The sequence below is a fragment of the Mus pahari genome, chromosome 2, assembly GCF_900095145.1.
Source record: "Mus pahari chromosome 2, PAHARI_EIJ_v1.1, whole genome shotgun sequence".
Classification (NCBI taxonomy): domain Eukaryota; kingdom Metazoa; phylum Chordata; class Mammalia; order Rodentia; family Muridae; genus Mus; species Mus pahari.
The window spans coordinates 69,529,212-69,594,215 of NC_034591.1; the positions used below are offsets into that span (position 1 = coordinate 69,529,212).

At 44.7% G+C, this 65,004-nt stretch overlaps 1 pseudogene; it reads left to right on the forward strand.

Moving 5' to 3' along the window:
* The first annotated feature begins 21,907 nt into the window (after positions 1-21,907).
* Positions 21,908-60,675, forward strand: LOC110316810 (annotated as a pseudogene).
* The last annotated feature ends 4,329 nt before the right edge of the window (positions 60,676-65,004 follow it).

A 65,004-nucleotide genomic window follows, 5' to 3' on the forward strand; every position in this document is an offset into this window, starting at 1 on the left:
ACATAGTTTTGTTCCCCTGTGCCTTTCTGGTTCCACATGGGCTCATGCTAGATCCTGGCTTTGTCCTTAGCCTGCTCTTTAGACAGAAGATAGTAGTGAGTTTCCCGCTTGATCTGTTAACTATGCAGGAGGGAAGAATCCTTTGCTGCTGAGTAGAAAGCAGAAATCTCTAAGGTCTGAGTGGCTCTCTGTCATTGGTGGAGACTCAGACTGTTCTTGGCCTAATGTGCCTTTACTGCTATATAAAAAATATAAGAACCCAGGCTTGGGTTACTTTTCATTCGTAGGTAAAGGTTGGCTTGGCCACCAGTTGTGGCTTGGCCCTAGCTGTTGGGTCTAGACTTGGAAAAGTGGTCTTTCTAGAGCTGCTGGCACAGGACACAGACGGCCACCTCTGCTGTGGAATAGTGGGGAGGGAGAGGAGTCGACCTTCTCGGGCTCAGGTGTAGCTTCCATTGAAGGTCCATGGGCCTGCCGCGGCTCAAAAGCAAGGAGCAGAGAAGGACTGGACCACCTCTCCTGTTGACTCTACTGCAGGCAGGTGCTGTCCACTAGGCTCCCACTTAGCTACTTTATCAGGGCTCAGATGGCAGGAACGAGCTTTTCTTGTAGTTTTTGCTTTGTAGTTTCTGCTATTGTGGGGATCAGATCTGTAGCTGGTCTAGACAGGTAAGAGACAAGCAGAGATCCCATGGGAGGTACACTTTCTTTCCTCTCATCTTTCTGAGCTGTTTGCAAGCATTGGGGAATAGAGGGGCAAAGTGTGATGTAATATATATCTCCTGACTCAAAAGCTCTTGTTCTTCATGCTTGGTGCAGGTGGCAAGATAAACTGACTCGAGCTCAGTTCTTCGTATCCAGTGTTGACAGTCTCCTTTAGCTTGCAATGTGCATTGATTTGAAAAACTGAATATAGGAAATGTAACGAATCCAGGGTTAGCACATCTCTTTGAGAAAACCACAAAGAGGTTTTACACTAGAAATCAAAGATGCTCTGAACCAGATGTGTGGTCCTTCATCCTGCCTCAATCAAATATGTATGACTTCATGATACATATTTTGTGTATTGCTTCTTACTTGGATTTTTCCTTTAGTCTTTTCCATACATTATTCCATATTTCTATAATCATTTTGGAAAATGGTAGCATAGAAAGGAGCTATGTATACATAATATAGTTCCCCTTTGCAGGTATTTAATAAAAAAGGTTTCCATCAATTTTTTTTTTTTTTATGAAGCAGAAACCCGTTTACCAGCAGCATTAAGATCAAGTGGATTCAGAGGACAATAGCCGAGCTTAAGACAAGGAGGAAAGAAGAATAGGTATTCTAGATTGAAGACCAATATCTCTGGATTAACATAAAAAAAGGGGGAGCCATACTGTGTCTACCCTTGCAGTTCAGATCCCAGAGTGAGTGCCCAAGAGGAACCCAGTGAGCTCAACCAAGCACCCTAGAAAGCAGGGAAGGAAGCCTGGTGTGCAAAGAAGCCTGCCTTCTTCCCGAGCTCTCCTGTCATCTCCTTCCACACTAATACAGTCCCCTTTGCAGACTGCACAGTCTAGTAACTAGCAGACGGCAGCAAAGGTGGACCTTGCAGGCAATAACAAAACAAAATAGTGAGTTTTGAAAGTGCAGACTTCAGTCACCAACCTGTCGGCTGAAAGGATGGCCCATAACTCCTTCAGTCATCCACAGATCTGTGCTGTGATTCCTCACAACCAACCATCCAACCAACCACGTCTGACTGTTTTTCACATCAAATCTGGAGGTAGCCCCTACCTCTTGCTGTTGAAGAGTAAAGCAGAAGGCCTCTTTCTGAAGACTTCCTGTCTGGGTTTCTCCAGCTGCTGAAGAAAGGCTTGGGGGAAAAAAAAAAGCCATGCCTCTGTGATAATCAAGTATACTCCGGCTCTGCCCGCTGCAGCCAGCAGAATTCAGCTGTGTAAGCACAGTTGGAGGTCGCTGCCAATCAGTCATCTCTGTACAGACAGACATCTTCCAGCCTAGCTGCTCCTGGCAGATGTCCACATCTATCCAAATGAAACTGCAGACAAAGTGAATGACACCTCCCGCTGCCCTCTAAAACCCTCTGATGCCAGAGCTCTCAGCATCCCCACTTAAGCCACTCAGGTACCTAAGTGTCGGTCAGCAGTTCAATTAGGGGATGGAAAAAGAAGCGGGGAATCCTTCTCCCCAATAGCCCTGATGTGAGGAGGGAGTGCCACAGTTCTCATTAACAGATTTTGCCAAGGTCTGGACAAGAAACCAGGCAGGCTCAGAGCACCCATTAAGGGCAAGCTGGCTTTATGGCATAGCCAGCCCAGTTTCTGAGCTCCTATCCTTTATTTTATCCCTGACAAACAAGGCCTGGGGCAAGCCAGTGAAATTATTTTCAAATGGTGATCAGAAATGCACTGTTTCCCCCAGGTCTCCCACTTCGCAAAGATTTGTCTGTGAAGTGATGCCCAGAAAAGATTTGAGCAGCCGTGCCAATTAGCAATGACCTTCAGCCCTGGGAGCACAGAGGAGTCGCGCTCTGGGTAAGAGGAAAACGGTTTATTACGATGGAAAAACGCATCTCATAGATCAAATGGAGTCACTTTGGGCGAGTTAATATTCCATAAATAGAGATCACACATCCTCAGATGAAAGAGGCGAGAGGCCCCATCTCAGCATCGCAAGTCTCTTCCTAATTTACTCACCAGAATCAAGCCGCCTTAACCTTCTGTGGAGCGGGAAGGACAGGAGGACAGACAAAGGACTTGGTCACACACAGTAGTTAGCTACTCTGTGACTCGCTTTCTAAACTTTGTGGGTTAATCAGCAATGATTGATGGTGTTGCCCAAGTTTGGCCTTGTGTTAGCTGTGCTGCAGAGGGTCTTCATGAATCTCAGTGGAATTTTTTCAAGCTTCTGTGATCAACTAGTGTGCTGGCTGGCAGGATCCCTGGCCTAGAGCGCTGCCATGGGAAGCACTCTCCTATTTGGCGCCTCATCTTCCTTCAAGCCAGCCCCGGGGTAGCACATCAAGCCAGCCCCGGGGTAGCACATCAAGAGAGAGAGAAGCCAAAGCCTAGGTTTGAATCCACAGGGAGCACTCGTCCAACATCCTGCTGACCAAGTGAACCATGTGGTCAGGTCAGGAGATGGAGAAGCAGAGTCCACTCCTGATGTCACAGAGTGCCAGAGACAAGGACATAGATACAAGATGGATGGAGAGTTAGGGATGCGGGTGAAGTCTGTCAACCATGGCATGAGAAGGCAGTGGGAGAACTAACCTGGGAGGAAGATGAACAGGCTCACAGTGAAGAAGAATGAGCTTGCTCCCTGACCCTGTCTCTCCCCTCATCCTTTCCTCAAGCACTGGAATATTTATTTTATGTTTGTGTAGGAACATTTGGCCATGTCTGAGGAACCAAGGGTCTTTTCACCATAGGCATTTTGTGCATCTTGGCAGAGTTACAACATGTCTTACTTTTCCTTAGGAAAAATTAAAAAGATTTCTACTGGCTATTTACTCAGAAAAAGGATGCCTCAAAGTCTTAGTTCTAAGGATAGGTGTGTTTCTAATCTACATTTTCCTTTTTTGTCTTCTAATACTATGGTGAAAATAATAAACTAAATATTGAAATCTCCTCAACTTTCTTTATATCCTTGTGGTTCTGGCTGTACATTTATAAAGACCACACCCTGAAACTCTCACAGTGATCAGATGAAATGCTTGACTCCTGGGTTTAACTTGACCCAAGTGTTGGGAGGGGGATGGTGCAGTCAGTCATTATGTCATTATGATGGCAGAGAGAGAGAAAGGGGCCACATAATGCCACACAAGAGACCAGGCAGGGACCAGGACTTGGTCATTGCTGGTAATGTGCTAAGAGGTTCTCTGACCCCCTACTGAATTTCTGAACAATAATTGTCACACACTATCATTTCCTGCTTAGCAGTAAATGAGAAAAACAGAAAGAATCCATGCAAGGGAACTTTCTCCTCTATTCTGGGCACTCAACACTAGTAACCACTGATCTCCTGGGCCCTCTGTTAGCTTTCCAGGGTCTCAGAGGGTCTAATATATTGTGGTAAATAAGGTGTAGCACAGAAACTTATGACATGGTGGTCAGGAAGCAGAGAGAGAATACCAGAACTCTACTGGATTTCTCCTTCCCCTTTAGCCAGAGCAGGCCCTGGCCCATGGAGATGACTTGGAGTGGATTTCCCCCTCACAGGGGAGATTAATCCATCCAGGACAGAAGGTTCTAGGATATATAAGAAAGCAGGATGAGGATGGGCAATTCATGAAGAGCAATCCAGGAAGCCCCATTTCTCCATGGTAACAAACCAGTTCACTCATCAGTAGACTGGAAGTTTAAATTCAGGTCTGATTACAAATGACACTAGATAGCGACATCACTATTGCTAATATAGTAGTCTGAATGTATGACAAAAGTGCAATATAAGCTTTTGATACATACAGCAACCCAAAGAGATCAATAATAATTCTGAGTATATTATTTAAAATAATAATAATACATAATATATATAGAACATATATAATATTTATAATATACATAATATATAATAAATATAATACCATATACACTACACATATATTTATATAATACTATATATAGTTCATATACATTATGTATTATATATCATGTATTATTAGTTATGTATTATATTATGTATTACATATTATATTATATTATATATAATACCTCATATATTTATTATATAATCTAATATATATACATATATGTGTATATATAATATACATATGTATATATATATTAGTATCTGAAATAAATATTGTTTCATACTATCTAAATCTTGTGACTAAGTTTTAAAAACCACATTGAATTTCTAAAATTTATAAGTTCATTAAAAAATTAAAAGGTGGAAGTAAGTTCATTGATAAATATAAATTATTTTTTAAAAAGAATTAATATAAAATAGTTGCCTCTGTATGACTGATTTACCTTGAGCCTAGCTGCATTTAAATTATCTCTTGCCCTTATTCAGACCTCTTCTAAGGAAATAAATCAACCTTTCAATCTAGAAGGAGATGGAATGAAGAATACCCCATGAGAAGACAGGAGAAGTAGCCCAAGTTCATAAAATATGGATGGAAACCCCTTTTCTCCTGGTTGGCAGGACGGTGTGCATACCCCACTGCAATACACCCTGAGTCTTTCAAAGCCATTCCTTCTACTGCTGTTCTCCCAGTTCACAAAGCTGTGTTGTCTACAGTCACCTCCCCCGAGAGCCCATGGCGAGGGATGGTGTGCTGTGTTGCCTGAAAGGGCAACAGCTTGATCACATCCCAGAACAAGAACCAACAACAGATATGGATGTAGCTTAGTGATAGAGCACACGCCTAACTGATACAAGGTCCTAAGGTCCAGATTCACTGAACAATAATTGCCCATGGCCCCCTTGAATACACAGACCTAGAGATGTGCTTATGATTTTCTTTGTGTGGCTCACTCATGTTGAAAAGTCATGCCATGTAGGGCTCCTCATGCAATGGGTTCAAATCTGGGGAGCAGTTGGGGGACTTTTCCCCTTCTCTTGGGAAGCCTGTTTGGTTGTTCAGAAGAGCCTCTGTGGAACCTTTGTTAAGCAAAGCTGGGTGGGAAAGTCATTGCTGAACCCCCTATGCTATTTGTTGGTACCTTGACTGGGGTTATTCCCACAGAGTGGTGTGGGTGGAACCCTGGCTAGAGGGGATTCATGGGAGCGTGGGGAGAGAGGAAAGGGAGACGCCAGGCCATCAATGTCAGGGGAGTTGCCAGAATCAGAGATGGCCAATCTGGCCATGAGAAAAGAATGATGTGAGCTGAAGAAAGGTTCTGCCTAACCTTGTGTGGGGAATTACAGTAGATTTGTGTGTGAATGGGACAAGGCTGGGCAGGGGATAACTGGTACTTAAGAAAAGATAGGCAGGCAGTGAAGGCTGTTGTGAGTGAGAAAGAAGTGCCAATACCCCACATGCCATTGAAGGGTTTATCTCAGACAGCTCATTTATGGCAACCCGGGACGTGTGGCACCCAGGAATAGGTGCTTCTGGTAGGAGAATACAGCCACCATAGCCTTTGAAAGTTACCTCTGGACTGCCCGATTTTCATAATGAAATAAAGCATTAAGCTGAGCTGAGGAAATAGACAGAAAAGAACTATCTAGTTGAGCGGCAAGATAAACAGTCAAGACGCACAACTCCAAAAAGCTTATTTCTAGACTGTGACATGATATATTTAAACTTGACCCAACAGACTCTAGCTGTCAGTTCAAGCTGTGAATTGTGATTGGAATTGTCAGATGGTGACAACCTAATGCTTTCTACACACTGGGGAAGCTTAGCGTCTGTGAATGTATGTTCATAGCCTCTCAAATATTATTCCTCAGAAACAAAAATATTTTTAATGAAATAAAATAAAGCAATTCTCCCTTGATGAGGACAGACCTGACACTAGGTCCCTTCAAAAATTCTTTGTAACCACTTCAGGGACTTGAAGAAAAACTGTAAGTCAAGAAGGAATCAGTGAGATGGACCAACATCCCTGGTGAGATGTATAGAACATCATACTCCCATGTGTCCTCAGAGAACACTTATAAAGGTTGGCAGCTGGTTACCATACCTCATGGGCAGAGATGGAAACACACAGCAAGGACACCCTGTCAAATAGGTTCTGCAGGGGACTCCCAACTGGGATCTCAGTAGGAATAGCTCTCAAGGGGTCAAGACGGATGGAAGGAAGGCTCTCTGCTTCACAGCTCTTGCCCACTGCCCTGCTCTCATTTCTGTGATGCTCCATTGCATGTCTTATGGTTCTCCATACACCCTCATCTTTGTAGGCACTGCTTTTTTCAAAACCTACTTTAATAAAGATTCTTAAAGGTTTCAATCTCCCTTATAGCCCACCAAACAAAGGTTGGGGAAGAAGATGGTTAATAGGACAAAGGGTGTGTGGACCTGTTTGGAAGTAGTTCTTAGGAAAATTCTAATCTTCATTGTCAGGATACCATCAGTGGAGTCCAATAGTGTCACCAAACACACATTAGCCACAGAGGCTCAATCCATAATAACCTTGAGGCTTCCCAAAATTGTCACAAGTCTGAGAGGCAGCTGGAATACCATGAGACGTTCTTCTGTGAACTCACAAGCAAAGATCAATGAAGACCAGTTTAATGCCACAAGGTATACCAATGCAAGAGCATCATCAGCAAAGACCAGGGGAGTGTTGCAAGGCGAACCAATGCAAGAGTGTCCTCTCACTGTTTGTGAAGTATTATTTATATTCTTTCTAAACATCGCACACCCTCTCAAGCATCTACTACAACAAAACATCACAGGCCCTTTCACAAGACAGCTTCCAGAAAAACACCATGTGTCTGTTTAAGCAAAACATCCTCTTACGTGTCTGCTTCAACAAAACATCCTCTCATAAGACAGCTTCCAGAAAAAAAACGGCACATGACATAACTGAGTCTCCAAAGAAACCAGAAATTTCCAGTTCATATCTCCCCAGTGAGAATAGGCTTAAGAGAAAGTCTATGAGGAGGCAACTTCTTTGGGTCAGACCAGACAGGGCACTGCCCTAATTCATAACCTCAATTCATAAGTGATTCAAGCACAAGTACAAAAAGATGGGTTTGTGTCGTCATGGTGATCTCAAGGCCCTCTGTAGCCCTCTCCTATGCAAAGCTGATTGATCTCTGGTGATCTCTTGCTGGATGATTCTGAGAAGCCTCTGCACTCTCTTGACCTGGGGGGAGGGGTCCTAGTTCTTAAAGTAGGATGCTGGTGGAGGCGTCAGGGATCCTTAGACGATTGCATTTCCTTTGCTTTGCTTGCTTTGGTTTTTGATCTAAGCTTGTGGAAAGGGGTTGGTACTGGTAAGAGTCTTCTAAACCACTATGGAGCTATCACAGCATAAGGCTTTGCCTTAGAGCGTTTTATTGTGGAAAAAGGCTGTACCTCTTAGAGACTACTGCTCTTCTCATCCACCATTCAACTGTTTTATAAACTGGTAAGAGAGCAGCCCAGGAGTGGTAGCAGCAGATGGCTCTTACCAACAGAGCAACAAGAACATCCACTGATGCCAAGTTCATCAGTGAACAAGAAATGGTCCCCTCTAGAAATGCTGAACACCAGACTGTCCTAATGATCTCTCAGAGTGAAAGGGCCAACCGGTTGAGATGTAGCTGAGGAACTCAGCTGGTTGTCTCTCCTGCCAGCTCTTTCTACACCCAGAAAGTTGGCAGCTGAATGTCCAGCCAAGCCTGGGTACTCAGCACAGCCCAGTGCAAGCAAACCCACATGCTGTGTACAAGTCTTCCAAAAAAATAAAGACAAGCAAAGATTGACTAAGGAGGAGAAAGGTAAAGTACCTTATCATTTATAACTAAACAGAACCATGAAGAAAAATATTTTTGCAAGATCAATGGCTGGATTTAGTAGTATAGGGTCTGTTTAAAAAATTTTTTTTTGGCCAGTTCGCTCATGGGTAGTTTTTATTTTGCTGAAAAGGCACAGAAAGGGGTTAGGAAAATTAACATTAATTCGATTTTATTTCTCTTGGCTACTGGCCACCGAGTTCAAATAAAGTACAGCCTCTGGCCAAGTTCTGTCACAAGCAAAATTCAAAATACACAGCTTAATTCACTCACTTTTTTTTTTCTGGCATAAAAAGGGTAGAGCTGGGGTGGGGGTGTGTGAAGCAGAATAAGAATACAAGTTATGTATCAACTAGGTGAACTGTTGGTATCCGAGTAGCTAACACAGTACACTAAACACAGTGAACTAAAGCGCCAATCTCTTAGCTCGAGACAGAAGAGTGGAGGCTGATCACTGCATCCCACATTCCTCCAGTCCCTGCACACACACACACACACACACACACACACGGCACGGCAGACCTGTGGAGGTCAGCGGGCAGTTTGCAAGAGTAGGTTCTCTCCTTCCATCTCATAGGTCCCCCAGAGTCACCTCAGGTTGTCAGACTTGCTAGCAAAGCATCTTAACCCACAGAACCACTGCACTGGCCTCAAGTTCTGCTTTCAGAACAGGCAGGGATCCAATTGCTTCCCAGCCCCTCTCATGCAACCCTACCAGGACCACTGTAACCTCTGTGTGGAACATAAAAACAGTCCTCGAGACGAGCCCTCATGCTCCTTTCCCAGAAACTTCTCTGCTCAGCCAGTGACCCAGCAGTTATGTAGTGTCCTTGCTTTGGCTTTATTTTCCAGCCATAAATACATGAAGCATTCCCTCAGCCAGGCATGGATACCTGCACAACCCGCTGCTTGAACCTGTTTTATTTGGATAAGCAGCATTCGATTCCTTTCCTTTCAGGCCAGTGCCGAATGCCTCAGATTCTTAGAGGGGTCCTTCTAGATCATTCTATGCAACATTCAAACCTTCATAATGTACTATGACCACTTTAATTTTAATTTTTCTCCATAGTGTGAACTAAAATTTTACATACTTTTTTTTTTTTTTTTTTTTTTTTTTTTTTNNTGAAGTGGGCATCATCCCAATAGAAATTTTTGCACTCAGCATGTTTTGTTGATATTGCCCAAATCCCTCCAGTTCGAATGTGAGTTCTTTGGGGGAGTGGTTTTGTCAGCTTGTCTATGGACTGACAGTAGCAGAAATAGAGTTGACGTCAAATAGATGTCAAGAGAACAAATGAACAGGTGAGTGGGTAACTAAGTAACTACACACACACACATACACACACACACACACACACACACACACACACAAGGGAAAGATGAGCGAGCATGGAAGGGAAGAAGAAAGCTGGCTAAGTGTTTACGAAGTTCCATCGGGTGGTGAAAGTATAAGACCCAGTGTGAAGCTTCACAGCTTCTGTCCTGAATGCCTACTCCAACTGTAGAGGAGCTCACTGAATCGTCTTTGAGTCTGGTTAATTTCATTGTATATATATATTTTAATTTTCAACTTTGTAATAACAACTTTAAAATAAAAAAGAAAATAATCACCAAATACATATGCCTCAAGTGAATAGCATGGTTGATATTTTGTAATTTTCTTGGTTTTCCTAAACATATGATATAAAATATGATGCTTCTGGGCTGGAGAGATGGCTCAGTGGTTAAGAGCACTGACTAGTCTTCAGAAGGTCCTGAGTTCAAATCCCAGCAACCACATGGCGGCTCATCCGTAATGAGATCTGATGCCCTCTACTGGAGTGTCTGATGACAGCTACAGTGTACTCACATCTAATAAATAAAAACAAAATCTTTAAAAAAAGGAAAAGATCTGCTGTTTCCACCATTCAAAGAAATTATGACATTTAAGTGACTTTTGTAAAATTTGAGATCTGGACAAAATTGGAGAACACATACTCTTTGGGATCAGGTCTTGGGATAAAAGTCCAAATTGTTTTAATGATGCTGTCATCTGAGTCACCAGACCCACCCACAGGCTCTTGGCCACCTCCTCTGTGCCCTCTACTCTGTCCTTCAAGATCAGGCTCCCAGCCTCCCGAGATCGCTCTGCCCTCCCCCCCCCCCCCCCAGTACACAGTCACTACCATCACATTCCCGGTGGCCAGCTTTCCTCCTTACTTACGGACCACAGCTCATCTAAGACTCTTAGACCTTCTCTGCCTGTGCTTTCCTACCCGCCCCACACTTCAAGACCCTCATGCCTGCTTCTAAATCTAATCTGTTTCTAACTTCTCCCCTTCAGGCAGCTTCCCCAACTGGAAATCTTCTGGAACCCAGACCTAACCATCTGCTTCACTGGTCTAGGACCCTTCCAGATCGTGCCAGTCCCCTAGTCTCCTCTTGCATGGGCCCTTTGCCCATTTCCCCCAGCCTGTCTCACTCCAGGACTCGTGTCTCCAGCTCCTCAGCCATCTTTTGCCTCCACACCTTTCGAGTGAGTTAGCACCTATTTTCAAAACTCAGCGCTTTAACAACTTCCTCTAGAAGGTTCTTCCCAATTCTCAATAAGTTGGATGTTGCTCCTTAGGGTTCTCAGAGGAAGAAGAACCATGGTTCAACTAATGATTTACTCATAGCCATCTTAGATTGTCCTGTTAGCTCCCTGGGGGTGGGACCTATGTTTTAACACTGTATTTCAATACGACATTGAATTTAACATTTGACATCCAATAGAAATGTTCTAAAGTCAAATAAAAGGAAAGAGAAGAAAAGAGAGGAAAGCCAGCTTGATAATTAGATGGAACAGGACTATAAATATGTTTCAGGGGAAGTGCATAAGGTCTGGGGCTGTGCACACTTGATCTCTGGATGTTTGCAAGCCTTGGAGCTGAGCTATTGAAGGAGAACAGGAGGGGGTGATTAATAAGACCACATGCATTTGAATCCCAGCTTAACCCCTTTGAAGCTGACTGCCCCACGCACATCCCTGGGCCAATCTGATCCTCAGTTTCCTCATCAGTAAGTGTGTGATCTACCAGGCTGCAGGAGGCCATGTGAGATTAAGTAGGATAATTCACGTAAAAGGTTCAGCACAGTGCCTGCAAGCAACAAATGTTTAGTAAATGTCACGAATGGTAACGTTGATGATAACTGCCAGGAAGCAAGACACCAAAGTGTTTCTAACCACACAGCAAAGGGAGATCCAATAATACAATCCTCTGCTATCTCAAGCATGAATCGCATCTGTGCAATTTCACAGACCAGCCCCTACCCTGGCGCCCTCCTTAGGGGAAGTCAACCAGATGCTCTTTACAGCACACCAGCCACACCATGGTGAGAGGTAGGGGGTGTACACCTTGCTTCTGATTTATCTGGGGTTTTAAAACTGTGCTTGGCTCATTCCACAAGATGGTAATGAGCGTTATGTGGAAGCAAGTGTTCCGTGACTCCATTGGGCCATAAGATGCAGTAAACCAACTCCAAGGGTGTTGTACATTGGCTGTAAGATTTCTCTGGGCCCTGGGAAGCAGATGGCAGGATTCACCCTGCATCTTTCATTAGACCTTTCTATGGCTTTTAGAACATTTTCTAGGACTTCTGCAAGCATTCTGACTCAAGGGCATCTCCAAGGTCAGCACAGGTCACTGGGGAAGTGGGAGGAGAGTGTGGAAGAAAGAACACAATCTCCTGGTACATATTTGGATAGTGATAGGACACATGAGTATTGTGCGTTCTGCAATTTTTCTGAGTGCATAAAAAGCATTCTATAATAAAAAAATAAAGACTTTTTTTCTTAAAATAATCGTCATATTTGAAACTTGAGAACATGAAAGTTATCACTTAAGAAAGAAGAAAGAAAACCCCTTTTAGGAAGAAAAATTCCCTATGCCTTGTGAGCTCCTAGGCAGACCCAGGTGAAATAAAGCAGAATTCAACAGCCCCATGCATTGAGGACCTTCATTCCCCAGAAACTCACCTTCAGCAGGGCTACAGGAAATACCAGTCCGATAGAGAATCAAGTAGGCAGAGAGGCTCATTTGTCATCCTCAAAGGGGTGCTTGCTTTGCTGGTCAAGAGCCCATCAAAATCCAGGGATGCTGTCCTCAGTGCTAGGCCAGAAGCACTGGTGGATCGAATCAGGGTATAAGCCTGAGGTGAGAGCAAGATGTTGACAGAGAAGTGATGGAGGCACTAGACCTGGGTACCATCCAGTAGGCAATGCCCAGTTTGATCCTTCCCCTTCAGAAATGTATTTGTCAGGGTTCCCTAAGGAACAGAACTTCTAGAATCATCTCTCTCTCTCTCTCTCTCTCTCTCTCTCTCTCTCTCATACATATATATATATATATATATATATATATATATATATATATATATATATATATATATATATATATATCCGTCATACCAGCAGCCCAACAACAAATTAGACAGAGACGCCCACCAAGTTAAGGGGCTGTTGCAGTGACACAGTTACCCTTCAGAGACCAGGTGACACCATGGTGACTGCAATCTTCTCTACTTCTCCTGGTTAGGAAACCTCTCTACATGCAGATGGAGCAGGGGAGAGAGGAGGTTCTCTCTCAAGACAAACCAAGGGCCAGGTCTTAGGCTCCCAAATCAAGAGATTTCTTGTTGTGTGCTCTGCCAACATGCTTGCCCCAGCAAGCTTTCTGTCAGCCATCAGCCAGTGCCCCTTCTGACAGGTACCCTTGCTCTCTGTGCTCAGGATTCACCCTCAATGGAAGTCTTTAGATAAGACTCGAAATTCAGGCTCTACAACTCCACAACTCCACAGCCTCCTCAACTGTGAGTGCTCAGGACTGGCTCTGTGCATCCCTTCCATCTTCCTCCCTGCTTCTCACAGAGTTTGCCTCAGTCTCTATGATGCACAGTGCATCCTTGTGCATAATTTAATCCTCAGTGTTAAGAAGGCTGACGCTAAGGGAGAAGATGCATGGGCAGCAGCAGCAGCCTGAATTTCTTTTCAAATTAAATACATTTTTTTAAAAATACAATATTGTGGATGGCCCTTGGGCTTTGCCCATTCTCTGTACATCCCTTACACTGAGACTCACCCCGGCCCCTGGTATTTCACCATTGCTCTGTAATTTATTTATTCCAGCCACTGTCACTGGCCAGCTGTGGTGGGAGTGTGTTACTCCACCATATGTTGCATGCCAAGATCTTTTGGGTTCCTCATACAGGATAAAGTAGAATACTATATATGTGTGTGTGTGTGTGTGTGTGTGTGTGTGTGTGTGTGTGTGTGTGTGTGTGTTTAACAAAACAAATCATTCAAACAAGTCATTTCCATAATAGCAGTTTCCAGTGGTACTTGAAGTTATAAGGAAGTCTTTAAGTCCGTGTGTCTGTTCAGTTATTTTTTTCCAAAGTATAGGACCTGACAACTGCTGTCAATGGGATGGCTGATGGACCTGGAAATGTAGTTTATAAATAAACATGTTTCCTGTCTTGCTCTACACAGCCAGCACTGTGTCCCTCTGTGAATGACACAGTCATCTGTCTAAGTGTTTTGGTTTCACAAATCAATATTGCCTTCTCTGGCTAAAATTGAACAGAAATCGAGGAAAACTCAGTGACATCTCTAGCTTGGTCAGGATTTTAAGGATTGTGGCAGGAACCCAACAAGATTACCCTCACACAGGCTCATATATTTCAATGCTTAGTCACTAGGGAGTGGTACCATTTGAAAGAATTAGAAGGATTAGGCTCTCTCTCTCTCTCTCTCTCTCTCTCTCTCTCTCTCTCTCTCTCAGATAATGATGTAGCCCTCAGTTACTTCTTCAGCACCATGCCTGTCCCCCATCATGCTCTCTGCCACAAGGATAATGGACTTACTCTCTGAAACTGTAGGCCCTCAATTAAATGCTTTCTTTCATAGAAGTTGCTGTGGTCATGGTGTCTCTTCCTAGCGAGAGGACAATGACTAAGACACTGGGTCTGTCCAGCATGTAGACAAGGAGGAAATCCATTGTTATCCATAAGTGGGAAATCCAGGGTTACGGATAAAAAACAGGCTCTGCTAGAATTAGGGGCCTTGGGCGATACCATGATCTCTCTCTCTCTCTTTCTCCTTCACCACATTTTTAAAAATATACAGGCCATTTTTACACAATAAAGAGACAACATTGTCAATTATCTTCCATAAATAAACTCCAGCAAAGGGGATAGTGACAGTTGTCTCTTTAAGGGTTTTAGTCCAGTTCACGGCTAACCACCCTGTCTTTGGGATACAGAGCTTGGACCACCCTGGGAGATTGTGTTCTCTGTATGCATCCTGAATTAGGAAGGGCTGACGTGGGGTGCTGCTTAGGAACCCAAGGCATGGGAGAAGCGCAGGGGCTCACGGGAAAGTGGTGGATGGACCTGAAAAAGGTGTGGCATTGTCAGACCCAGAGACAACTGTACAAAACATCACTGTGCAATGTATATGGAAGGGAAAGGGAAGCAATCCTATAGCAAAAAAAAAAAAAAAAAAAAAAAAAAAAAAAAACTCCAGAAATCAAAAACTCCAGACAGAAAGCTGAGCTGGGTCATGCTGCTCCATCCAGGGCTATCAAGAAGACACAGTGGCTCTGGGGCGTTTGCTCCCTCAAAGTACCTTCCCAGAGAAAAATCCAGGAATGTGCCCCCAATCACGATCAAAAGTATCCATTTTCATTAAACTAAATCCAAATAACTTTGAGTTCAAACAAGTTTTCCAGGAACTGAGGTATTTCAGTTCCTCCCCCCACCCAAGAAGTCCAAATTTAATTAAGATGGGACAAAGCACATCTGGACACTCAGCCTGCATGTCAGCGGTTAGCCTTGCAGGCAGCAGGGGCTGCTCAGTGACACCCTTCTTTCTTCCAGTGCATTCTGTCCTTAAGTGGTGGGGTCCAGGGGGTTGGGATTCATTACATGTCCAGTCTGCATGGCACCGAGCTATCCAAAGGGTTCTTTAGAGTCGCAGGAGCCCTGGGTGAGAATGTCTCTCACCAAAGACTCTTAGTTTTGTGACTTTGAATCTACCTCCATCTGTTAGCTTGTGTTAAGACTGCAAATGACAAGATCAATTGCTCACTTGCTCTTTCTCTCTTGTCTCTCTCTGTCTCTCCCTCTCCCTTCTTCTCTCCCTCCATCTCTCCTCCCTCCCTTTCCTTCCTCTCTCTTCCTCTCCATCCATCTTTTGCTTGCTCTTTCAATTCAGAGTGTTCATGGTATCTGTAAACCAAAACGCTCCATCCTACAGTGCTTGTCCTCTCTGACCTTGTGGAGCCAACTCAGTAAGACCACGGTGACTCTGAAAGCAAGAGAGCCTCTCATTCTCATCCAAGAGTCAACGAGACTGTTTCCCTCAGATGGAACCTTTCTTCTTTTACAAGACCCGTCTGCTTCAAGCCCACAGGGCAATTTCCCCTAGTGTCAAATGCCTGTGCCTCCGTGACCTCATGTCTCTGGGTTCATCTGACTTGATGATTGCTGCAGCTCCCAGGGTCTGACATCCTGGGATGCTAGAGTTCCCACAAGCACTGGGTCCTTCTGAGGTCGTTTCTCTGACTATGATGTTTCCTGGTGGCTTTTATTTGAAGGCCAGACTCTAACCCCACCCTGGAGAAGATGCCTGAAAGAGAAAATCCAGGCTATATGGAGAGGGACGGGCACTAGATATCCAGATTTAAACCAGAAAAGTTAAATCAATAGCTTTGGTTATACTAAAGAGAAAAAAAAAAAAAAAAGCTCTTCTTTTCTCCTTCCCACTGGGACCGCGGCCTATGTGCTGATTGTTGAAAATCAGTCATTAACAGCCAGGAAATGACTTCTCATCCATCAGAGCCCTGCTCAGCCATGTTCCAGCCTTTCCCCTCTCCCTGCGTAATTATTCTCATCCACCCCTGATTACGGTTTATAATAGCTGTAATTCTTTTCAAATCAATCACGGCTTTACCACAGGGTTACTGGGAGAAACGCGAGGGGTGCAGACGCCCCTGGCTGGCCTTCAGGTTTGGAAATTGCCAGTTTTCATCTGGGTCTCATTGAGTCATCTGGATGTTCAAAGAAAAGCTAAAGTTTTTCATTCAAAGACCTAAAAAAAAAAAAAAACTCGCTCTTGACTCTTCCCTTCAGACTTCTCTAAGAAGGGAAATGACAGTCCCCTGAGGCTGGCACGGATGCTGTTTGAAGAGAGCCTCAGGGATTGGTTTTCATGAGTTGGTGTTTCTTTGGGACTTTCCCATCTGAGTACTGTGTAAATCGTCCAATTTCTGTGATTTCTGCATGGTTTAAACAAAACTTCCTACCCTGGAGATAAACTTTGCTCATAGTAAGAACTCATTGTGAAAAAGTGTGACCATCACTTGTATACTGAGAACTTTATACAATTTTTATATTTTATACTTTATACAATTTTTATACCTTTAGCATATGCTGAGCTTACTATGTACCATATACTGTGCCGGTGATTTGTTGTTTTATTTTTTTTTTAATACATATTGTCTAATTACTGTGTTGAGGGTTCAATAGCTGGACATAGAAGAAAAAGAGATCTAGAAATAACCGTTTTAGAATTCATTGTGGGTACCTTGACTGTGCTGCGATAATCAGTAAGAGAGTCATAAAAAAAGTTATTTATACCTCCAGATCTTAGAGGTCTCATGGAAATGAATGCTGTGGAAGGTGGGGAGCAGCTATCATCCCAGGGGAAGAAGTGCTTTACAAAGACTTCTGGAAGAAGAGAGGATGAAGGAGATTGAGGCCGGGAGGAAGCAAGTGGGAACTGACATGGGCCTTGGGCCAGTGGAGGACCCATGGCTCTGCTCCATCAAGGCCTCCCCAGGAAGCTTTAGAGAACCACAGAAATTGCTCCATGAAAGTTGTAGGAACCCGAGGTCACCATAGCAAACCACCCAACAAGACATAACGCTAATGGAGATGTCATCTCCCAGACAGGGCCAACAATGAAAGGGGTGGCTTTATAATACTGGATTCCCCATCACTACAAATGCAATCTTAAAGCTGATATGCTCAAGACTGCATAGACAATTGACTTCGTGGTTTGTAAACATGCTCACCCCCACTGCAGCACAGGCTGGTTTATTGGAGAACTTTTATACTTTCCAAGGGCCCTTATAGCCTCATTTGCTGGCATCGCCTACACGACATAAAGTCATTCAAGCAGGGAAGCCCAGGGGTCTGTAGTCTGGGGAAACGTTCCAGGTAACGTCTAATCTGGAAGTCATTTTCTTTCTCCCACAGCCATGGTGGTCCACGGCAGAGGCTTCCAATGCCCTACCCCTTTAAACTTTCATGAGGCAGTAAAGTAATGTTTTTAAAGTTGTGTGGTTGTGGGGAGAAATACATGAGTTTTCAGTTTCCCTTCTGCTTTGTCATGTGTTAAAATTAACAACTACTATAACTCCATTTATAATATCAAAAAGTATCTGGTATTAAAACTACAAGCACAGTTAATCTCAGCATAAATAAGAGCCCTTCCAATCAGAACCTTTACTCAAGGGACCCACACCATCATCTTTACCTGTGTGATTTTCGAAACTTGATTTCATTTTGATTATTTATTCATATGTGTGTTTCTGTGTATCAGTGCAGTTCCTACAAAGGCCAGAAGAGGGCGCCAGACCCCCTGAACTGGAGTTACAGGTAGTTGTATGGGTGCTGGGAACTGAACTCAGATCCTTGCAAGAGCAGCAAGCCCTTCGACCTCTGCATAGTCTTTCCAGTTCCCACTTTGTTTTCTGAGGGGAGGGTCTCTGAATATATATATATATATATATATATATATATATATATATATATATATATCAAAGTGCTGCAAAAGACAGTGGCTAAAGATCACAGATGCAAATTAACAGCATGCTTTTTGTGACTGTCCCTTTCCCCTCTGACCTCTGGCTACCTTGGCATATGTAATAGATCTCACTTGGAAGGGAGCCAGAATCCCAGAATCACTGTTTTGTTTGTTTGTTTGTTTGTTTGGAGTCTTGTAGCTGATTCTGAGGGCAATCAGATGTGAAGTCCATTCCTGGGTGATCAATAATATCTGCACACACTCTTTTCTGAGGTTGAATTTATTTCCTTCAGAATTTGTTTAAATTCATGTGACTGCTGCTTTCTGGTCCACGATACAGTCACGCGTGTTTTAATTTGAAACTAACATTTTAAATTTGCTATTGTCTAGTAAAACTGATGCTTCAGGAATACGTGTCATGTTCAATTTGTCCAGGACTCGTGGCTTTGTGTAGCTGCTCTACACACATGGCTCACTCTGTGAATCTCAGGACTGAACTGACAGGGATCTTGTTCTTCTTCAGTGTTGCTGGCATCTGACATCAGCTGTCCAAGCATCTTCAGCGGAGAGCCCTGTCGCTGTGAGAAATGAATCCTTTACCCCCGTGTGAGCTACGGGGACCTCTAAGACTGCTGGACCACTCATACTGACCTCTGCTCTGGGGTCACTCTAGAAAAGACACAGGTAAGAAAATGTTGTCCTGCTTTTCCCATAATACCCTGAAGGACCCCGCCCTGCAAACTCAAATGTGCATAAACTACATTCTGTGCTTTTACATGCCAGGCCCTCCAACCAAAAGTTTAGTCCTGTCTATTTGACATCCCTTCCAGGGCTTGGGAAGATGGCTCAGTTGATAAAGTGCTTGTTGCACAATACGAGCCCCTGTGTTCAAACCTCCCAAAGCCCATTTGAACATTGAGGATGAGCATGGTGGCCTCCCATCATCCCAGCATCCAGGAGGGAGAAACAGGGGTTGCCTAGGGCAGTCAGAGCGGGGCTAACTGAGTCAGTGAACCTTGGGGTGAATAAACAATGTGGGAAGCAACTGAGGAAGACACCCAATGCCAACCTGCAGCCTCCACGTGTGCACACATGGACACCCATGAAGAAGACACCCAACGCCAACCTGTGGCCTCCACGTGTGCACACACAGGCACAAATGCACGCAGACCGCACACAAATACACATGCCAAACCAAGAGCCTCTTCCTTTTCTCACATGATCGCCTTTGGAATAGGATTTTAAATAAAACCATTTTCATTAGTATGTCAATGAAAGACGATACATATATGGGTATATCTAACTGTGTTATATTGCAAGAGGATGACACTAACTAATCCAAAAGAAAATGACTTTAAGGTAGAATTTCAGGCATGAGCATCCATCAATGGGGAGAGAGTCATTTACAGCAAAAGTGGGCTTTCTGGGGCCTCTCAAGATGTACAACGTTGTCTTGTAGTTGCCAATGTGTTTATCATTTCTTGGCAACAGAGAGTCTTTGAGCATGGGAAAGTATGTATTTAAAAAAAAAAATCAACCAACCAAATAAACAAGCAAAAAAAAAAAAAAAAAACCCAAGATGTCACTAGGATTGCTATTCGTATTGCTCAAAGTCATAAAAATGAATTAAGGATGCTTCAGTCAAGCCTGGCAGATAAACAAAGAGCATGATGGTCTAGGACGTTAGGCTAGAGTCTAGCAAGAACGAGACAAAAAATAAAATAAAAAAAATAAAGAGTAAATTGCAGCCAGGAGGAGCCTGGGGTTTTCTAGAAATATACTGGAGCCAAGAAGCATACAGAAAGAGAGGGGAGAGGGAGTGGGGAAGAGAGAGAGAGAGAATGGGAGAAAAAAGGAGGGAGGGGGAGAGGGAGGGAGGGAAAGAGGGAGAGAAGAGTGAACAGGGTGTCTCCTGGAAGGAAGAGTGGGTACTAACAGCACCTTGCACCCTGCACCCCCCTCTGGACTCCAAAAGGGATGTCTGTCAGAAGGGTCTGCTCCCAGTTTCCCGTATTCCTATGGCCCAGTGGCAGCCTATGTTCTTGTAGGAAAACATTTCAGAGGCATGAATAGCCAGATGAAGCAGAATTTCAGAGGAACTCAGCCTTAGATCTAGCAGAAAAGGAGCCTACCCTACCCAACCACCCATTGACTACAGGATCAGGTCACCAATCACGTGTCACATCTTGTCTGAACAGACCAACAAATGAAATAAACAAACAAATCCATACATCTGTTCTCTCTTCCCTGGAATAATCAGTTAGTGCTGCAGGAAGCAGGTGATGCAGCCCACTGCTATGGAGCTGCTGTCCTCGCGATGCTCACGTGGACACCGAGCAGGTCCCCTTGACACCTGTCGGGAAGGTGATGCCAGGAGCAAGAAGAATAGAAAGCACCAAGTCCAGCCACTGGTGCTGAGAGACAGCAGGATGAGGTGGATGGGAGGCTATGAAACTGGGAAATGTCTTCCTTTCTCTGAATGAGTAGGATGGGCAGCGGGGCTGCGACAGTCACAGCTCCTGCTTCGAATCCCACAGAAAAACATCTAGGGTCTTGCCAACAGGATGTGCTACCCAAGGGGCTCCAGCACGTGTGACAACAGGTCTAGTGCAGAGTGTCGGGTGTGGGTTTGAACGTCATGGCCGGTGTGGTGGGGAGTGTGGAGAGAAGGGAGGGCTGGACTGAGCGGAGTCCAGCGGACCTCAGTGTGGCACCCAAGCAGTGAGGGGAAGGGAGCAGGGCTCATCCCTGCCTTGATGTGTGCCTCAAGGGAGGGGGTGGGTCAGTGAAGAGAGTGTAGTGTACAGTGCTTATTTGTTTCTCTAACAGTTTCTGACAGTGGTTAGCAAGTGCCTTTACGAAAGGCAGGTTCAAGACCCAGGTTAAGAGGCAGGTTCAGCCCTCCAGTGAATTGCCACACGAGGACACTATGGCTTCTGCCTGGGGGCAGGCTGCCAGTCTTTGCCTCCTTAACTTTTTTTTTTGCAGCTTCTGGAAATAGGTACTTCTGAGGTGCTGTTGACATGTTAACATGACAGATCAAACCCCTTTCAGAGCAGTGGACTGAGACTCTTAGAGCAGCCCTTGAACAGAGCTCAAGGATCAGCACCATCTTGAAAGATTTCTATTGAGTGTACTTGCTTCTGTGATGAGCTTGGCCCAGAATAGTTTGGGTGATCACCACAATCATGCAAAGATAGTTGAAGAGAAAGGGTATATCCTATTCTAACGCCATTTACCACACCCATATAATTCAGGTAAGATTCCACAAGCCTGGTTTAGATTGTTCAGTAGATATGAAAAGATGGAACTGGAAAATCTGATTGGGTGTTTGATTGGCCAATTCTGATATCAAGTCACTCATGACTGAGTGTAAGCAAAGACGTATGCAAAATAATACAGCAAGCCCCTGTAAGGAAAGCGCAGACATAATGAGAACCTGTAATCAGCTGAAATCCACCCTCATCTCTGCACTCCAAAGATGTAGGAACCAAGACAGAGAAGACGCTTGATCACATGGACACAAGATAAGCCATGTGAGACGCATTTACTGTGTGAAATATTACTTAGCCAGGAAAAGTAACAAAGCACTGTCCCATGATCCTAGAGGGTGGCCTTAAAGTCATTGAGTGAGCGAAGACAGGCATCAGAGGCACCCTTCCATTCATAAGCAGTGTTACGATGGGCAACATCCTGAAGCTAAACGCGGATCCCGGTGGCCAGGTCCAGGGAAGGAGGGATGGCTGTGACTGTGAACAGAGAAAGCTCCTTTGGGGTGAGAAAGACTTAGGAAGTGATGACCACAGAAGCATCACCTGCTCAAACCTGCAGATTGTTCAGTGCGGCAGATTTTTATGAGTTTTGTTTCAACATAAAAATATGAAATAGATTTTTCTCCTTTGCCATCAAGTATCAGTGATGAGTAGCTCCTTGGAGAGGAGTGGAAAATCAGTTTCCTCCAATGGAGTATCACTGGGTAAACAGCCACAAACCCCTTACCCATGAGCAACTGGCTAACACAAAGCAGACTCCATGGTACTTGTGTGTGTATGTGGGGGGTGTCTTTCTTTTGTCTTGTTAGGATTTTTGTTTGTTTGCTTTGATTTGCAAGTGTTTGTATGTGATGTGTGTGTGTGTGTGTGTGTGTGTGTGTGTGTGTGTATGTGATGTGTGTGGTGTATTTGTGTGTTATGTGTGTGGTGTGTGTATGTGTGTGTGATGTGCGTGTGTTGTGTGTGATGTGTGTTAAAGAGAGAGAAAATGAACATAAGGTAGGATGGAGAAGATAAGTGAGGAGGCTCTGAGAAGAGTTGGGGAAAGGGAAACATGGTCAAAATGTAGTGTATTTTAAAGACTTTTTAAATACAAAAATAGAAAAAAAAACAGAACTAGATACTTCTTTTAGAAAGATGACTTTAGATGTTTAGCAGGCTCTGAGGCAAAGGCTCCTCTCTGGAGACCACACTCCACCTAGGAACTTCTGTCTGAATCACGTTTTTAATATATAAAATATCAGCCATGAAATTACAAAGGGGATTAATTACAGTAAAACGCAGCTACCAAATTATTTTTAAATCAAGTTTACAAGATCGTAATATACTTATGTCTATAGTAGCATGTTAAATGGCGAGAACTAGCCGTTAAGTGAGGATTGCACCATATCAGAGCTTCCACCAGTGCCCGGTGACTCTGCCAAGACCAGCTTCACAGATGCTGGCAACCGTGGCTCCTTACTGATCTCCATAGTTGGTGCACATCACAACCCCTCAGACTGCCCGGAGACCATTGGAGAGTATATGTGAAGACTTTCCATTCAGGACTGTGGAGACGGTTCAGTCCAGAAAGTATGTGTCATACAAACACGAGGCTTCAGATTTGGCCCCTAGAACCCAAGTAAAAAGCCAGGTGTGTTAGCATGCACTGCTAAAGCAGTGAGAAGGGTCCCTGGAGCTAAGCAACCAGCCAGCCTAGCCCAAGAAGAGTCCAGGTCCGTCAGAAACCCCATCTCTAAAGAAAGGCAGACTGTGGCTGAGGAAAGGTAGCTAAGGTTATCCTCTGGCCTCCACCCCAAGCTCCCAACACACAAAGAATTCATAAGTGGAACCATTTGGAAGGGCACGTGGGGAAAATGCAAAGGATTTAGTATTCTAAAACATCGTTCACCCTTCAGTTAGAACACTTTCCAAACTCAGTCAATGAGTAAGAAGGAAATATCTATGCAATTCTTGTCATTCTATGGGGTGTAGACAACAGACTCATTCTCAGTGAACAGACAAGTCCCTTTAGATGCAAACTGAGCTCATGGTGTCCATGTGACCAGACAAGAGGGAGTCTGTGCTCTGTCTTGAGAACAATCTTGCTGGAGGGCAGGGCGGTGACTTCCGCAGAGAACCAGCCTGGTTATGCGTCTCTAGCCTTCGGTGGGGAGAGTGTGATGCTTGAGCCTGCTAATTTCTCTACGCTGCCTGTCACTTCATGACATCTGTGGTCACCAGACGCTTCAGCTTAGCCAGGACAGCTTAGCCAGGCAGATAAGGTGCACGTGTAGAATATTCAGAAAGATAAATCGAGAAACAAACATAGACGTTTGGTGGGGCTTTTCCTTAAAAACACACCTCATGATCTATTAGTGTTGCAACAGGCTATTGGTGAAACATTCTTAGGAGGGTTGTTTGAAGACAGCTAGAATGTAGAATGATGACTGGAAGCAACAGTTACTTATTTTTTTGTGAAGACTTAACCCAGGGCTTTGCTTAGTGGTCAGGACTTTGGTTCACTTTGATGCCCTCCAACTCTCTGGCCCATAGCTTCTGAGAATGTTCATCCTGGCCCTCTGTCTTCTACCCAACCTTCCTTCCTCTTGACTGCTCCTCTGGAAGTGAAGTTGACTCTGAAGCCTTCAGAGCCTAATGTGCCTGTGTGTCTGTGTGTCTGTGTGCATGTGCCTGTGTGCCTGTGTGCCTGTGTGCCTGTGTACCTGTGTGCCTGCCTGCCTGCTTGTCTGTCTGTCTGTCTGTAGGAAGCTGTCCTGCATACACACCATTTCCCCTGCTTGTCAGCCTGCAACTCCCTTGGTCTTTGACACTCCAGGAAGTTCCACCCCTCACTGCGTGCAATAGGACCTTGTGGCCTTCCTCCTTTCTCACTGCAGTCTGACACCATTTGTCGAATGCAAGTGGCCTTGAATTCTCCATCCTTGTGCCCCTGCCTCCTGGGTGCTGGGATTTCTGTCCCGTGCTACCACACCTGATATAAGCAGTGTTTTGTTAAATGCCCCCCCCCAAGACTATCCCCCAAACTATTGCTTGTCCCTGAGATATGTTCTTTTAGCTGAGCTGCCCTGTCTGGCCTCAGAGGGAGAGGAATGCCAAGCCTCACAGAGACTTGATGTGCCAGAGTAGGGGGATACCCAGGGAGCCCCCATCTGCTCAGAGGAGAGGGGGTGGGGATGGGGGTGGGGAAAGGATTGTGGGAGGGAGTGACCAGGAGGGGGTAGTGAGTGTGATATAAAGTGTATAAGTAAAAAATTAAATTAAAAATTGCCCCCCCCCCCAAATAAAATCCCCTTTCCTTTCATTTCCTTTCCCCTGTCTTTCTTTACAACATCTCTGATCACGCCAACACTGGAAGGTTAGTTCTTGCTGGGATGAGGTGTCCATGAACCTGGGTCTAGCCTCAGAGCCCTTTCAAACCAAGGAGCCAATTAACCTGAAGTGAAAGAACACGTGAGGCAAAGCCTTGGCAACTCTGTAGTACATCCTTGGCAATGAGCATCTGTGAGCAGTTAAACACTGGCCGAGGGCTAGGTCCCGGGGCAGTGAGAGCTATCCCTTCATCCCCAGCTGGGCTGTGCGGCCAGAATGCCTGTAACTTAGCCATGCTGGATAAGTCATGCCTTCCTTTGATTTAGGTGGGGATCCTGGTCCTGAGACCCACGAGGGGAAAAGAAGACAGGTAAAGCATGTCAGTTGCCTGCCTGAGGAGTACCACTCTCCTGGCCTGTCAGTCAGGCCCTGGTCCAGCATGAGGAGAACAGGCAGCCTGGGGGTCCTTCTTACTAAATGGCAAGCTCCGGGACTCTGACGTTCATTTAGTGTCCAGGCCCCCATCAGTCTGGTGGAATCAACTTTCCCATTTTCCCCTAGGCTTCCCCACCTTCTGCTTTTGATCATCTTTTGTCCACTTCACGGGAACTCCATTCCCTCCCATCCTCCTCCTCCTGCCCCCCATATCACTGGATGCCTTTGTTTCCAAGAGCATTCAGTGTCATTTTAGCTTTTAGCCATTTGTTTTTATTTTTTAGTTATATATACTTTTTGAGATACAGCATCTTCACATAGTTCAAGTTGGCTTTGAACTCACGATTCACCTGCTTCTGTCACCTGAGCACGGGATCACTATCGATACTACCACACCCCGTGTGATCCAGGTTTCGTTATACTGTCCCACCCTAACGGAACTCCCTCCCCACCTCCTCGTCTCCTGACCAACTGAGAGCATTTCTGCTCACACAGTCAGCCACTGCGAGCTGTGTTCTTTGCTGAGTAGAGCGGTCCACTCACGGTGCCTTATCCTTTGTCAAGAGTCAACTCCTGCAGCCGCTCTTCTCTCCAGTCTAAACCCATGCTACAGTCCAATCCCAGTGTCAAAGATGGAAACCGTGGCCAGCAAGTGCAGCCGCTGTGGGGTCAGCCCCTTCTGCCAAGCCGGTCTAGGCAGACATGCCAACACCTTCCGCTCAGGGCCTCCTCACTGTGGAAGAGTCTAAGCATGGGGAAGAGCATAGGAACCCAAACTCCCCTCCCCACGCACCGGGCTGTTCTCCTTTTCCTGGGCACCGGCCCTCACTCAATGATGGGGGAATCTGACAGGTGAGTTCCTATCCTCTGTGGCATCTTCTGGCTAGGGACCTGAGGAGACAGGATGAGCTACCACCAGTCACGGGTCTATCTCCTATAGCACAAAATGATCACCCAAAGAGATCGCTCCTCCCTGCCCCTTAGCACCAGGAAGCAGCCCCATATCCAAAGGTGGAGGCAGTTACAGTGAGCAAGGACCGACCCAAGTGTCACATTTCCATAACTTGATGCACATGGTGGAGGATCTGCTGGCCCATGGAAATTGCCCTGACTTTTGAATGGAAAGATTGGTTGGAGCCCAGCTCCTGCTGGCCCCTGGGTAAAGAAGCCCTGCAAGAGAGACATGAAACCAACTCCATTTCCACCGGAAGTATCCCTTCCTTCGGTTCAACAGCCCAAGCCCCTCCCAGAAAGCGCCCGTTTTCCCAGCAGTGTCCCTGCCTCGCTGTTCTCAGCATTTGCAAGGTTGCCCACAGTCTGAGAGTGAGGTGCTCAGCGCTGGGAGTAGTGGGTGAGTTCCTCATGCCTCCAGCTCGCCTGTGCAGATGGATCTGCAGCTGATTAATGACACTCTGAGCCACTGCAGCGCTCATCTGCTTAACAATCCGATTTCTAGGACGTTTTAGAAGTTGTTAGCTGACTGCCAAAAATGAGGATCATTAAAAATAGATTCACAGCTGTTGAGGAAGCCAGAGATATAATTTTACCTTCATTATGCCTTATTGCAGATGTTATTGATTTAATCTCGTTGCATTTTACTGTGTAATATCAATTGGCACTGTCTTTGCTGTAGAAACTGGAAACTGTGTTTGTTCTTCTTGTCTTCATAGCAGAAGGTATAGTTAGTCGGACAGTCCAAGTAGGTCCAAGTCGTCATCCCGTTACCCGGACCTACCCACCACCTCGGTCGGCCACCATAGCTGAGACCCATGTGCCGCCTTCAGAGACGACTCAGCATAGACCCGTGACAGAACAATAATCTGAAAATGGGGCATCTACATTCTACATCCTTTAGGATAATGTTCAAGCTTGTGAACCATCAGCATCAAATAAATGAGGAAAAAGGGGTGGGGGACATCCTTCCAGCCCCTTCCGGGTTTGCCTGGGCTTCGCCACACACGCCGTTGTGTTGGATTCTTTGCTTTTGCCACCAGTCCTGTCATCTAAAATCTTACACTGAACCCTGATAAATAGAACTTAATACTAAGTAAATTAGGATGCAGTAGAGTGTTGTCTTTCCAAAAGTGTTACTCTGAAGACTCATTCTGAAATATTCTGAGATAATTAAAAAAAAAAAAAAAGGTTCAGAACTGGAAAGTTTGAGAATGCTACATTAAAGAAGCCTAGGAAACCCAACATGAGGGTGCTCTTCTTAAGTCGTTACAATTGTGGCCGATTAAACGCTCCTGGGTACCAAAGAAATTTAACTGATTCTGTTCAATAAAGCATTTTCCAGGCTAATTTGATACAAAGATATCTGTTCTATTCACGTACTAACATGCCTCAGCGTTCATTAGCCGCAATGACCGGTCAGCACCTTGGAAATTCCTCCGCCTTATGTGCTGCTCTTGGGGGCTCCATCTTGCATTACAGGGGCCTTGCAATGATTGAGCTTGTGGCCTAGGCAGCATCCCTCATCTCCTGTCCCTGTCCCTACCCTGCCACCTCAGCCTCCTAACTCTGAATAGCCCACCAATCAATTTGCATCTCCTGCCTCCACACAACCTGCCCTCTCATGACCAGAGAGAGCCAGGCTGTGCTTGCCACATCATCTGTGGGTGCAGCAGGGCTTAGAGAAATTCTCCACAGTTCTACCAAGCCCAGCTCAGATGACACTAGCTGCGTGATTATTCAAGTTCGCACCTTTTTTTTGTAGCTATGGCTTTCAGGGGAGTCACGTAACCACTTGTCATGGTACCCCTTCGCTGGCACGACACACATAAAACCATGCACCAAACAGATGAGACAGAAACACTTCTCTGTTTGTAAGAGATTAGCAGAAAGCCTTTGTCTGCCACCAGTAGCATTTGAAAGGGCTCCCTAGGCAATATTTAGGTTGGTGAGTGCACACAGAGGAATTTATCAACTCTGGGGGATATTGTCAAAGACTCCCTCTTTGTGACCATTCCAGGATTTTAGGTATTGTTAAGGCTAGTGAACAGTTGTGTGAAGTGTGTGTGTGTGTGTGTGTGTGTGTGTGTGTGTGTGCTTCATAGAAAGTTTAGCACCTTTGATCATGAGTTCTAACATCTGCTATCAGCTAGCAAAGAATGTGAAATATCTCTTCTCAGCTCTCCTCAGCGCTTCTGTATACCAGATTGGGGGATTCTAGAAAAAGAAACAAAATTAAAAACAAAACAAAATGAAACAAACAAACACCATTCTACACCTCCCATGGTGACTTAACTGTGGGCAGAATCTAGCCAGGTATCAGATAAGGCTAGCTAGGAATTAGCTTCATTTGGCAACTCCGTTTTTGTTAACTCTCCAGTATCGGACAACTTGTCCAGAGTAGCAATGCCTGGCTGTGTGTCTCTCCACATATCCACTACGGTGCTTAACACTGAACCCCATTCCCATCTGCTAACTAGTGAGTTAGCACCGTCAGGCAGGATGGAGCAGATCTGTTCTCAGAAGGGCTCCAGCCACAGAAGGTGGATTGAAAAGCTAGCCACACTTGCCACTTGCATGTGGAATGCCCCAGAGAACCATCTACACCTTTGAGATCGCATCAGTTGCTAGACGTACCCAAGAATCGTGTTTAGGAAAGGCAAGGGGGCGTGGTTATGCTTATACATGATCTCATAGACTTCCAAGGCAGGCAGGCATCTTTGAGGATACTTAGAGGTAGACACCAGGCAGGGGAACAACTCACAGGTGTACCCCTAACTCACTAAGGGGTGATGCTGGATAAACTACTCCACACAATTCAACCCAAGACCGAATCCCCAGGTCTTGCAAAAAGTACCGCTCTCTTCTGCTTCCAACTTCTTTTGTAGCTCTGGTAGAATTTAGAATTCTGTCTCTTAAAGATCAAACCCAAATGGAAATTCCAGAAAGAATGCGAAAGACCAAAAAGAAAACCTTAATCTGGGATATGCTTGAATGTCCTGAAAAATATGCTCACTCACCTGTATGCTATGGGGAAGGTGTGTTTAGACAAATAACGAGTTCCCTTTTTTACCACGCTTTTAGAAAGGAACGGCATAGGAGCCAGACATGTTAGTAAGAGGTTAGAAAAATAGAAACGTGTTTTACACAGCTAAAACTAAGCCATTAACTTCGCTGCTGAACAAAGAAATAAAACATTACATAAAAACCAGACTGAAGGAAAATGGCATAGTGGCGCCACCTGGTGTCTATTTTCTTTTACAACAGCTGGTGTTTCCTGCGCCCTCTGGTGGTGCTGCGCAGGCAGGAAACCCATGGTGCCCGTTCCTTTGCTTTGTGCTGGTTGCACAGGTAAAAGCAGTCCCTTGGTGTAGCTGCTAAGCAAGATAGACGTGCAGTCGCCATATCCAAACAGAACAAGCGAAAACACACCATTTCCCATTTATTGCAGGGCAGTTTTCTTTTGGATGTATTTCAGACAAACCCTGACTTGTAATCTAAATAATCACGTTTGTCTCTTTCCAAAAAAAAAAAAATCTATTGAGTTTGATTTTCTAGTTCAATACCTGTGTTAACTTTTACTTATTTTTTTATATCAAAATAAACTTTGATTTCAAAACTGTAAGGGATGGATGTGAGTATTTGACTCAGAAGTGAGCCCCATTCCCATATGTTTCTGTTAACCTAGATAATGAGGATTATTTCAGTCTACCTTCCTTCTTTGAGTATGTCGCCGTGGCCAAGAACAAATGAGATGACTGTTTATGGAAGCAATCGAGAAATGGAGCAGGCATTATTTGTACAAAACAGAGGTACTATTGTGTGAGGATTTTTTTTTCTAGCTAACTTCAGTTCCAGCCCAAATATCTTATGGCTCCAGAATTTTTAATTGGTTAATTGTGGAAAAGCCAATGAATGGGGAAGTTAAAAGTCCCGTTCTACTGCCAAGGTTTAGGGTGAGGCACATCATTCATGTGAACATGGCACGTCTTCCATAAAACAGGGGTGTGGCCGCAATGCTTGCTCTGCTTCTAAAAGCCTTTGGCCATTTTGCCACTGACATCTGACCCTGGAATATTATGGGTTTTTCTTTCAACTTCTTCCTAACTCAAACTCACCCTGGCAGATTAACCAGGGAAGGCTGGTATTTCCAAAACGCCTCTTGGTTAGTGTGAATCTAATCACCTCCTTGCTCTGGTTAAGGTTTGACCTAGCAACTCCCCGCCACTCCTCCTCAGGGCATCTATGGCGACTGCTCTAAGGTCGAATATTCCACACTTTGTGCTCAGGGTCGTTCTGCCCATGCAGTGAGCCTTCAGACAGGCAGCACAGGCGCAATCCAGGTTTTGTCATGAACCATACATCTCAGTGCCTCCATATCCCCATCTGTGAAATGGGTACTTTATTATTGACTATCACAGACTGAGGTGGCACTGAGTACACACTGGGGATCTCTGTCCCAGACACTGAGTAGCTGTCACTCTTTCAGTTCACAGAGCACACTCTAGAAGTTCAAGTCACTTCTGAATTTGATCCCAATGTCCTTGCTGTTTTGTTTCCCATTTTCTAGCAGTCCAACATACATTCATTCCAACCTCCACCCCAAATACAGAGTTCAATATACACTGACTTAAATTTACAAATTTAAACAATTTATGAAGTGTATGCACACCACAGGCCTGTTTTTTTGTTTTGTTTTTGTTTTTTTTTTTTGGGGGGGGGGTTGGAGACAGGGTTTCTCTGTGTAACCCTGGCTGTCCTGGAACTCACTCTGTAGACCAGGCTGGCCTAGAACTCAGAAATCCGCCTGCCTCTGCCTCCCGAGTGCTGGGATTAAAGGCGTGCGCCACCATGCCTGGTCAGGCCTGTATTTTATTTATGATCCAGTACTGAGTCCACCTCCATGAACTATAATATAGTTATCATAAACTCAACATCATGTTGATGGATCTTGCCTGGCTACTGATATTTCACAGTTTGTGTATACGTGTAATTTTGATTCATGGTATTTTCAGTTTACAATGGTTTTGTTGGGGACATAGTCCCGTTGTAAATCGAGGAGCATCTGTACTTCTGAAGACCCCCTTCAGGCCTCTGCTGCCGCAGTTCCTTAAAAAAGAAAAAAAGAAAAAAAGAAAAAAAATTCACTTCTTCCTCTCTAGTGACCCCTGGTGGCCAGCATGGAAACGAACATGACAAGCAGTGTTAGAGACTGTTCTTGGTGACATTTTGAAACACCACGTGTGTCTTAGACAACATCCCCTCCTCCTGTCTCCCTCACACTGCTGCCTCCCCTACGCTGGGCCCCCCTCACACCCTAACATATTGCTGCCTGTTCAGTAACCACTGGCTACGTGCATTTACTGAATCCCTAGTATGTGGCAGGTTCAAACAATACCATCTTGAGAAATCCATGCAGATTCTAAAGACAGAGAGAACAATAAAATATGGAACATAGATTTTATTATGTTAACTTGTATTGATTATATACTGAAATGATACACTGTATCTTACAGAGTTTTTATCACTAGAGATGTGTACAGGCTCATGACCCAATTACTCTGTCATATACTATGTTCCTGTAATACTTTCTCTCCTGTGACAGTTCTTGTCTTTAAGATTGGGTCTGGCTATGTAAGCTCAGGCTGTAACTGGGGTTGCAGGTGTGTACAGAGCCACCCCCTCCTTCTCCCAGGCTGGGGTTAAAACTAGTGCCTTGTGCATGATACAAAAGGGCCCTGCCTCTGAGCCGCAGCCGCAGCTGCAGCCACAGCCTGTTCTAAAAACTATTTGAGACAAGATCTCATTAGATTGACCAGAATCAGCCTGGCCTCTTTGCAGCCCAATCAGGACTAAAATTGAAGACCCCTCCTGTCTCAGTCTTCAGGGTAGCTGGGATTAAAGGTCTGCACCACCGAGCTCATAGCTTCAGGGTTTTGTTGGTTAGTTTTTTACTCTGAAGATTTCATATACGTATAGAATGTATTCTGAGTACTTTCTCCACCAACCGTCTCTTATCTTCCACCCATCCACACCAGTTTCCCCAGTCTCTAATTCTGCTGGCCCTGTTGGCAGACTCACGACTTTTGGGCTAGTCTTGTAATTGTTGTTAGTTTAATCGGTGCCATCTGCATGAGCTATCCTCCTGAGCCGAGCTGTGAATGGCAGCACAGCTGAAGGCAAGGACACCCTTCTCCCTGAATCTCAGTAGCAAATGACTTAGCAGTAAGTGATGACACCCTCCTCTGCCGGGGCCTGCCTTTGACTGGCCCATTCCTGCCACCCTGCACAGGGTCCACAGCTCAGTGAGTCTGTGACTGCAATAGCAGCATCTTGCCCAGAAGATGGCATCTCACAGCCGTTCTCCCTCGATGTGGCTCTTATACTCTTCCTCATCTCCCTTTTACAGTGGTCCATTAACTTGAGAGGAAACAGCGTGCGTGCGTGCTTGTGTGCGTGCCTTGCTTAGGGTCTGATCACCCATCTGTCTCCTAAGCACAGAACACTGTGCAGCCATGCATCTCTGCCTGACTAAGCCTGGGAGAAGCTTTTGTCTGTGGGTGTGAGCCTCAGCAGGGCAGGTTGGTGTGATGTCGGTTCAGCTAAACAAAGTCTGTAGTTCCCCTCCAGGGCACAGGTTTCTGGTCAGGCTTCCAAGCATGGGCTCCCTCTTGTGGAGCAGGTTTTCAATCCAATTAGAGAGCGCTTGGCTACCCCCATAATAGGAATGCCATTATTGCACATCTTGCCGGGCAGGTTGATCTTGTAGTTCGTAGGCTTCGCATCTAGGTAAGAGTTTGGATGGCGTTTCCCCTAGCAGCCTGCGTAGCACTGTCAGGTCTATAAGTGCTAGCTGGCAGGGAGAGCGGCCTCTTCAATGGCTGTATAAGTGTTAATGTTTGTGGATGTACACTCTCTATTCAGACAGTCTGTGAGTAAGCCATCGATTAAGCAACATTGAAGATAATACTTAAAAAGCATCCTTTGCAGTTTCTATGGCCACTACACCAGCTTCTGGCAAAATAAAAATAAAAAGATAGTCATGATTGTGTGAGCAACATCCTTAGTGAATTCAGCTGTTTCTCTTTTCTCTCCCTCCTCATTCGTCAGTGAGGATTTTGATATTCAGATTACAATCACAAGATAGAGTGAGTCAGGGGTCCTTAAATCACATATGGAAGTTAACCTTTCACCTTGAGCTGCATCCTAAGTTAAGAATAAATAATGATTGCATTAAGCCACACGTGGTCTTTTAAAGATGTGTTATATTGTGTATGTGTTGTCTGTCTGTGTCTACACATGGGCATGCATGTGCTCTCAGAGGCCAGTAGAGGGCGTCAGAACCCCTGTAGCTAAAGCTCTAAGCAGTCATGAGCTGCCTGTGACAGGAGAGTTAGGACCCCAGGAAGAGCAGTATAAACTCTTAACCTCTGAGCCATCTCTCTAGGCAAGCTAATGGTAGTTATCTTAAATGATATTGGATAGTTGGTTAATATGGGTTGTTGTTGTTTTTTTTTTTGAAATAAGTTCCTACAAGCAGATTTGCAAACTCAAAGGGTATATATGTTTTGATGACTTTTAAAAACTATAAGCCAACTTTTGTTGAGAAATTGAACAGTTATTTTACTCTTATATTCCTTATGTAAAAAGCCATGTATGGCATTGAAGGTAGATTACTTCTTGGTACCTTGAGGATGATAGTTGATGGATAATTCTGCTCACAGAAGATGCAAAAGAAGATGCTGCCTTTTAGGAATGATGGCTTTAGAATGGAAATTAAAAAAAAAAAACCGCATGAGCTGTGTAGGTACTTTCAAGAAATAAGGATTATAGAAAAGGAAGCAGCAAGTAGCTTGCGTGTGCCTGGGCAGAACGTCAGCACTGAAGGGCGTTGGTTGTTATTGTGGTAGGGGAGCTCCGGTCCAGCCAGTCCGTCTGGGATATAACTCACACTCTGCGGATGGGCCACTTGGACCTGGCAGGCAGGCTGCATCTTTGAATCCATCTATGGATTCTCTCTGTAAATCTCACTCCATACAGCTGGGCCCTTTTCATCTATCACAGACCACCGCCTTCTTGTTTGATAACTACATTTGGTCCTTTAAGAGACGCAGATGTTAGATGTGGAAGGGGTGAAGATAAGACCACAAAACTTTTAAGATTCCTCCCAACTCTGAGACTCCTGCATGAGAGGCTCTGCAAGGAAGTGAGAGCGGCTGCCTGGTGCCTGCGTCTGCTCTGGAAGAGATCACGGTGGCCTGCGAGCCACATTGCAATCCACAGGGAACCGGGCTCTCTGGAAGTCAGAGCAGAAAATCTCTCTGCTTTTGGCTACAGGCTACAGTTCTTTCATCTTAGACCCTAACTAAATCCAGAATCCTTTTAAATGGGGAAGACAGACGTGGAATGTGGAGCTAAGCCTTCTGCCTGTTGGATTAGCCAAGGGAAGAGATGAGCTTTGGAGGCAAAAAGCTGTAAGCCAAAGCATTTTCTTTCCTTTTTAAAAAAATTATTTGGGCTTTTCTGCTCTTCTGTGGTTATATGGTCATCCTTAGGCTGTAAACCCATGACCTTCACAGAGTTCTAGGTGCATGGTGGCATCCAATTGCTTCTTTCGAAATCTATTGTATATTTGCATATATGTGTACATATAGCATAGTTGCATATATATGAATATACACATATATACATATCAAATGCTCCCCAGTAGACCATCGGAGCTTAAACAAAGCAGTAGATATCACAGGGAGCCTATAAACTGCCTGACAGTTAGAGAGTGCTCAAATACAGCAAAAGCAATAAATCTTTTATGGGGACGTGCCATTTCTCCTACCACCAGGGAGGCCAAAGTTTATGAACCACATATGTGTTAAATGCCACCTAGCTTTGCCTTGCCCCATCTTCCTCAGGTCAGAATGCAGGGTTCTAGTTTATATCGCCTTACAGTTTTGAGAACCTGATCTCCAACGAGAACAGGAAAGCATGACACATTGGCACTAAAGTGGACCGTACGCCTCCTGTTGGCACTAAAGTGGACCATACGCCTCCTGTTGGCACTAAAGTGGACTGTATGCCTCCTGTTGGGGTGTGCTTTGCTTTTCTGCCTGAGGTGCATCTCCTTTCTCTGCTCCCACTTGTGGCATGAGAATGTCTGCCCAGACTTGTATCAGGTGACGTGCTACCCACTCCAAATGGCTTGTCTTCTACTGCATATTTTAAGTAACACAGCAACAAGACTGCTTTCAATAATGGAAGTGTCCAATGGGGCCGTTTTCTATTGTGTTCTTTGTGGGTGGTTGACAAGAGGGGCTTGGTGGGATAAAAGAACAAAGAGAAAGCAAAATGTCCCCCCTTTTTATTGGGGAAGAGTTTTAGTCACAAAAATCACATTGCTGCTCCTGCCGTTGACGTCACTGGCAACCGTTCCTCCTCTGCTGCATGGCACCTTGGAGAGGTGGATCTAGTTGGCACAGCACTTCAGTTTCAAAACATCTCCTTCTCCAAGGACGAGCAGAATTCTCTCAACAGCTCTCCTTTCTCCCCATCCTGAAGCCGATTGCTCTCCTGGTTTTTTCTTTGTCCCGGATCCCTTCTTTTTGGCTTTAGCTCTGTGAGGTTCTCAGGGGAATGACTGACCTAATCATAATCTTGGTGATCGCTGCACAAGGTGTCCATAACTGGAATTTCCTCATTACTTTAATGTCCTTCTAGTCACAGCTCCATGGACCTATTATGTGTAAATTAGAAACACATTATTCCACCGACAAAGCTTTTCTTTCAAATGCATAGAATTTTATAACCTGTCACAATCTATTAAATTCTGAATTGTCTGTACTGAACCTGACTTTTTTCTGTACGAAGATGTCAAAGGATCTTAATTTCAGCTAATTCTGGCACCAAAATGAGCTCCTCTACTTAATAGCTGGCACTAGTCTCCGCAGCAAAGTGCTTCCAGGGACAATTGGAAATTGCAAAAATAATAGTGTGTTTCTTTGGTTAGTGTCACCTCTGAAATGCAGGGTGTTTGCCAACTCAAAGCTGCTTTGCTGCCTTTTTAAAACTGAATTTCCTGAAAGCCCTTAAATATTAAGACAATTTGACATAAGTAGACAGGAAGACAGGAACAGAAGGCTTGGGAGACAGAATGTGCAAGACCTGTTCAGAGCTCTACAATTCCATAAGGGCTTCTTGCAGATAGGGAGACTTGGCGGACACAGTTTTGGGGTCTCATTCAGTGTGTCCCTCTCTGCAGAGCAGTTTGACTAGTGCTTTGGGCTTCGTGGTCATACTGCCATCAACTGTCATATTCCAAGGATGATATGTACTTGGGTGAGAAAGCCATTGTTTCCTTCAAAGCCAGCTCATGAAGTGGGATGTAAGCTTAGTCCAGCAGTGGGAATTCTCCCTTAGACATCTCCATTTGAGTCTCTGGCTCTGCCTTTGGGTGATCGTGCCGAGGAAGCATCGCTGAGCCAATGGAGAAGCACTCTGTTAGATGAGGGCTAACAGTAGTAGTTACTATGCTAAATGCTTTCTGTACTCCATCCATTTAGTCCCCTAAAATGTTTGTGGGGTTACTTAATTGTTATCCCTCTTTACAGAGAGCTAAGACTAGAGAGAGAGACAGAGACAGAGACAGAGACAGAGACAGAGACAGAGACAGACAGAGACAGAGAGACAGAGAGAGACTTGACCTTAGGTTACATTTGTCATCTCCCTGAGTAAGAAGGGGAAATAAAGAAACATGACAAGAATTCCCTCTAAAACGGTCTCTCACCCTTAAATCTGTCAAAGATTGACTTTGAAAATTCAAATTGTGGGCATGTTTAAGGTGAGTCCATAAATAAATTTCTGTGGGTGCTGCTCATTGATTTCAAGGCTAATACAGTTCAAAGTTTTTTTGTTTGTTTGTTCGTTTGTTTTTTAAAGTTCAATCGGTTCTTGAGACAGATATGCCCTTTTCCTCTGACTGGTACTTACAGAAGAAACCCCACACCTCCTGACATCAGCCTTTCTCCTGGCCCAGCTGTGCGAAAACAGCTCTCCAATATGGCAGACTCCTCATGGTCCTGGAAGACCCGCAGAAGTGCCGAGTGGTAGGGCTCAGCTTCTGAGTTCCTGATTTCCTCAGATCCTCTTAGGGTTTGAGAATTTGCATTTGGAACAAATCCTCAAATTACACTGGTGCTGCAGGCTTGAGAGATGGTCCAAAGATGCTGATAGAACAGGTGTGAGGTTCCACCCTCACTACAGACAGCAGCCATTTCTTCCTGACCTGTGGCAAAGGAAGTACGGGAACTGAAAATACTTCCGTGGAAATTTTGCAATGTGACACTGTTGTGACCTCCACATATATGATCATGAGGCACCTGCCACGTGTGTTGGGAGGAGCTGTGGGAGCCCAGGTCTCATTCTGTGACAGCCTGACAAACACAAAGCTGATCATTTGACAAAGACATCCTTCTAACCACGATTCCACAGTGATGCATTTTGGGGGAATGTAAACCCACCAATGAGTCGGGTTTGGTCTTTCTCGTGCAGTAGTAATGCCTGGGAAGGAAGATGTGCTAGTTCCAAGGCCCCAGGTAAACACCCTTGGCTGTAGACCTAGATCTTGTGTGACATCGTACAGCAGTGGGGTGGATCAGCCCAGGGACCCAAGGGCTCAGGCTTCTTAGTGGTTGGAAGACTGGAAGAAGACATGGAGCAGTCAGAATTTAGGAGGGTAAGCTAGATCAAGAACACTTCCAGGATCCATTCAGTGTACTCATGAGGGTAAGGACCAGAAGGGAAGACTTAAAACTATCATCTCCTACAAGAGAAAGGAAGACTTGAAACTATCCACTAGATTTCAGCTCCTCAAGCTGCCATTTTGTTTTTATCTTCTTAAGCATTTTTATTAAAATTCCCAAGGATCTCATTGCTAATTATCAGGATCCAGCTGTTCCCTGCCTTATATTGCGGGATCCTCTTGGGCTGGCTGAAAGGAAGCCCATGTGGATGGGCCTTTCCCATGATCTCAAAGCTTGATGGATGTGCCTCACATTTACTTCGCTAACTGTCTTTCCAAATGGATCTCCTGGTAGCGCTATGGTTTTACTAGCTGTGATTTATTTTTTAATATTTTGCACTTCAAGCTCTGACAAAGCCAGTGTTCTTGCTAAGCACTTGTACAAATTAGATTGCAGGCAGAGAAGTTCAGCATCCTTGTGTGTTCAGTGCATCAGAGCTGAGCAGTGGCAGAGGGGCCTGAGTATGAACATCTCTGCTCCCCCCCCCCCTGAAGTCGATGCTCTGTGAAGTCTCCCTTGTCCAGAACCATTCAGGGAGAGGTTCTTTAAGACCTTCAGATTCACCTCTACAGTTTCTGCTACCCACAGCCAATACTACTCTGAAAGTAATGAATGGAAAATTCCATAAACAAAGACTCCATGCGTTTTAAATTGTATACCATTCTCCATAATGTAATGATATCTCCCTCCATCCCACTCTGTCCCGCCCAGGAGATGAATCATTCCTTCACCTAATGTACCCTCACTGTATACAACATCCACAGGGTACCCATTGCAGTTAACCAACACACTGTCTGAAGTATCGCAGTATCTGCTCCAAAGTAAACTTAACCTACTTAGCAACAGGCCTAAGCAAAAGATGGATATCGCTATGCAAACGAAAATCTGCTGATTGCTTCCTTCAGGTTTTTAGCTTCACAGAAGCCTGCGTGTCCAGTGTGACACCCATGGCTGGCTTCTCTCCCCGATCTGCTGGCTCACTTTCATCCTGAGACTTAAGACCACAGTTTCTTTCGGGCTGCAGCATGACTAATGGTGGTAGTTCTCAGCTTCCTTTTGAGACACCAGAAGGAGAGAAAGAGAGGGAGAGTCAGTGGCATCAATATGATTGACATGGGGGTATGTCCTGTACTGGTGGGCTGAGAGCTAGGATATCTGAACCAATACCAAAAGACTCACAGGATTTGGAAGTGGACTCAGAGTGTGTTGTACTTGAAGGGAGAAAGGGACGGATCCCCGGAAGTGCTCATGATACTGCCTCTCTTGCATCTCCTATAAGCTCTCTAAGCCCGTTTTCTCATCCCTGACAGACTACCTCTGACTCCACTGCTCTGGAGCTCTGTGCTGGCCTCAGTAAGAGCTCATTGCACTGGATAAGGGAGAAGATGGGCAAAGGAAGGCAGTCACTGCATTCAGGTGCTCTTTCCCTGCAGGGACTTGCACCAAATAGGTCTTTTCCCTCTCTGTAGGGAAGATACGTCAAAAAAGAACAACAAAAATCTTGGTTTAGCAAGACCACTTATATGGTGATCTGCCAGGGTATGATGTAGCTGAAAAAACAAACAAACAAACAAAAACAAGAAATGTAAGCTAATGTTTTGAGTCCCTGTGACAAGTGTTTCTGCCTGGGGTTGTTGCTCAGTGATAGAATGTGTGCCTAGAATGCACAGGGATCTAGCTAAAAAGAGAAAAAGAAAATTTCTAAGTAGTGATGTTAATATATTTACTATATCAATATACTTGTATACATGTAGTATAACAAAGGGTGAAACAAAGAAATGAGGGAAGTGGAGGGGAAGTTACAAGATAACAGAGCATGCAGGGTACTGTCAGGAGAACTTTCCCAGCTGGCCTTGGGTTTGGTGATGCCCACTTACACACGAGCAACTGGAATTTCCTATAAAGGAAAGCCAATGATTTATAAGCAACAAAATTGTATTTGCACTCAAGTTATCATGACTTGGGATTTTATTTCCCGTTCCCCTCACTAAAAGCACTTGCCAAGGAGGAGGATGCCCTTGGTCGCTCATTAGCCACTTCCTCACCTGTGCCCTCCGTGGGGATGGTCTAGAATCCTGCCGTGGTTTCACGTCGCTTCAAGTTTGGGGAAAGAGCATTCAGGAACCAGGTTTTAGGACTACAGGGGAGTTTTTAGAAGATCTGGGGACAAGGCTTGTGAAGAGCGAGCCAGGCGTGCTCTCTCTCTGAGAACGGTGGGCTCAGTAACAACTGCAGAAGCCATCAGTTTGGGTACAGCATGCTCCAAAGGCCCTCAGGGTACAGGGGTCACTGTGCTCCCAGGCTGTTCTCCGACTGTCCTCCTCAGGGACACAATTTATTCTTTAGATGGAATCTCCAGGGTCACCTGGTCTCCATAGTGCTCTTCTGAAGATGTCATTGAAGGAAAGGGACTGTGACCACTCAAATTCTTCCTCATTTGGAGTCTAGGCCAGAGGACATGAAAGGGCTGTGAGGCTGACCCTGTAATTCTGCTCTGTTTGCTCAATAGGTGGCTTGCATGCTATGGCTTGTGCTGGGGGCTCAGCATACTCAACGCATCTGCATCTTGTGTCCCTGGGCTCTCAGTGCACAGACTAGCAACATAGACAGAGCCACACAGATGACAGGATGCATCATTAGCCAGTCTTGTCTGAGATGACCCAGTATGGTTGAGCAAGCTGTTGGGGTTTGTCTTAATGCTTGGGAAATCATTCCAAAATGGTTGAAATAGAGTCAGTGTCTTGATTGTTTATCCATTTATTCTCACATAGTTGGCCTGACCTCTACCCAAGAATCTTCTCTGAGCTCTCACCATGACATAAACCCGAGGCATCCTAGCTCCTGCCCTAGTGCCATGGTAGACATCTGTTTAATTGATCTGCATCTCAGCCATCCCGGTTGTCCACATTTTGAGTGACATCTACAAATAAAAGGTAGCCCTATGTGATTCCTGAACATTGAAGAATGAGGAAGAAATTTGGAACCAACTGGAAGGTGAGCACATTTTGGTAGACCATTTATCTATTGCTCCCTTGGACCTCTGACTACCCTCTACCATGCTCCCCAGAACTTCCCCAAATCATTCTCCCTCCACCCCATCTTCAGTCATCCTACATGAGCTCCAAGTCACCACTCTCTTCTGAAGTGATGCTTTTACCACAGGTTCATGCTGGGCCATCCTTGGCATGTGTGCCAGCCTCAGCCAGGCCTTTTTGTTGAAAGCTGGTGGGCAGGGTCTAATTGCTTTTAAAACCGATTTTAGTATTTGTGACATAAGCAAGAGGAGCAATTTTGCAGAATGACACTCCGTTGGGCCATCCATCTCAGTCAGAAACAGGTCACAGGGTCATCCCAGCCAGTGTCTGATGGCGGTCCTGCAGCCACCACTATTGGCTTTTTCAATTGGGATTTTCCCTGGAGGTGGGAGCAGGGTGGAGAGGGGGCTTCTGTGTCTCAGGAGTTCTGCCAGAAAGTAAATAGCATGGACAACCAGTAACATCTGCTATTAGAACCTATTTGGAAAAGACATCAGAGTTGGCACATGTGGTGAACAAAAGGACACAGGAGGATGTGTCATCAGTAGTAAAGGTTGAAGGGGCTTTCAGAGCAAGAAAGCTAGAGTAGAAAGCATGTTTTGTTTTGGTGTTTGTTTTTGTTTTTGTGTTTGTTGCTAACAACCACCCCAAATCTTGCTAGCCTAGAACAATACCGGAGATCCTCGTTTGCAGGTTAGGAGACTGACTGGAGGTTCCACCAGTACGGGTGAGCCACACTCACCAGAGTATGCTAGACCACTGATTCTCAACCTGTGGGTCTCAACCCCTTCACCGACCCTCTTATCTCCAAAAAAATATTTGCATTATAATTCATAACAGTAGCAAAATTACAGCTGTGAAGTAGCAACAGAAATACTTTTATGATTGGGGGTGGGTCACCATAACATGAGGAACTGTATTGAAGTATCACAAGAAGGTTGAGAACCACTGGTTTAGACTTTTCTCATGAGGCCATAGGCACTGGCTGGAATAGATCAGTCTTCATTGGGAGTGCATCTCTGTTCCGCATGGCTTTTCATCCTCTAGCAGGCAAGGCTTAAGCACCCAGCAGTCCAAGGGTTTCAAGAGCACGAGTTACCTATGGGTTATACATGTTATCATGAGACCTGGTCACAGAATGAGGACACTGGCAATACAACAGGTCAGACAAGAGCTGCAAAAAATGACATTAGAGGTAGCTCCTGGGAAGAATGAAGAATGAAGCTCCTGGTGGTCACTTAGGTCATTAGGCTACCCTGTGTCCTTGGAGGGACATCTTTTTCTGCACCACAATCCCTTTTACTACTGAACTAAAACTAACAGAAGCATACTCCTCAACGCACACATTCTCATAAGTTTTTAACACAGTGTCGGGCACACGGTCAGCATTTGCTTCCAGTTTGCTTGTTTTTAAGTTTGATGATGATGATGATGATGATGATGATGATGATGATGATATTGAGGTTCTCCCTGCTGGGTGATGATTCCCCTGGGAGACTTGCTGGAAACTCAGGTTGGCTCCCCAGCAGCTGCTAATCAGAGCAGCCTGGCTCTGCTCCCTACCATGTCCCAGGTCATTTGGTGAGGACCGTTGTCCCTGGGCTCGCTTGCCCCTTCTCTATGTGCCTAGAGTGTCTCCCCAGCAAAAGCTTGCAGCGAAGCATTGGACTGTGATTGCAGCTAACTCCAGCCAGCACAGCCTCCAGAAGGAAGGAAGCTGGCATCCTTTGCCAGAGAGTCAGATTGATGCTCCTTCCCACTGTCCCACCTATGCCCATAGCAGAACTAGCAACACGATGACACAATTCAGGGTTGCCGGAGTAAGTGGCAAGTGATAAGAAAACTCCCCTCACTTCTTTGTCTGCCAGGGACCAAGTATTCAAACCAGTTGACTACCCAGTCCCCTGTCTACAGACAACAGTCTACAGGCTGTTTTTAAAAAGTGGCTATTTTGTTCTGGATGATGCTGGCCTTGGTCCTCAGGCAGCCTCTGCCCACGCCAAGGAGGGAAGGGCCAGCAGCTTGCTAGCTTCATGTCATCTGCCACCACGGCCTTCCCATCTGCTCGGGGACACGGCCGGACAATTTTCAACATATAATTGCAAGTCTTTTGTAATTTAGACTGAAACAGAATCAACAGCTTGATCATGACCCCCACAGCAGGGATTTCAAGGACAACACTGCCATTTTCTGCCCTGACTGGAAGCCAAAGCTGGCCTTCCCTTGTGTGTGCATCTCCCTGCCTGTCCATCTCAGGGGGTTCTGTTTATCTGTCTGCCTACCATGTTTTCTGTCCCTTCACGGTTTTCTTTGTCCTTTCCTTTTATCAGGCTCTATATTTCTGCCTTGCAAATGTGCTGGTTGTAACTGGACACCTCCCATAGATTATGTCGCCACAATAACCATTGTCAGTTCTCCCTAGCTAATTGTAGCCCCGCCCCGCCTCATCTGGCTGGGGTGAAGATGGATGTTCAATTTGCATTATTTATGTCTTCTGCTCCGTGTTTCAGCGATGTACTTTTGCATAACATATGTAAAATTCTGCTGACGTGGAGAATTCATCTGGCCTGAGATGCTCAAAAGAGTTGGGGGCAGAAGGTGGGGGGACTCTGTAAATTCAAAAGCCGTCAAACAGCTTTGTGCTCATCTGGTTCTAAGAAAAGGGTCGAGAGGGGGGGGAACGAAAATGTGCTCCTAGTATTGAAGACTGTGTGTGTGTGTGTGTGTGTGTGTGTGTGTGTGTGTGTGTGTGTGTTACTCTAGACAGCCTAATGAGCTCTTTCACTTGAAGAGCTTAGGTTTTCTCTGGGCTTCAGCAGGTCGAGGCAAACGGTCCAGTCTATATTAGGTGCAAATGCAAGCCTGTTGCTATAATTAATGAGCATCTGTGTGTAGAGGAAAAAGCTGAGACACCCTTAACATTACACAGACTAAGTAACAGAGCTGAGGTTCAACCCAGTTGGCCTGACTTAAAAGCCCCAGACTAGAGGACTGGACTGTAGTTCAGGGGATGCTTACTTACCTTGCATGTGTAAGGTCCCAGTTTCCATCTCTACCATCACAATAAATAAATAAAAGGATTTTGAAGGCAGTCTCTGATCCAAGCAGTCTGAGCCACAGTCGCTTTGAACCAATCCCTTTCTATCTTTAACCCTCCTAACACTCAACAACATTTCTGCATCTCCTTCACATGGAATCTGTTGTTGAAAAACAAAAAAACAAAAAAAACAAAGAGTTTTATTTTGTTCACCATTACATCGGACACACAGAATGTACCTCAGTCCCCAAACACCTCCTAGCCTAGTACTGGGAAACGTGTACAACCGGTTCTAGGCTTGTCATCCTCTGTGAAAATATATGTGCTTGCTTAGGCCCCGTGAGCATGCCTTTGTTCTGCTGAGGCACACACATCAGTAATCCTGAGGCTTGTCCTCTGCCTTCTAGAGCACAGGCTCCCCCAGGGAGAGGGTGGGAGGTTCTACGGCCCAGGCAGTGGGGTCATGATGTGTGCACTTGCTGTAGAATGGATCCTCTGGCTGTAAGATGTTAGAAGTATTGCTCCAAACCAGATCTCACACACTCTCTCCTCTCCATCACCAGGCTGCGCAGAGGAGCTTGTGTGCCCGCATCTGCACACCAGCGGGACCCTGACCTCTTCACGGGTGGCACTCGTTGCTTTTTAATCTTGACCACATCAAGCCATTCTATTGCTCAGCTCTACCGCCCACTGATCGACTGAACGGAGGATGGACCCAGGAGAGTTGGAACTGTCTGTTGGCTAGAGGTGTGCATTCACTCTTTTTTTTTTGGGGGGGGGGACACTTTTGTAGGACCTTGAAAAGACGTGTGGCTTGGGATGCATCAGTTAGGTCAGCTAGAGCATCCTATACCATTAAGAGTCAGGTACTTGACACCAGCAGTCATCCGCTGAATAAAAAAAAGTGGGGGTTGGTTTTACTGCAGAGAAAGAAGGACGCTTCCCAGGGGACACAGGTGTAGTTAACAGCAGCCAGCAGCAGCAGCAGCAGCAGCAGCAACAGCGTTTTGTGAGTATAGATGTGTATATGTGTGTACCATGTTCATCTTTGGTACCCGAGGAAGCCAGAAGAGGGTGTTGGATCCCCTAGCCCTGGAGTTACACATAGTTATGAGCTACCACGTAGGTGCTGGGGATTGAAACCAGGTCCTCCAGAGGAGCAGGGCATGTTCTTAAGCACTGGGTCATCTCTCTAGCCCTCTGGGCAGCCGCCTTGTTACTGTGGAACATGACATTGAGGCCACCTGTAGTGTGCTCCAGTTCAAGCTGTACCCAGAGCCCTGCCCCTCTCTGTGGCTGAGTCCCCTGTGCCCTTTGCTTTGACCACTTTAACTCGTGTGTCTCTCTTTCAGTGGAAACTCCTGAGTGAGTCCTGGGCTTCACCAAACCCACGCTCTTCCAACCTTGCCACACTGATTCGAAGGTCTCATCTTTGAACTCCTTCCCCTTGCAAGCTGAAGTGCCAAGAAGACACCGTTTAATCTCCCAGTGAGTTGGTCTTCAGAGAGGGTTCACATTACTCTCTCCAAGGGAACTAATGTTTGTCTTGGGCAAAGTGTGCATTTAGGACAACAAATATACCTGAGATGTACACTGTAGAGAAGACTAATGAATAGCCCTGTCCCTGTGAGCACATCTGCTTCTGGAAATATCTTTTCATCTGCTTCTATATGGAGGAGAAAGTGAGCAAGAGAATGAAATTTATAGATGGAAGGACTGAGGCAAGAAGGTCACAAGTTCATGGCCAGCCTGGGGCTCCAGGTCAGCCTGGGCTACATAGTGAGATCCTGCCTCAATGATAAACACACAAAGATGAAAAAGAGTCTGGAAGATTTAAGCAGTGCATCAGTCAATCATTTCATATAGACCTTATTTGAATTCTGACTGATTTGAATAAAAACCTTCTTTCATCTCATTAGGAGGCAAATACCCAGTAATTTCTACTTCTCACTTGATATTATCATTAAGGTTCAGAATGGATTGCTATTAAACATCAGTGGTAGAATTCTTAATACTGATCATTTAGGCTTAATGAGAAAAAAATATTAATTTCAGGTTATATACATATTTTTGTAGCAGGCAAGTAAAATGAAGTGTTCAATAAAAGTTTTTAGGCGTAAAAATACATTCCAGAGGATTGAAATAATATGAGAAAAGTAGAATATAAATTATTCATTTATGGAAATAAGGAAATACTATGAAATTTCAAGAGTTTTTTTTTTTCTGTACACTTGAGAAACAGCATGTTTTGGAACTAAGGAAACGTCTTGGTGGGGTTGAGGACCAGAGTTTGTATCCACAGCATGTATGTAAATGCCTGATGGGCACAGTAGCTCACCTGTAATTCTGACTGAGATGGAAGACCCCAGAGCAAACTGGCTGTGTAGACGTGCTGAAATGGCAGGGTTCCGGCTCAATCCAGAGGTCCCACCTTAAAGAATAAGGTGGAAATGATGGCCTCGGGCCTCCACACACATACATGCACACTAGCATACACATGTGCACCCTCACATGTGTAAACATACATTTACCACACACATGCAAAAAATAGAAAGCATCAAATTGAATAGGCTCTGTGGCTACATTTGAAAGAGCCACATAATGTTTTAATGTCAGTACCTAAAACATGATAAAAATTATGCCCAGAATAGCTGTTACAACTCAGGATTAAAAAAAAAAAAAAGTAAATCCTAACCTAAAATTGGGGCATCGTATATGGTTTCAAATCTTCCCAGGGATTCAGAAACAAGAGTTTGAAAATGCCTGCTGACTTTACCTCTGCTCAGTAGTTTTAATTTAAATGCCTTTCTTATCCCCACAACTACCAGCATATATGATTCTGGTCATCTGTGAGCCAACCACAATCTGAAAATATCAATGGAAAAGTCTCTGAGCAGTTTAGAAGCTTTGAACTGTAAACCTCTGGGTAGCCTGGTGAGACCTCACAGCCCCCGGCTGCCACCCAGGATGGGAATCCTCTCTGTCCAGTGTATCCACTCCCATTAGTCACACGGTCGTCTCAATTATCAGTCAGATTGCCTGTATTCCAGCAATGCTGTATTCAAGAAACCCCTGTTTAGCAACCCCAGAGTTCACAAGTTGGGATGTAGGACAAGAAGGTCCCAGGACATCAAATAAAGCAGGAGAGATTAGCATCTGCTACCACGAGTCAGGGCTGCAGCGCACATAGGAAAAGCATGATGGAGAGGATTTGGTACCATTGTGACTTCAGGCTTCCACTGGGGATCTCTGAAGGCGTCCTCTATAAATTAGAGAGACCACTCTTCTTAGCCACGCCCTTCAAAATGCATCGTATGAAACCAAATTTAGATAACTACAAAGCCCCCAGTGGTTGCAGTGCGGTGCATTGGGAGATATGGACTTCTAGGCATCACTCATCACAGCCGTTTTCATCTGCTGAGGAGATGCTGGGTTCAAACCCCCATGTGAGGATGGGAGAAAGCACGGCTGGAGGCCCATCCCCCCTCCCCGCTTCTATTAGGGTGTTCCCCGACCTACCCGCCCACTCCTGCCTCCCCATCCTGGCATTCCCCTACACTGGGGCACTGAGCCTTAATAGGACCAAGGGCCTCTCCTCCCACTGATGCACGACAAGGCCATCCTCTGCTACGTATGCAGCTGGAGCCATGGGTCCCACTATGTGTACTCCTTGGTTGGTGGTTTAGACCCTAGGAGCTCTAGGGAGTCTGGTTGGTTGATATTGTTGTTCTTCCTATGGAGTTGCAAACCCCTTCAGCTCCTTCAGTCCTTTCTCTAACTGCCGTTAGCTGACATGCCTGGGTGAGAACAGTGAATGAAATCCTTGCAGTATCCTTGCAGAAACAAACACTCTGAGGAGGATTCCAGGTAAGGCTTGTGCCACCATTACAAACCTCTCGCTCTGCTCTTAACACAACACCTTGGTTTTTCTGTAACCCCATGAGAGGATGAAGTAGAATTTGCACCATGGGGGGGGGCGGTTAGAAGACATGTCCTGTCAAACTCAAGGACAGCCTACAAAGTAAAGTCACAGGTCTGTCACTCTGGGTCCTATCATTTTCAAATGCTCTGCAGATTCTGTCTTTAGACTTCCACTGTAAGAGATTTACCAGCAGCACTCTGACCAGCTCTGCCAGGCAGAGTCAGCGATATTTTGGGAGGGGGCCTTAAAAGATAACACTAATAATACCCATATCCATCACTGAGAGAAAATACAAAGCTACAAGCTGCTCTTCTGAGCTCTGTGGGTACCAAGTCCCATGGGTATGGTGTTCTCTGCTTCTGGGAAGCCCAGGCAGCTTGTTAAAGGCACATTGGACTCCATTACACCTTTCTACACACTTGCCATTTGCAACCGATATTCTCATCCACACGTCCTTCACACTTTAGTTTGATTCTTGCACAAAGTGTCGTCTTGAGGGATAAGTCCTCTTTGGGCTGGAAGCTAGAGGGTAAAGCTCTTCTCACCTCTCCCTAGATGCCGTGCTAGACCTGGCTCCTCCTCGGTGTTATGCTGGCAGGGCCACCTCTGCAGGACAGTTTTTCTGTTTGTGTTTGGCTTTTAGCAATCACAGTAACCCAACCTTTCCCTCAGGGATTACCTATGACATCAAGGAGGGACCTGGAGGAACATCATGCTGGCTCAGAGGGTAGTGCTTATGGGGCAAGCCTGAAGACGTGGTTCCATTTCCAGAACCCACATGAGTGTGGGAGGAGAGAGGCAGCCCTACTGTTTGTCTTCTGACATCCACACATGCACCGTGACACATATGCACCTGCATGTAACTGCTTTTCTCACACACACACATAATAAATAAATAATCATAGTGACATGGGAATGAACCCCAGCCCTTGAGAGCTGAGGCAGGAAGATGATAAGTTCAAGGCTAGTCTAGACCACATGATGTAACCCAGTCTCAGACCAAATAAAAAAGGGGAGGGGGTAGTTGCCGATTTCTGCTAGTTATCGTTATCTCTCCCATTTAACAGATATTTATGGGCCATCTGTGGTAGGCAATCTTCACTTTTAAATATGGGAGTTTAGGACACTGAAGGCAACTTGAGATACCACTGCAAAGCAGGAAAGGATACCATGAAGCGCACAGGAAGCCCAGCCTCCTCCCTCCTCCCTGCCAGGGTCTGACACTGAACCTCAGGCTAACATTTTGCTTCAAGCAGCATAGGTGACAGGATAGATACAGGAATGGCGGGGGCTGTGGCTCAGTTTACCTGGAGATTTCCCAGAGTCTCCACCCACCCTCCTCCCACATGTCCCCAAAGTCATCAAACTCTGGCTTATGGGTGGCTCTTCTAGTCTTAGTAACAGATTTCTTGAAACAAACCAGTTTGTTGACAACTCAGCTCCACTTTCAAGTCCCTGCCCTGGGGCACCTGCCAGGAGAGCACAAGGGCCACCACCACTGCACCCAGAAGTGAGATTAAAAGGCATCAAGAAGGAGCGTGTCCTTCAGCCACGACCTGGGAATGATTCTGCTTTTAACCATAATCTCTGCAAACAGAGGCATACGAAGAACCCTCCACACCGTAAGAAAGCACACCTAGTCTGCGTAGGCCTGCTTAGACTGCTAGACAGATTGTCAAGCATAGTTTTTCTGCCTAGTTCGTAGACCATCATATCTTAAGGTTTTAAGGTCTCTGCCTACAAACCAGCACACTGCACTCTCCCAGTGAGTGACACAAACACACATGGGGTAGATCTGAAACTCAAATTGCACTGGGTGTTTGTACTCTATCTGGCCGTCTTCTTCCCTAACGGCCATGGCTGGTGATTCATAAAGCATTTTATGGTTATGCCTTCTTCTGATCAAAGGGATTTCAAGAAATAACTACCTAGTAATGATAGCAGCTCGGGATTGGGCAGCCTATCAAAGACACACAAGAGGACCTCCCAGCATCTCAGCAGTCATAATACAGAGAGAGGCCTACGTGTCTCTGTGGAAAGAGACCGCCAGCAACAGACCGAAAAAATCATCAAGGAACAACTGATCTTCAAGACTCAGGGGACACTGTGTGCCGAGCTTCTGGACTAGTTCACCCTGTACCGTGAGGAACACTGGCCAGAGTTTTTCCTCCCCAACCTCTGAGAGAGTGGAGATGGAGACCTCTGTTTGGCATTTTGGAAACTATAATATCATGCCAGAGGAGCTGATTATTTTCCATTTTCTTCCCTTTGTATCCCAGCCAGGGTCTTCACCTGATTTCTCATAAAGCGAGCTAATATTTATAGGTGGGAAATGGTGCTGGGTGCCTTGATAAGCTGAAAGCAACACTTGTATGTGTGTGTGTGTGTGTGTGTGGAGCACTTAATCACAAGATCTGGGATATATAAACACGCCACATACTATCCCCCTCCTGCATTTGGAGCCTCAAAATTTGATCCAAGTCTGGGAGTTAAAAAGTCCCATTTTGTATAATCAGGTTCTAGTTGAACATGATTGCTGAATTATTTTAAATTGAAGACACATGTCTGGGGGTTGAGCTCGACGTATTATTTCAGGATGGTGTCCATTAGTTCTTATCCACAGGGGCTATCTTCAACTTTTGCCACATTCAATGCATTCTTCATACATCAGCATTTGCAAAATAGTGAATCATATATAACGGAAAATTGGAGGAATGTGGTCCTCGTTAAAGGGTGATTTTTTGGGAAATTATCTTGAATGCATTATTCAGACCCAATTCTAGTCCCCCCTGCTAAGGGTCCTGGTACTTCTCGTAAAAGTTCTAGGGGGGGGGGAAGAATATCTTACAGACAGTAATAATGCATAAATAAATACAACCATGCATCCATTGTGCAAGGGCCTTGTGCGAGGCTACATCTTCAAAGACTTTGCAACTGAATCAACATTTGGGTTAACTTCTTGCCCGTCCCAAACACTTTAAGTGTCTTAATTGCAGATCTAAATTGCTGCCACAGCTTTTCACCAAACGTATTTGTCCCTGAATCAAGGCCCTGCCAGACTTCACCTTGGCAGGTCAGCTGGTCTGCCACATAAATTGTTGCATCAGCAAGGCATTGCTCTGACTTGAAGGTCACTTGCTTCCCCTTGGGGGACAGTTAGGGTAAAGGGAACTGAAAGACTGAGTCAAGTGGATATCCAAACACTTCAAAGATGTCTTCCGTGCTGGGCGGTGGGGCATCTGTCCTGTGGATGCTCATTTGTAGAGCATTAGGAGGCATAACTTGGGTATCAGAAAATTTATTCAACATAGATAGTTCAATAGCTTGCAGTGAATGTAGAGAGTAGAGAAGCTGCAATATTGGTCTGTTTAGGTCATCTGCATCACCCCCAAAAGAAACTCCAGACTCACTTATAATCCCCTTACTCCCTTGATAACCACTCATGTATTTTCTGTCTCTGGTTCCCCTCGTAGGGCATTTCACAGAAATGGAATCTCTCAGACTATGCTCTATTTTGTCTGGCTTTTTTCACTTAGCATAATTTTTTTATATATATACATCTTGCTTGCTGTCCCCCCTCTGTCTATCCCTCCACAATTCTTCCCCCACTCCCCTTTCTCTGAGTAGGTGGAGGGCCCTGGGTATCCCCCCTTACCCTGGGACATCAACTCTCTGAGAGGCTAGACGCATTCTCTTCTACTGAGGCCAGACGAGGCAGCCCAGCTAGAAGAACATATCCCACGCACAGGCAAGCGCTTTTGGGGTAGCCCCTGGTACAGTTGTTCCAGACCCACGTGAAGGCCACAGCTGCACACACCTCTGCTACATCTGTGTGGGGAGGCCTAGGTGCAGCCATGTATGCTCTTCTTTGGTTGGTGGTCCAGTCTCTGAGAGCTCCCAGGGTCCAGGTTAGTTGACTCTGTTAGTCTTCCTGTGGAGTCCCTATCCCCTTCGGGGCCCACAATCCTTCCTCCTATTCTTCCATAAGAGTACCCAAGCTCCACCCACTGTTTGACTGTGAGTGTCTGCATCTGTCTGAGTCAGCTGGTAGGTGGAGACTCTCAGAGGACATCCACTTAGCCTAACTATTTAAGATTGGTCCACATTTCAAATGTCACCACTTTGTCTTCATTGCTGGGCACCAGTTCACTGAGCAGGTGTAAGACATTGGTTCACCGAGGCAACCGCTGGTAATTTATCTGTGTTGCTTTCACTCTGCAGCTACTTTGAAGGATGCTGCATGGACATTTCTGTATAAAGTAGGTCAACTCGAGGTAGGATGTCTATTGTCATCCACCATGATCCTTAAGCTGCATTTAATTTGTTTAAATTCATCACTTAGATTCTTCTTAAAGCTGCCTATTGAATAAGAACATTCCAGAAAGAGGCAGAGAGGCAGAGAGGCAGAGAGGCAGAGAGGCAGAGGCAGGCAGATCTCTGTGAGTTCAAGGCCAGCCAGGTCTACATAGTGAGACTCTATCTCAAAACATCAACAATAAAAAAAAATAAATAAATAAAATTTAAAATAAAAAAAAGAACATTCCAGAACAAGGTAGTTTCAAGAAGGTTTCAAGAAATAACTTTTTAATCAGGGTGAGAGCATTAGTGATTCCAGGGCATGGCTGGTTAAAATTGAGAAAAGGAATCTTTGGGAGGAAGTTTCGAGACCAAGGAAGCTGGAAGAACCTCAGAGCCCCTCTGTGCCCATCAAAGGCCACACTTTCCAGCACTTAAACCCACCTGTACCCCACTGTGCAAATATCCCTCCAGCAGCCCATGCACATGCAGCCTGATGTCTGGAAGTCCTGCTGACTTGAATAACAGGAGGCTGCTCCTGGAGAAGCCAAGTTGGAAATGGCAGGAGAGGTGAAGAGGTCACAACACGGGAACAAGGTTGTCAGGCTCTGTTTAGTTCCACTTTCCACAGCTTTGGCAGCCGATAGGAGACTTGGCAGCCCTGTCATCAAGAAATGTGCTCTCTACCTGTTGGGATCCAGCTAGATCACAAAGGGGCCTTACATACTACCCCAGTCATATGTGTAGGGCCAGAAAAAAAAAATCTCCCATCATGAGAACCCCCTCCATGGGGTCCGTGGTGGGGAGCCGGCAAATGGAAAGAAGCATGCTACAGATCTACACCAAAGCCCAGTGCCTCATTCACTTTGCTGTGACCCCGGCTATGACCTTGATTGGGTCACTAATCTCTCTGGGACTTGATTTCCTTCTTAAAAAGTGAAGGAGTGGGTGTCAAGATTCTTGCTTAAGCTCTTTTTTTTTTTTCTTTCCCGCATCCACTAGTCTGTATCTCTGATGACTTTTGAAATGTTTACTCTTTTGAAGCACACTGAGATTTTAAGACAGCAAAGTTGCACTGAAAGCAATCAGCTCACGGATACCAAGGGACACAGTCTGGAACAGTGACTGGTGTATAATTAGCATTTGGAACACATCTTTTTTTTTTTTTAATGCCACCCTGTGTCTCAGCAGCAACCATTTTGCAGATGGAAAAAATTGTTGTTGATTTTTCTACATATGCTCTTGCAGGTTGTTTAGCTTGTTGGCATCAGAGTTGGGGATTGGACCCACATTTTAGGGCTTTCAGACCTTTATTGTGTCAATTAGTCTGAATTGCCTGAGAAGAGAGAAAGCAATCACTGGAGAGTGGAGGGTGCTGTGACTCGGGTACCGCCAGTATGTCTGTCTCACTGGCCAAATACAACATCTCATTTCTTCCTGGTTTTATCTTCTGACTTAGACTCTTTGGGGATCTCGAGAACACGATGGAGAAAGAAAAGGATGGGCATTCATAATGCCATGATAATGAGACTGATGATATCTCTCTCTCTCTCTCTCTCTCTCTCTCTCTCTCTCTATCTATCTATCTCATAAAGGATGTTCGCAATGAGAAGAGTCACAAGACATTCTCCCCTTCCTTCTTTGTGGCCCATGTCCTCTCTCTCTCCCATGGAGCCAGGAGGCAGCTCCCTTCCAGCCCACATAAGATGCATAAGGCAGCCCTTGGGAGCTTAACGTGTTTTCATTACAATGGTAAAGTGCATCTCTATCCAGCAGTCTCCACCTGCTTCATGTGGTGAGAAGCAGCCATAGCATGCCTGCTCCTTTGAACTCCATGCAGAGCATTCCAGAGTCCTGGTATTCTGCCTGCATTCCAAAGTCAGTGACTAGCCTGGTAGTTGAAAGGCATCTGGGGACAAATGGTAGGAAATGGAAATTGTATCATCCATACCTTCTCACGAATGCTGGCCTGTGATTTTGGTGAGTCTCCTCAAAGTGTCATGGAACTCGTGCTGGGCTTGGTGGAGACCTCCAACTGAAATGTGGCTGCCTGAGCATCAGGGCTGGTGGAAGGGGGCAGTTAAGACAGAACATCACTGCCATTTTGTGATCCCTCCCTGATAATCGGAACCACGCGTCTTTGAAGACACACACACACACACACACACACACACACACACACAGAGCAATAAGGCACATTTCCATGGACACACCAATATGTTATTGAAAGAAAATCCCATATCCGAGAGAATCAATTCTCTTTTGGGTGGGCAGCCTGATATTTAAGAGAAAAAAAAATTAGCTTCAAAAGGTTTTTTTTTTTTGTTCCTCTAATCTTTCTCCCTTTGAGTTTAGCTAAAAGGGTAGAAAAAGCCACGTGGCATTGTCAGAAGATCCTGACACACTCCTTTGATATTTTTTTCTGTTTAAATATCAGACAATCTTTCTTTGCTTCATTGTTTTTCATTTGTAAAATAGAAGTTGTCAGTAGTTACCTTACAAACCAAGTGCTGGTTATCCTGACTGAATTCTTGCCAAAGCACCTAAGTGGGCATGGGATAAAGTGAGGCAAGCGGTACCTCGTGGGGCCACTGTGGGTTGGTACTGATTCCAGGCACAGTGGACATGATGCTGAGTCCTCCTCCCACTAGCCCAGCTTTCACAACGCCAGCATCAGTGTATGGAGCAATCAAGATGCTTCCGCCGGCTCCGGCTCCTTGCCCACTGCTGTTAGCTCATTCCATGGCGAAGAATTATATTTCCTCTTTCCCTGAATATTTCAAAACAGTGCAAATAATGTATAAGTCCATAAACATAGGAGTGCATTGGATTCTTCAAAGATTAATTTTGAGGAAAAAAAAAGAGCACATTACATCTCTCTAGCCTCCTGTTCGGAAAGGCAAACACAGCGGGCTAAAGCATGTGTATCTTATTCTAAATCACTGTCATCCAAATGCAGAAAAGCAAAGGGTTTGGAGGTCTGTGGTTTGTGTTTTTAAATTCCTTCTTTGCAGCTTTATGTCTCGATGAAAAAGAACTCGGCTTCAGTTTCATTATCTGTGCAGATTGGCTTGCTAATCTCAGTAACAGTGACTTTACAGAATCATGGAGATTAGACGTTTCATTGTTTTTTTTTAAATAGGAAGGTCTGAATTGAAAGGTAGTCATTATCATCTATTGGGGCCAAGTCAGAAAGTCACCAAAACATCTGGAAAAGGCTTGTCACTTGTTGTCAGGGTTGTCACTCAGGCGGAGACGCAGACACAAATAGCAGGAACTAGCAAGGTGAGACATGCCCTAGTTTGAAGACCTTCTTTCTCCATAGCTCTCTTAGCAATCATGTCTCCAAAATTTCCTCACTTCTTGAGCAGATTTCCATGTGCTTTCTGATCAGGGAAACAGTACTGTCAGAGGAACCCCAAACTGTTAAGAGAACAATCCTCCAGCCATGTTTTTCTCCTCCAGCACCTTTCTCTTAGAGATCAGGCTTGTCTCCCTGGCGCGTCTGCAGATCCCAGGATGCATTGCACTGGATTTAACTTCTGCTTGCCTACATGCCAGTCTTTGATTGAGGAACCAGAGATCACTTTGTGAAATGGGAAACTGGATAGTGTAGATTCCAACAAATACAGGCTTTGATAATGTCCTCTCCGTGGCGGTTGATTAGAAGCAACAACACATCACTTTCTTGCTCCTATTATTGTTAGAAACAGTAGGGTCTGACCTTGTAAATTATCAACAGCACAATATTCCTTTTGAAACTGATTCTTAATACAAATGCATTGTAAGAAAAAAAAAACAAAACACTGATTACATTCTCAGCTAGATCACAGCACTGCACTCTGCCCGTGGTATTGAGGTATTTATCCCTTTGTATGATGAAAGTGCCACAGTTTCCCTTAGTTAATTCAGAGGGAGGAAGGAGGAAAGGCTGGAGGCCAAAATGCAAGCTAGCATGACCCTCAAAAGAAAGGGAGCCTTCTACTTGGAGAAAATGATCCTGAGCCGGCATGTGGCTTAAGTCTGTGCCTTCCTGGGTTTACATGTGCCGTCTGTGACATGTCTGCAGAGAAGCTGCAATCTTCCGACCACAGTCTATAGCCATTTCTGGACAAAACAGGGTGTTTCTTAAAAATCTTCACTTCATCTAGAAATTACAGAGACAAATAGCAAGCCTTATCAATCCTGCTGTCCACGCAGCTCTGAACTCCTCCTGAGGGGATAGCCAAAGGGACTTCTGAAGCTTTGATAAACACCCCTCAACCAAGATGAAAAGCTAGCATGAAACATCGCCAGACAACTCCAGGTACTTCAGGTACTTTAAAAAAACCTGCAGCAGTCTGTAGCTCCTGAATTCACCCTTCCATATGAGTAATGGGCATGTTGACATGGGAGACCCCCTCCCCGGCAGATGAAGCTGTATGTCATAACAGTGTGTGATGATGTTCACTTGGCCACTAGCATTGATGGAAGGTAGCCATGTGTATTAAATGCTCCCCCGTAAACAGCAAAGGACAGCGACATCTAATTAGAACTTTCAGTGCTTTCAGGTTAATAAAACAAAGTAAAGCTGTTCTCTAGAGGAGCTTTCATGATTCTTGGCTCCCCAGGAACAATCTACATAGTTCTGCTTCTATTTAGCAACAGACACTTTCTAAGTGAAAGAAACGTGTGAGATCTACTTGGGAGAGAAATCCCAATTTAAAAAAAATAAACATAAAAAAAATAGTGATGTTTTTTGTGAAAAAATGTCTTAAATTAAACCTCTTTGATAGGAAGTAAATTTTCCATGCAAAGTCCCACTTTTTCATTTTAGAGCATGCTACTTCATTATTTCTACTAAGGATGGACGATATACAATGCTAGTCATTTCTTTCCCATCTCGAGAACTATGAAACACCTAAACTTTTTTAAAGAAACATCAAAAGCTCGTAAAGATGTTTCAAATTTTACCACAGATTTTCATTTAATTAAACCAACTTCTTAGAATGTATGCTATCTTATTCTGAAACAAATAGTAGTATAAATTCTTATTATTTTTGATTAGTAACTTTAAAAAGTATTTAATATAAAAAATCTAGGGCACCTCCAGCCAAGTTTCATGATTTCCAATTGTTTTAAATTAATTTTAATGTTTGAAATGGCTATAAAACGTTCTCATTTGTAATTAAAATATCCTTTAGTTTTTGTGTGTATCAACAAGTAAATTGTGCTATTAAAATATTGAATTAAAGTGTCTATCCCCTGGTAAAGTTTTCTATATTATTTCCCTAAAGAAACAAGAAATATATAGGATGCTAATGAGCATGTTGTGTTGATGTGGGCTCTTCTTCATTTACACAAAGACAGTTTCATTTTCAGAATTACAGACATATAAAATCATATGTCACTGCCTGTCAAAGGTCAGTTAGCTCCTGTTCAATAAAAATTTAAATCTGGAGGTCAATACTCACAACATTTGATAATGTTTCTAAAGGAAAAAGAAAAATAATTTTCTCTTTAAAAAAATGAAGAAACAAAACATATCACCTTAGTTATGGTGTTTCTAAACTGCTTTTTTTTTTTAAGTACATAAAATTATTGGCTCTCTAGTTTCAATTTGATCCTGGTTGTTTTTTCTTCACTCAATTCACAAGAATAAATGAAAATGTAAAATAGATACAGAGGGAGTCTGTCCTACCTTATCTAACCTTGCTTTGAAAAAGTCAATTTCTTTTTAGGCAGAAAAAAATACAAAACCAGCCAACAGAACAAAAAATAAATAAAATAAACAAGAAACAGGGATCCAAACAAAGATGTCGAAAAATGTTATACTAAGTCATTTTGTCCTAAGTCTGTGTCATCATTTAACTGGGAGTTTTAAATCCTGGGCACTTGGTGGACACCCACAGTGAGGAGCCTTCACAGCATGGGCTGCATTTCTCTTTCATTTTTTGGGACTCAGCACATCTTTCTCTTAGAATCAAATGTTTCATGAAATAGGAGGATTCTCTGGCTGACCCAGAAAATTAAACAGGAGTGTCTGATGGTGGTAGTGATGGTGTGGGGCCCATGTGGGTCTGGCTGTTTGGGAGCTTTTTATACAGTTCATGTGGCCTTGAACTTGTGGTGACCTACCTGTTTCTGCTTCTCCTAGTGTTGGTATCACAGGCATGAGCCACAAAACTAAGCAGATGAGTAGTGTTTAATCATCAGCCAGCTAACAGGTGAGGCATTTACTATAGAAAAACACACTCTCCATGCAGTCTCGAGGTGCTGAAGATGAAGCTGTGCAGATCTCAGCACCCTGAGAAGAAGCCAGAAAAGAAGCTGGAAAGTTTGGAGGAGGAGGAAGAAGAAGAGGAGGAGGAGGAAGAAGAGGAGGAGGAGGAGGAGGAGGAGGAGGAGGAGAAGGAGGAGGAGGAGGGCAGTGAATTGAGATCATTGTGGACCTCTGAATTTTCTAGTATTGCAAAATGAGGAAATGAGGAGGGAGTAAGTGATGACGAAAGAAAGCAAAAAATCAAGAAAGCAAGAGAGAGAACAAAAGAAAGAAAATCATGATTCACATATGAAAATACAGTCAGCTGGTGTCCAGGGGTTTTATTTGTTAACTAATAAGGGATGCAAGAGATGTTGTAATGGGGTCAAACCATGTGTATGTGAAATAAGAAAGGTTGAGATGTGTTTATAAAAGGGAATAAAAATAATGATCCATAAGGCAATAATCGATTCTATCCTTCCAAACACATATTTGCATCCCTATAAATGAGAATTATTTTCATCATTATCAATCTCCTACAACTTGCATGATTATAAAATAGCTCTTTACTTAGTAATAAAAGATAAAAATAACAAGAGGAATGCCTTGGGCAGGCTACTCGGGAGTTTTTCTCCCATCAATTTCAAAGTGTTTCATATTTTCCCTGCCAACCTGTGCAACAGGAGGATCTGTTCAGGCCAGTCGCAGCTGGACCATAGGATTGGAAAGGAGCTGCAGAATCTCTGGTAGCAATAGCCTCGTGTGTTCTACAAAAGCCATGCCCGCATTATGCAGCAAAATGCAAGGCATGTCACAGATGCAGTCACAGATGTAATTTAAATTTTTCTAGGACCCGCATTTTAAAAAGCAGAAGAAGCAGTTATTAAATCTAAGAAGTATGTACATGTAAAACATTCCAACATGTAATAAATATGAAGAACTATCAACGAATACTTAACGCTTTCTAAATTATAGGGGCCTCAAAAGCCAGTGTGTGTTTCAATCCAGACTAACCACATTTCAAATGTTTACCTGACCACATCTGGCCAGGCACTCAAACACGAGTGAGCTAGCTAAGTTTAGCCCTGTTTTGAATATTAATTAAAACGTTTTACATCTGTCTCAGCCCTCCAGTGCTCACACAGTTGTTTTCCAGGTAGCCAGGTTGTTAGATCTCCTCATTTAAGAACGGGACATGCTCAATGCTCAAGGAATCTATAATCCAGAACAGCTGTCCTGTGTGTCCCCAGCAATAGTCATTAGTAGTCTGTGCTGTTGTCTCCTCCCGAGGAACTCTTGCCTACCCCGTAGTTATTACAGAGAAGGATGTGCATGAAGGGACATGGCAGGGACCACAATGATAAACATATTATCTCTGTATCTGTAACCTGAGTATAATAGTGCCCATCAGAAATATTAACATTTTCATTTTCATGTCTCTCTTGTGGTAGAGAAAGGAAAATTTTTCATAAGCTCTTTTTCATTGTAGATTAGGATGGGACCCAGTGTCTGGAACACTGGCAACACCTCATGGGGTTAGGTGATGCATCTTTAAACCCCATCTGTGAGAGAGGAAAGGCTCCCTCTTCCTACAGTGTGGTCCCCATCACCATGGTACCTTGTGTGCTGCAGGCCAGCATGAGCCGAGGCAGGACGGGGCTGAGAAGCACAGACTCGGAGCCCTGCTCCTCCACGGGAGCCAGGGGCTTGGGCCCTGTGGGAACCCTTTCCTTAAACTAGCTCTTTCATGACATCTATAGTTATGGTTGTTTCCCTTTGCTTCAGTCTTTCCTCACTGGGTTTTCTGAGATAATTCAAGACCAAGCTAAGACAGTTCTTTAGGAATCTTAATACAGGAATTTACGCCAAGGCAGCAGAGTAGTCTCCGCAGTTTCATCTTCGTCTCTGAGATGTTGCCCTTGGCCAAAAAATGCACTAAGCCATCTCCAACTTCAAAGCATTCAGCAAGTGGTGGCAAGGCTGAGCCATCAGAAGAGGACACCTAATTTCCATGACAAATATGAAAATGCTATATTAGCAGGTGGAAGCATCTTCTGTGTTTCTACTTGGACACATACAGCCACACAAATTGGAATAGAGTAGAACCTGTCCATTCTATTGGCAGAGTCACCCCAAAGAAATGGAGAGATCAGTAGTCTTGCCAGCTGGTACAGTAATCAAGGAATCGTTTCAAAACCAACTCATAAGTGAATGTCAAGGCAAAGAATCGTGTACTCATTAAACTATGACAGATTGAAGAACAAATAAAGAAATAAAGTACCTTGAAACCTTCACAAAAAAAAAAAAAAAAAAAAAAGGAATCTTAATACAAAGCTATTTACAAAGTTAAAACTTACACTTGTTATGGTTCTGGGACTTTATAAAATCTGAGCTAGGAGAACATAGTGTGTGTGTGTGTGTGTGTGTGTGTGTGTGTGTGTGTAAGACAGACAGAGGGAGAATTAGGTTATCAGATAAGACACATCTCACTCCCTTCATTTTCCCAGGACCCTGACTAACATCAATGTCCTCCGACCCAGTGGTCAACACAGCAGCTCTTGGTGTCCCTCCTTCCTCTTCACACCCACTCTTGGACTTTCCAAAGCATGGAAAGTCATGCTTCTCCCCTCCCCCCCACCCGATTCCAACCGCTTCGACCCAGCAGTCACCGTTTGCAATCATCTCCTCCCTCGTGTGAGTAGCACTTTCACCACACAAGAGACACAGGTATCTCATTCAAGTGGCAGAGTTCATCTGTGTTTAACATTAGCTGCTCAAAAATACCGCGCTGAAGGACTGGGCCCTGTGATGTTTGTGTAAGGAAGGAGCAAGGAAGAAAGGACTCCATGTGCTGGATTCAAGGGTTGGGGGAGCTTTCTTTGCCACGATAACAGAAATGATTATAAAACCAGATCGAAAACAAAAACAAAAACCAAGCCCTCCTTGCCCTTCGCTTTGGCAGGAGGGTTTTGTTCTTGCAAGGCCTGTTCTTTGCATACTGACTTCTCCTGGGTTTTGCTACATTCCAGGCACAGAAATAGAGACCAAACCAAATAAAGGGCCCCCAAAGGACCTTCTCCACCCCCTCCCAAAGCGCCTATGTTTTAATTCTCTGCAGCTTTTCAAACAGTCAAATAGGGAGGTTTGACGTTCTGCGGTGGGAGAGAATGCCCATGTTCTCTGTGGACACCCACTTTGGATAATCCCAGCTGGCAGCAGGACCGAGGGGCCATAGCTGCACAGAGGGATTTTTTTTTTTTTTTGTCAGTCTCTTCTTGGCACATTCTGTCATCACAGAATTGGGTTTTCCTCTCCCCAAATGAGTAGAGAGCAGGTTTGAAGCTGCTTGCTGATGGAATGCTGACCACACCTATTGCCCCAGGGCTTCTGGATCCAAGGCTCCAAGCACTTTTGTTCCATGCATGGTGCCCCTTACAGGTACCTACTTTGAACCCAATATCCCTGAGTCCCATAAACTTTCCCACTCCCCCCACATTCAACTCCTGAATAGGATGGCCATCCTAAAACCATCTTTATCCGGTGAGGTAATAGCAGGCCCATAGAATATCTCGAGCCATCTTCCCGAGTATGTTGGGGAAACAACGGCAAGACAATGAAATGTTCCACTCTATCTGTGGCTCTGCTTAGTATGTGAACATGTGACCAACTCTTCCCAACTACACACTACATACAGAAGGATGACATTTGGGGGCACCTGATGAACACTGATGGCCCAGATTCGTTCGCAGAAATGTCTTGATCAATACCATATGGCACACTGTCTTATCCCTCAAAACTATCCCTCTCCCAGTCAACATCCAGAGATTGCAGCAACCTCACCAGCACATCAAAATGGCTGCAGCCATCTCCACGCCACCCCAGGCTGCCTTCGCACAGCTGTCTCCATACACACAGGGCACACTTTCAAAGGGCAAGAGGCAATTTGCCATAGAAAGTACTAGACCCAAATAAGCTCACAGGGCTCCTAAGGACAGGGCTTGGAGTTTGGGAAGGACATGCCAAATGAGCTGCAGGTGTGAAGGAGATGAGCTTGCCCCAGTGTGGTGGAGAGTCAGCCATGCAGATTTCAAAGTTATGTCGACCTCCTAAGGTTACAGTCATTAAATCAAGAATTTAAATCTTTAGCCAAAACACCCTGTTTCCTAATACAGAGTTCTTTCTTGGCAAAACTCTGCACAGGAATGCCTCCTGCTCCTTCTTCCTCTTTCCAGCCTCGTGCACTCCGCTGAAGCCCATTTTATATTAAAGGAGGAAAAAGGGGAATAGGAATAAAAAAGAACAAACGTGTTGGGGGCCCTTCTCTCATCCCGTGATTTCTTATCAACTTTGAAGCTAATAAAATGTAAGCACAATTCAGCCGTGAACTTGGTGCATAAACTGGGGGAATTCAGAGCTTATGTTTTCAATTAATTTATATTCAACTCATCAAAATACTTTGCAATCTCAAGAAGGGGAAACCTATTTGATGTTTAAGGAATTGTTTCCAGCTTTAGAAGTGAAGCTTGTAGTTTTCTTCGCATTTCCAGATAAGAAACTGTGGGATGCTTGAGGAAACAGGAACTCCAGCACAGAGAGGAGAGGTTCAGGGATGGCCGGCGTCAAGCTCAGAACCATGAATTTGGCGAGGGTTCAAAAGTTGGCAAAGTGAACCCTCTCATCCCAGCCTACAAATAATAAACATCACCAGGAATGGGGGAGAGGGAAGGCCACTGGAAAGCCATAACTTATCCTGTCTCCAGCCTTACAGCTCTCTCTCATAAACCAGGAGTTCTTTGGAGAACTTAGGCTGCGCTGCCTGCAGGGAGCTGAGCTCGCCCTGGGTCGTAAATTACTTTGCTTGGTCTAAGCTTTCGCCCAGGTCCAACCAACAGACGACAGCTCTGCAAGACCCATCACCCAGCTTGGGGCTTCTTAAATTATCCTTCATCTGGTTGTGACATCTGAAAAGCTAGAGGGAGAAAGATCACCCCAAATCTGACCTTCCTGTACCACTAGGTACACACACACACACACACACACACAATCATCAAGAGAAAAAGATGCAACTGCATCCCATTTATATGCACAAGTGGGATGGGACAGAGCTTTCTTTGTGCACCTCTAAATGCGCAATACAATACATATACATAAATATATATATATAAATATGTATATATATATATGGAGAGAGAGAGAGAGAGAGAGAGAGAGATTTGTTTTTTTTTAATAACAATGTGATACTAAGCCTTTTCTTCAGCTGAGGTAGTTTGAGTGAAGGTTGAAATTTCCCCTTAATTCTGATCTCCTAATCAACACTTTGTAGCCACTCACTTTGCAACTGTACCCAGATGTGTAAACAGGCAGAGGGACACAAGCACCCAAACATCTCAGCACCCAGAGTATCTGAGAGGAACGGCTGTGGTCCCTTGAAATGTGATCAAGACTGAGAGAGTAGGTATCCAGCCAAAAGAAATAACTCTTATCCGTAAAAAGTTCCACAATAAATCAGAAAGCCTTTTTTTTCCCACATGTCACCTGACATGTTTAATTTGTCTGCTTTGACAGAATCATGGCAAGCCCAGCTGACCATTGGCACAATTAGAATGAGCCTTTGTGACGAAGGGTAGGCTGTCCCGCATAGATGTGCATAGTGGAGGGACGCAGAGCAGGCACCTGGAAGCACTGCAGGCTAGCTCTGTATGGTGGAGCATGCAACCAAGATTTAGATGCCATGGATTTACAGCACATCAAGCCAATGGGAAGATGCAGTGCCTGTCATATTACTCAAGACTTTTAACTTCTTCCTCTCCTCCCTTGTGTCTCCCTGAAACTCACCTTTGTCATAAACTCCAGGGAGTGATAGAAGCTTGCTCATTTTCACTTCAGAATCGTACTTATGGAACACAAGATTTACACCAAAGACGAAGAAGTACTCTTATGATTGTCTGCACCCTCTGAGCCAGGGAGAGCTGGTGGATTTATTAGTGTCAGTTGGCTAACACATCTGGTCATACAATTTGTTTGGAAAGGGCTTTTTACCGGGAAAAGGAATATACCTGAGCCTGTTAACAAAAGCTGCTTTTAACGCCTACACTTGGTTTGGGAAAACAGGATCACAGTTGCCATCTGACCACGGTGCTGCCTACCCAGCCTATACCAATAAGTATGCCTAATTTGAGTTAGAGGTGTTGTCTGCAGTGGATTCCTACCTACTGAGCACCAGGCAGATTGAGTCAGATAATTGTTAGTTGTACACTTGTGCTTCATCTTCACCTTTGTTTATGCCTTGTTTGCTATATTAATATAATTGCAATAGAATACACATATTGTAAGAATACTCGGCTGAGCGTGGTGGCACACGCCTTTAATCCCAGCACTCGGGAGGCAGAGGCAGGTGGATTTCTGAGTTCGCGGCCAGCCTGGTCTACAAAGTGAGTTCCAGGACAGCCAGGGCTACACAGAGAAACCCTGTCTCGAAAAAAAAA